Source organism: Clarias gariepinus, chromosome 25, assembly GCF_024256425.1.
Source record: "Clarias gariepinus isolate MV-2021 ecotype Netherlands chromosome 25, CGAR_prim_01v2, whole genome shotgun sequence".
NCBI classification, from domain to species: domain Eukaryota; kingdom Metazoa; phylum Chordata; class Actinopteri; order Siluriformes; family Clariidae; genus Clarias; species Clarias gariepinus.
The window spans coordinates 6,275,668-6,336,615 of NC_071124.1; the positions used below are offsets into that span (position 1 = coordinate 6,275,668).

Sequence of the window (60,948 nt, forward strand, 5' to 3'; positions counted from 1 at the left end):
GTTCCTCATAAACTCCTAGGTGGTCAAATTGACTTTTGGTACCTTCAGTCAGTTTGGTAATAGACAGTTGTGCTGATTTATTCAGCAGAAAACATCATCAGACCAAAAAGAGAAAGAGGAGAAGCTGAAGAGAATTAGCTCGAGTCCTCTCTTGAACCTACATGGCTATAAACCTAGTGTTTACTAACGCTTTCCATCGCTGAAAAGTGCCTCGTCCTCCTCATGAGCTGCATTAAAAATGTTCCAAATATGGATGGTTTGACATCTGTGCATCGTGAGAAGCCCTTTGAAATCACATTCTGCTTTACTCCAGATGTTTAATGCAGCTCCTAATGCCTCTATTGCTATCATTAATATCCAACATATAAAAGGATTAAAATGCTTAAAGCTACCAGATGTTGGATTACAAGATTAAACAGGTAATCAGTTAATAATCAGAAATAATGTGATTGGAAAAAATGTAATGGATGTGATCAGAGATCATTTACTGAAGTTACATTGTATAAAATCAACATTACAAATCACAGCATTGATGAATAGAAAAAATCAAGAGCGTTTTCACACACACAATGTTTCTGTTTATTCATTTATTTATCTTTTATGCCGCTCATCCCATACAGGGTTTGCATGGGGCCTGGAGCCTATCCCAGGAGACTTTGGGTACACCCTGGCCATGGTGCCAGTCTATTGCAGGACACACAAACACATTATGGGCTTTTTGGGAATGCCAATCAGCCTAATGTGCATGTCTTTGGACTGTGAGAGGAAACCATCGTTCCTGGAACAGAAGCTCCACACACGCAGACAGGAATCGAACCCTGGATCCTGGAGGTGCAAGGCCACAGCGGTAACCACTACACCATCATACCACCCAATATTTTTGTGCTGATCGGAACTAAAAGGCATAAAGATCATGCCTCATGTGGTCTGATGAGTCCAGACTGACCCTGTTCCAAAGCGATGGGCGTGTCAGGGTAAGGAGGGAAGCACATTAAGCATAGTGCCCACTATACAAGCCTCTAGGGACAGTGTTAGCAATAAAATAAAGTCAGCTGGTGACCTGAATGTAGTGAATGACCAGGTTATCACATCAATGAGGTTTCTTTCCTAATGGCATGGGTACTGTATATTCCAGGACCTCCAGGATTGTGGAAGTGTTGTTCTGGGAGCATGAGGAATCATTTTCAGGCATGAACTGGGCACCACTTTGTGTGCAGGATATTAGAATGTGTGCGACATACTGTATAGTACGTATTCCTGATGATGTGATTTTTTTAGGATGGAGATGTTTAGGAGTAAGTAGGATCGAGTGTTAATAGTGATAGCAGGAGTTCATTTGTTTCTATGGATGTTCAACATTAAAAGGGGATCAAATGTATGGTGCATTATTTAAAAATGTTACAATGGTATGTATAAGGAATAGAAATCTTTTAATAAGATTATTTTTATTTGGGATTGTAGGAGTAACATTTCCTATAACGGCACATCCTATTGTTATTCATGCCTTACTTAGAAGTCTTATAGGAACGGCCAACCTGACTAGTCCTTGTGTTAAACCAATGTGTTTATCTGATCGGTGACGTCTATAAGCTGTGGTATTATGCAGTTCAATCCAATGAAGAGCAAAATATGGCGTTGTTTATTACAGAATGTCAGTTTGAATCATTAAAATGAGTTATTACTATCTCGCGGTGTGTTGTGCGCACTGTTGGTGACATTAGCTCAGGGATAAAAAGGCAGCGTGTCCTTTCCAGCGTTGCGGTGCCGCGCTAGGCGGGGGGCCTGTAACAGCGGGAGCTCTCCGGACTCGGCTGAATAATTCATGTAGTCGCCTTTTAATGCGTACCGTCATCCTGAGCTTTTTGTGCTTTCATTAAAGAGTAAAGAAGGCACTATCCTGTTCACATAAACCCGCACACACACACACACACACACACACAGATGCACACTGGTCTCTGTTATCCTGTTTACCACAATTAGCCCCGAGTCATTTGTTAACCTGTGGGAGACTAGCAGGGTTGTAAATGCGGGAAATGGAGAAGAGCTGCAGATGAGGCCATGCTTTTAAAACGTGCCTCGTCACTGCAGCCTGTCGGTATGTGTTAGCGCTCTTGGGGTGTGAATTAGCACAATTAGCTTGAAGCACACCTACACACAGCACAGGAAGTGGGGCCATTAGTGTGTTTGTTTTTGTTTGTTTTTTTCAGTATGCATTTTATTTATTTGCTGAAATAAAATAATCAGGGGATAGTTTTGCGGATGCATAATAAAGTCAGACTCCGGGATGTGGAGGGATTTGTGTTTATTTAGCCAACAGGGAATTAATGAGGTCAGGGTGTGGTGTGTGTGTGTGTGTGTATGTAGGACACTTCAACCTTGGCAAAACCATGTGTTCATGGTATCCAAAGACATTTCAGACTATTTTGTTCGGGAGAGACTTTTACTGTTTGTATGGAAGAAGAAGATGACTCCCAAATGACTCCCAAATATCTCAACTATGATACGGCATCCTGGATGGATTAATGTTTTAATAATTGAAGTTTTTGGAGACCTTTAAAGACGGTACACAAAACAAGCATCATCCATTGAAAGTGCTTATTATATAAAGGGGCAAATAACAGACCTACAGTATAAGCTTTTAATGGAAGGACAAGTCTTTTCCATCCATCACTCTAGCTTTTGGGAAAACAGACTTTTTTATAAATAGTGGTGTATAATAAAAACTCCCTTTATTCCTCTGCTACACTAATGCACTTACCCCAGAGTTTCACTCGTGCTTGAATACCATTAAAGTAGAGAGGTTTCTCGGTACACCGGAGCCATGATTGAACTGCCTGCTTCACGTCTGAAACCCTGGCCTCCCAGGAACTCCTCTGATGGCCCATAAAAGTGGAAAAACTTGGAGTGAGGTCAGGAGGAGTTCACAGGAACGACTGCACTCTGGCTGGGTTAGTCATGCACGGATGTACGGGTTTCTTTCAAAATTTTTAAACCATTCAAATGTGCTAATGTGGATAAGAATCTCATCACCGTACTCTGCTTGAAGTCTTTTGTAAATGTTAATCTGTTTTACGTCATTGACTGTTTTACATGATTAACATCATCACAAGTCCAGGTTTGACTTGGACGCCCTTCGTTAAAACTTTATCCCCGTAATGCATCATTTTTTTTACTATCTTTCTCGCCCAGCAGATGAATCATTTTCAGCCTCCTTTAGGAAACCTCCAGGTTCTAATTGACCCCCTGATTGGTCTGGTCGCCGTGGCAACAGTGCTTCCCGTCACGTCGGTGTCCTCTGTGTGATGCTGGAAGACGGAGTGAGGATGAGTCATTAGCCCATGTGACCTGGCTCAGCCAATCAGAGGCTCGGCTCGGCGTCCCCGGGCTCAGAGACCACCGGTGTTAAACCCCTCATAAAGCTGATGGAGAGACTTTACTCTCCTAAGAGCTCCATCCTGCACGAGTGCACACGAACACACACACACTCGACTTGTCTGATGTTGTGTGTGAGGTGAAAAACAGACTAAATGGAGTTCATTTGTCAAGCTGTATATATGTAACAAAAGAAAATTTTAATTTCTAAAGAACTCATGTAAGAGAAATGCTTTAATAGTACATAATTAATATAATTAATATAAAAAAAATAACTATAATCATCCTTATCATCATCAATTGCTATAGAATAATTAATATGAATTATTACAGTATTATTAGTATTATTACTATTTTTACTATAACATTATTATTAATTTAATATATTCGTATATTCATATATTTTTTTATATTATATTATTTAGAAATAAATATGAATAATATACATAAACCTGTAAATCTATTTTTGTTTATGCATTTATATTACTTTATACTGTATATATCCTGATATACATTGGTACATTTGTAAACATCTATATTTATTTTTTTATGTACAATAACTGACTAATGGAAAAAGTTTATATATTAAATTAAATATAAAATATTCCAATCGTGATCTAATTTAAGTAAATAACCTTTAAAAAAAATAAACACAGAATTTGGACTTTTAAAATAAGGAACCAATTTTTATGGAAGGAAGGGAAAAGAAAGAGAGAAGGAATGGAAAGGAAGGGACAAGGAAAGAAAGAAAAAATAATAAAAAGAAAGGAATTAAAGAAAAAAACAAAGGAAGGAAAAAAGGAAAGCGAAGGAACCTGAAGAAAGGAAGGAGATGAGAGTTTCCGAGGAGAGTATATTCAAAAGAAACAGAAACAAGTGATGCTCATTGTTGTTTTATTTCTTTTTGATGATGATAAAATAAAGCAGGAGTTTTACAGTCGTGCATGTAATGTACAGTACAGTTCATCCCTTTGTCCTCAGTTAGAGGGTGGATGGAGGACGTGTGTGTGTGTGTGTGTGTGTGTGTCAGTCATGCTCAATTGCAACCAGATGTGTGCTCTGTCAGGACCTACTTCTGTTCATAATCTCAAACCTTAGTCTCTAAACTGCAGTTTATCGCTTCACGTGCTTCCCTTCTCACGCTGACTCACCTATCGCTCTGGAATAGGCTCAATCTGACTCATCAGACCACATGACCAGTGTTAAGATCTGGGGTGGTTTCAGTTGGTCAGGTCTAGACTCAGCAACGTCATGTGACAATAAAATGAAGTCAGCCGACGACCTGAAAGTACTAAGTGAGCAGGTTATCACTTCTATGGAGTTCTTTTTTTTCACTGATGGCACGGGGCCATACTCCAGGATTATGGAATCGTGGTTCTGGGAGCACGAGGAATAATTTTTAATCATTTACATTTAGGCATTTGGCAGACGCTCTTATCCAGAGGCATCCACAGGCAACTTGGTGGTTGTGGGGTTTGAACCCGGGATCCTCCGAACCGCAGTCCAATGATTGCTTGATTGCCAGATTTGCTTAATTGGCGTTTCCAAATTGCTCTTAGTGTGTGTAACTGTGTGTGCGAAGGATTGGCACCCCATCCAGGGTGTTCCCCCACCTCATACCCTATAATAAGTCTCCTACGATAGGATCCAGGCCCTCCATGACCCTATATACAGGATGTAGACGATGAATGAACAAGTGAGCGAGTTAAGGGGTCAGGCGGTATCTGAAACTCAACTTATTAAAGGTGCCTTTAGCACCTGAGACGTGCTTCCTGTTCCATTTTCACTTCCCCTTTAGCTTGTCCTTAAAAGTGCTATAATGCATTTGGCAGTATGGAGGTGTAATATATACAGTACACTGATGGTCCCCCGAGGCCAAACCACCACTTCTCAGCACTGCAGTTATGATGGCAGAAGATTCCACAAAGTGTGTGTGTGTGAGTGTGAGTGTGGGTGTGGGTGCAGCTTTTAGAGAGCCATACACACCTTTATGAAGTGAGAAGAGACTACAGAGTGACCTCAAAGTAATTGGATGGATTTAACTGGTGCTAAGCTGTTGCTAGGCTGTGTGTGTGTGTGTGTGTGCGTGTGTGTGTGTGCGTGTGTGTGTGTGTGGTGCCTCCCTCCCCCTCTGTCCAGAAAGATGTCAATTCATCCTTCCGGCAGAAAACTGCTGAAGGATCAATAAGGTTTTGTGGAGACTTAGACTTATTTATTTGTGTCTGTTTAGGTTTTTTTTTTATGTTATATTTTAAAACGTCACATCATGTCCTGTAAAGTCATTTTGCATCACGTCATTTATCAAGTCATAATTGATCGCGTCATGTCATGCTGTATTAATTGATATTGTGTTGTATTAAGTCATTGTATTGTGTAATGTAGCATGAGGTCATTTCATATCAAGTCATATTTTTATTCCTTCATGTATCATGTGTGAACAATACAATAAGCCTATGATAATCCATAATATCTGCTGTCTCACACACACCATGCTATAGTGTTAGAGACCTATAGCACCATATCAACATCATGGCTCGTATCGCTTTATCTTGTCTAGATGTTCTGTCCGTCTGTGATAGCGTGATTGTTTTATCCCCGTCACTCCATCAGAGGAACAAGAAATTCTATTTTCCCATCCAGGAAACGGATAACTCGCATTGCTCCTGAGGGAAAACCTCTTCTATTGACTTATCCTCTTCTCCAGCCTGTAAAGTTCATAAAGACACTGATCTGCATTAGACATACCCCCCCCCCCACACCCCAACCCCCACTCGCCCCTCCTGTTAAACCCCCCATGTGAGAGCTTTCAGATAAGTAACTTCATTTGTTTTTCACCACTAGGACCAAGCGCTTGTTTGGACGTTGTCCTTTCGTACTTTAGATCTGACTGTGCCTTTGAACACGCCGGCCTGACGAATCCCATGAGCCATCTTAAGCAAACAAATGAATAGCGTCTTATTTATCAAGTGAGTGAGGGAAATTAACAACAAGCTGAGTTGCACAAAACTGTCATAATAATAATATTAATAATGGAGAGCTTTGCTATTTGCAGCAGTAACATAGCAAATGTCACTCAGCCAGACTAAATTAAAGACTATAAGGTAGAATCCAAACCAAACATGGGACCCTTACTGACTTAGCCCAGGCCACAAATGAAGCGTATACCATACAATCATCTCAGAGCCTATTTTTGATGAGACCAGGCTCAAACCCTGGCGTTAAATATAAAGCTGTGCAACTCAACCATATGTGATGAGAAAAGCATATGAGGCAATATAACAGACCCCGGGGTGGGCTGATATTCCTCTTTCCCCTACTCCTGTCCCAGCTGGTCTCCTCCCTTCCCCCTGCTCAGGATATTGTATTAGAAACCGCGGCGTGAGAAAGCGTGAGGGGGTGACGGCTTGTCCTCAATCCATAATGCTCAGAACTCTAACGGCCCAAACACAGTACTGTATTTTTTTAATGTTATACATATAATACAGAAAATGTTTGTGGCAAAAACGCTAATTTGGAAGTTTATGCAACATGGACGTGACCAATCTTGCTTCCTTAAGAATTTCAAGTTGCTAACTTCAGCTCTTTTAAGGAAAAAATTTACATTTTTTAGCATTATACTGTCTCACTTCAAACGATAATCATTTAAAATACAAATTATTTGTATTTATTTATAAGTATTAATGAAATTGGAGTAAACTTCTAGAAGCATAGTACCTTTAAAATTGTTGTTTTCTTCCCCCAAGTTACTAACAGCTGAGGGTTTGTTTAAATGCTCCAAATAAGACACAGGCCTTAAGTTATGTGGCCACAAAACATAGAAAAGTAAGTTTATTCAGTTAAAATTGCTGTTTGTAATCTGCTCAATGATTATTGTAAACACATATACGGTACCAATACAATTCCAGGGCTACCTCAGAGCTTTGCATAAGAGATGTTTTTTGGTAAGAGCTTAAAAAACAAAAATAAATAAATTTAAAACTCTAATTTAAACGCAAATTTATGTTGCGATATCTTAACAATTTCACATTTTAGAATAATAATTTTTTTAGGTTCATGTATTTTTTGTGTGAAATCTAAATTGGCCAAGTTTCATCTGAATTAAAATCTGTGAAATTTTTTGGAAAAAAAAAGAAAAGAAAGAAAAAGGTTACGGACACTACATAAAAGGGCATGAGAATTATTATTATTTTTTTTAATCTGATCTTTTTCATCTTTTATCAGATCATTTTATCTGATAAAAATATAAATGCGTATGCATATTTATAAAAACAAAAATGAAGCGTAGATCTGGAGAGGTTTTATGAAAAATGTAGTATTATGAAATTGGTGTACTGAAAGTTTTTTTTTCACCCACTGTAGGTGAACTTTTTGCCACCAACAACATGTTTTTGGTGGAATACAGTAAGGTAAATCATGCAGCACTAACAGACACACTGCTTCCCCCAAACACACAATACTGTAAGTGCCAAGTGTTGGATGAGTCGCGTCCCAGATTTGGCTTTAATCCTAAATCTAATTCCTTTTCCTTTCCTCCCACGTGACACAGGATAGCCGGGATGCTGGATGAGTTGGATGTGTATGTGTATGCGGTTTGGGACGGAGCCTGAAATAAGGAAGTCGGGGAGAGAGAGAGAGAGAGAGACAGAGGGCGCGAGAGAGAGCGCGAGAGAGAGAACACGCGCCTGGCTGCGCGCGGCTCCTTTAAGGCGCACGAGGAACAGAGAACAAGAGTAAAGAGCCTCTCTCTCTCTCTCTCTCTCTCTCTCCTTCCCTCCCCACCATCATCATTATCTCAATCCGGTCTGCGCGTCTCCGGACGCTTGGAGCGCGCCATGGAGATCCTGGAGGCTGTTATTTCTCCGCACTCTTAACCTCCTCCTCCTCCTCTTCCTCCTCCTTCTTCTTCTTCTTCCTCTCATGGTCTGATAACGGATACCTAGGTGTGATCATGGTTTATTGAGGCGCTTTGCAGCGGTCATGCACTGACTGAGCCCGGATCCGAGGTGAGGTGAGGTGAGGTGAGGTGAGCGCCAGATCGGCCGGAATCAACGCGATTATTCGATTAATTAGGCTGCGGCTTGGATTTTTACGCACGCGGGTTTTTTTTTTTTTTTTTTTGTCTCTGTATGTTCATTGGATCAGATGTTAGGGCTCAGGTGGTGGGAGCTGCAGAGGTGTCCGTGTGTCTCCCTGCGCTCCGAAACAGTCCCTCCTTTCAATAACGCATTCATGTTAATTGCATAAATTAATTGCGATTATATTTATTTATTTATTTGCGCATGACATAAAATGGGTTAATCTCCAAATGAGGGCTGGATTTGGACGTGTTGGCGCTGTCTACAGGGGCTCTCTGACTAATTCTGTTAAGAAAGAAAGGCGTAGTGGGGTCAGGTGATGTTCTGCACCAGCTGTACACGCCATGCCTTTTACATTTCCAAATATTTCCGATTAATAATCGGAATAATCGCTTCTTAAAGAAATGAGATAATATGAATATATAAGGCTTGGTTTAAAAATACAGTGTTAAATAGAGGTTCAGGAAGAGAGTGTGTGTGTGTGTGTGTGTGTGTGTGTGTGTGTAAGAGAGAGAGAGAGGTTTCATTCACGAACCCAGCAGTGCATAAGTGGAAATGCTGCTCGCTGCGAAAACACAACACTTTTCCTTATTATTTATATAAACAGAGTCTATAATTCAGGTTGTTCTTCATAAACAGGTCTCTCCAGGCACGTCAATAAAGCTGAGGTTATGATCATATCATATCTGTAAAATAAACAGTAAATTAAAGTGCTCAAAATATCCCCTTCCCAAACCATTTTTTAAAAACACTTTAGTAATAGATTAGATCTAAGAAGTCTTTAGAATGTGATTTAAACATTCCCTGATCCAGGGTGGGACGGGATTCCCACAATGTCTTAGTGCTGTCTTTTTTCTTTTTTCTAAATAAATCCAAATAGCAAATCTAGAGATTTTAGTTTATCTGTATCGTTTGCTGTAATATACACAATGTTGTTGTTGTTGTTGTTGTTGTTTTTTCTTTGGGCTGCTCCTGATTCTCTGTTCAAGGATTTTTCTTCTCCACGTATTTGATTTGCCGTTTTGATTTTGCTTTTACTGACCCTCCTGTTTCATCCGGGCTTGGGACTGGTACTGCTGGTGCACTAACACATTAGGGCCCCGGGATCGTTTCCGAGAGCACTTGACCCCAGAGGCTGGTTCATTTAAATCAGTGAAGTCCAATTGGAAAGGGCGGTTTCGAGCACAGTGCGGTGCACTCGAGCATAGATCAAATCGGACTGCTGTTGAACGTGAAGTCATCTGTGCCATCTGTCTTTTCTGTAATTTTAGCGTGGATATTGCAAGCACCAATCACGTTCTCCAAACTACACAGCGATAGCTGGTAAAGTTGGAAGGTACGTGAGAGCGATGCTCTCTAATACCAGTAATATGAGGCATAGCGCAAAGATTCTCTTTTTCTCTTTGTCTCATACTGCCACCTGCTGTATTAGAAAGTGTAAATACATAAGCGTACCCGAGTACGGAGAAAAATAATGACGTGAATGCTGGCTGGAGGGAGAACCCTGTCGCGCGGAGGGGGGAAGAGCGATCACCCCTGGGCACGGTACAAATCAGTCATGCCCAACGTGAAAGTGCCCTAACTTGGGCTGGGAACCCAAACCAGGTCTCCAGCATGGCCACATTCTGATTCCTGAGCTGTAACATAAATAATAAATACCATATAAATTGCATGTGATATTTATGAACTATACCACATCATTGTTGAAGTCTGGAATCTGATTGGTTAAAAGGTTTTGATGAGTTTTTTTTTGAGAAGTTCCAGGATGTAATTCAATTCACAGGTTCCTATCAATGCTCTTGTTCTCATACTGTGAGTTTTTGTTTCTATGGTAAGAGCTCATTCACAGGGACTTGTTCAGTGGATTTTCTGCTTACACTAAGCCTGATGTACAGTATAAAAGCAAACATATTATAGATGTTGTGATTTTTTTGGGGAACAAGATGTTTATTTAGCATTAAAGGAATGAGTCTTCAGTGTCGGAGCTTTGGAAGCCAGTAAGCGTTTAAAATGGTGGGCTATGAGTTGTTTTTTTCGGCCAAAACACGGTATTAGCGCGAAAAAGTGTCTCCCCTAAGTTTTCAGATAGGAGACACCATTTTTCTATAACCCTTAATGCTTCCTATCTCCCGATGCATGTTTTTTGTAAATATGCTACACATTTATATTTTTATCAGATAAAAGAAACATATTTGCTAATTACAGCTTCATGCTCTTTTATGTCTGTAGTCGCTGTAACTATTTTGTATTTAAAGATTTCAATGATATGCAGATAAAGATATAGATTTCATGAATATGAAGAGACATAAACCTAAAATAATGTATTATTCTAAAATGCAAAATTGAACCATGAATTTGACAAGGTTACGGACAAGGAAGGGGAAAATCCCTAATTTTGGACGGAATTATTTAATTTAAAGCACAGCTGCTGTCAAAGGAAACAATCTTAGTATCAATATTCATAAAGAAATGGGAATAATTTGCATTTTAAATTATTAGTATTGTTTGTAGTTTGAAAGTATGATGCTGAAAAATGCAGGCATTTTTGGAGCATGTATAAAATCATCCCTCCAAAACGGCTAAAGTTTAAATATTTTTTTAGGGCAGTAGGATAGGTCACTTTCATGTTGCATAAACTTCAGAAGTAGCTTCTTTGGCACACATATTTTCTATATTATATGTGTAACATAAAAAAAAAAAATTAATAAAATCAGCAGTAATACTATGTTTCGGCCGATTGTAACATGACGAGCTGCATTTCTGTAATTTTTGTTGTTGTTCTTATTATTTTAAAAGTAAAAAACCTTTCATAAAATAGCTGCTATACAGTAAATGATCATAGGGACTAATGTGACTTGTGGAGGTTCCATAGCATTTAATGTGATAGTAAAATGTTGCATGGCTTTGTAATATTCAGAAAATTGCCCTCGTATAAAGCGGATACAACGCCACAAGGTGTGCTGATAACGGAAAAAAAACTACTTTTCCTACAACAAGCTTAATTCCTTCCTTTTTTTTCAGAGGATGTAAAAGCTACGATTAACACACAAACCCTGGTATAAAGAGAAATAATAATATCACAGACGGTTCTTTCACATACAGTATTGCAGCCTTCTGTGATAACAGCTTCCACAACAACAAACAAAAATATTCAGGACTGTAACCCTTATTTTCTCTTGAAAAAAAAAAAGAAAAGAAAAGAAAAGCTGTTACTTTGATGACTCATTTCTCACAGCCTCCACCTCTCCGGAGCGACTGTATTGATCCCGAGATGGACACGGAGGGTGAACAGAGGGAATTCTGATCTGATTTTGGTGTCTCTGGCTTTGTTTTTTGGAGATTTATATGTGTTTGATTTATTTATTTATTCATTTATACATACTGGCTCTCTGATTGGACACGGACGTGCTATTGTCTCTAACAGCACAGAGAGAGAGAGAAAGAAAGGGGGAGAGAAAAGGGAGAGGGTTTGCTTTGTCTGTATGATAAGAATCATGTTCTGAACACGTGTTGAAGATTCAGTTTGGAAGCAGACGTCTGTATTTGTTTGTGTGTGTGTGTGTGTGTGTGTGTGTGTGTGTGTGTGTGTGTGTGTGTGTGTGTGTGTTATGCCATGTGCGTTGCCATAACAGAGCCACATAGCCCGAATGGCCGGAGCTAAACTTAGAAATCACGCTGGGGTTCACATCCCTGGGGTGTTTGCATGCCACTAAGGATCTTCTCTCTTCCGCTTACACACTTCAAGTAGCAGTGTGTGTCCTTAGGATTTCTGTAAGGGGTATGTTTGCATGCTGAAATAGTAATACAGAGCTTGTATGTGTGTGTGTGTTTGTTTTAGTGTTTAAGTATGTCTTCAGTTAAAGAATGCTCAGTATTTACTAATCCATGCACAATAATCAAACGTCCCAAGAACATCTTCGGTTTTGTACCATTATTAAAAAGCACAGTTTTTTTTAGAAATATGCATAAATATTCAATGATAATATTCCACCCATATCGTCTACCCACCAGCTAGTCGAGCGATAGTAAACAAATGTCTGTTTGTTGTAGGTCAAGACATGTGGGATGTTATTTAATTTACAGGTAACATAAGCGAGCTGATGGTGGCATGATGGATTAGGATTTTTAATGAATTAATTGGTAAATTCCTTCGTAAAATAAATATGTGGTCACCTACAAACAAGCAAGATTCCTGCTTCTCACAGACCTGTAGCTTTTCCTTTAAAAGGCTCCTCTGTCCTCCACTCGTTACCTGTATTAACCGACTCTGTTAAAACTCGTTATCAGTATAAAAGACACCTGTCCACAACCTCAAACTGTCACTCTCCAAACTCCACTATGGCCAAGACCAAAGATCTGTCAAAGGACACCAGAAACAAAATTGTAGACCTGCACCAGGCTGAGAAGACTGAATCTGCAATAGGTAAGCAGCTTGGTGTGAAGAAATCAACTGTGGGAGCAATTATTAGAAAATGGAAGACGTACAAGACCACTGATAATCTCCCTCGATCTGGGGCTCCACGCAAGATCTCACCCGTAGGGTCAAAATGATCACAAGAACTGTGAGCAAAAATCCCAGAACCACACGGGGGGACCTAGTGAATGACCTGCAGAGAGCTGGGACCAAAGTAACAAAGGCTACCATCAGTAACACACTGCACCGCTAGGGACTTAAATCCTGCAGTGCCAGACGTGTCCCGCTGCTTAAGCCAGTACATGTCCAGTTCCGTCTAAAGTTTGCTAGAGAGCATTTGGATGATCCAGAAGAGGATTGGTAGAATGTCATATGGTCAGATGAAAACAAAATAGAACTTGTTTGGAGGAGAAAGAATGCTGAGTTGCATCCAAAGAAGACCATACCTACTGTGAAGCATGGGGGTGGAAACATCATGCTCTGGGGCTGTTTTTCTGCAAAGGGACCAGGACGACTGATCCGTGTAAGAGAAAAAAAAGAATGAATGGGGCCATGTATCGTGAGATTTTGAGTAAAAACCTTCCATCAGCGAGGGCATTAAAGATGAAACGTGGCTGGGTCTTTCAGCATGACAATGATCCCAAACACACCGTCCGGGCAACGAAGGAGTGGCTTCGTAAGAAGCATTTCAAGGTCCTGGAGTGGCCTAGCCAGTCTCCAGATCTCAACCCCATAGAAAATCTTTGGAGGGAGTTGAAAGTCCGTGTTGCACAGCGACAGCCCCAAAACACCACTGCTTTAGAGGAGATCTGCATGGAGAAATGGGCCAAAATACCAGCAACAGTGTGTGAAAACCCATCCTCTATTGTCAATTTTGTAGCCATCTTGAGTCTGAAATAAAAATTATATCAGGAAAAATGCATATGGATCCAGACTTTGGGGACACCATATATAAACAGTGTATATGTGAGTCAACAATCTGAAACCATGTTGTTGAGTTCAGAGAAACATAATGATAGATTTACTTGGAATATTAAGGATGTTTATTTATAAAGGGTATTGAACCAGCATCATAGCCAGGACGTCTCCTCTGTGAAACTAACTGCATCATGGGAACTTCTCTCTCTTTCTCTCTCACACACAAAGGACTATCATGCGGCCAAAGATCTTCTCTGCAGCACTCAGGGGTATCGTCTTGCTGAAATGCATTCGGCAGTCACACGGGCCGCTGTACTCCGATTATGGAACTGTTAAGGTGCATTACTATGACCTTTCCAAGGTCAGGTGCTGATCTCAGATTAGCCACCAGGAACACGAGGTCCCGTGATCGTCCTCAGCGCTGTGAGAGGGGACTGATGTGAGGTCAGGGACTGGGCAGTAGCAGAAACGATGAACTCTGGATTCTTCATTAGACACCCCCCAACTGCACTTCCACTCTATAACCCAGATGACCCGGAAGGCTCTGCTTCCACACACACATAAACACACATACACACATAGAAAGATTGTTTTAGCAGCTGGGATTGAGCATAAAAACATGCCTGTCTTTTTCTTCCTGCTCTCTTAGCGATTGTTATAAATCCAGACTGGAATAATAGATTCTCCTGACGTCCCCAAATCACTGCGCTCTACGCTATAAATCACACACACACACACACACACACACACATACATAACTCTTAATGTATACAGCTTCTGTGCTGGTGAATGAAAAAAGCCTTGGGTTCAAATACTAATGGATTAACTGAGAGTTTCTTTTTTATCAGAAAGGGTTGCAGGAGCAATATAGGAAGGGAAAAAACAACCACCTACAAATAACAAATAAACCAGGGCTCAGGAAACTAGCAAACGTTTTTCGAAGACCTATTTTCGTTTGTTGCATGGTACTTAGTCAATCTTTTTGTAATAATTTGTAACAATAATAAAGGACTGAAGAGGGAGCCAGTGAGTCTAGTCAGGTCCTACACCAATCATAAGGCAGGGGAGGAGACTGGACACATAATGCACATGACAGGGTAAAGAACGAAGCATGTGGAGAAAGAAAGCAAACGCAAGTACAGTGTATGCCACTCTAGGGGGCTCTTCAAGGACAGGCTTTATTTGGGAAAGCGAACTTTATTTGGTTTGGACATTTTTACATTTAAAACTGCGTGACACGTCTTTATGCTGTAACTCCATCGCATGCTACTTGCACCCAATCCCACTACCTGCTGCACTACACACATGGGCTTTATTCAATTACAAGAGTACCTTGGCATACAAATTTAATCCCTCCCGGAGGTAAGTACTTATGGCGAAAGTTTGCAAGTATTGCAAGACGCATTTTCTCATAGTAAATAATGTAAATGCAGATAATCCGTTCCAGCCACCCAAAAATTCCAACACTATAATCATATTTTTGTATATAGAACCTTCAAAACATTTAGAAAAGACATGTACATGTAAATGAGGAAAAAGGACAATATAAAATAAATAAGACATTAAACCTCAGTTATTCTTAATTTATGATTCCTCTTGGCATTAGCCACTTTTAAACCTATATTGAAAGTGGCTACCTTTTCTTTCTGCTGTCGTCCTTGCTAACCTTTTTGGGACTCATGGTGCTATGTCTTCACTAAATCAAGCACAAATTGCAAAAAGTCCACAATAAAATGTGTAAACTTGCTTCACTTGGCTTTTCACTAATGTGAACAAGTTTTGAACGGATCTTGAGCATACTTAGTCAGCGTTTGGTTCGGCTTGATTGGTTCATATGCCAGAAATGATTTGCGTGCCGAGGCAAATTTCTTGCAAAAATTCGTATTCCAAGGTACCTCTGTATGTGTATTAATGAGCATTCACAGATGACTGACAGTCTTTTTAGAATCAGGAACATTCACAAAAACACAAATAGACCCTTACTTACTGTAGAATGGGTTAATCACGATGTCCGACAGGTATTTGTACTCGTTCTTCTCTCTGTTCATGCATTTAAATAGCCAACTAGGTTGCAATACTATTTAATTACATTGGTCAGCATTTTATAACAGCTAGTTAGGGAGAAACAGGACTTTGAACTGAGCACCACATCATAGCATTCACTTTTGAATGCAGTAGAACACAAATTCTTTACGGTGCTTTCACACTGAGGATACTTGACCCAGTATATTTGCATAGTGTGAAGACTCTGTGCCTTGCCCAGACAGTTCAGCTCAGTGTATCATGCTTAATAAGACCTTTTCTAGGAGTACGGTGTAGAATGCAACATCATCAGAGCTGCCTGTTTCCTCCCCTGATCCATGGCTAATAAAGTGGGATAAAATAGCAATACTATTTGGCACAGGTGCCAACCAACTACTATTGTACTACTGTACTTGGGTACGGAGCGACATTAATAACATACAGTAAGTAAAAGCTGGCCATGGTGGTGTGTGGGTCGGGTGGTTTGAGTAGAAATCTTACCAAGAAATGCTACAAAGCACCCTTATTAGTGTTTTGGTAGTACAGCTTTTTTCCAAAACACCTCTTACTGCTCATGGATCTAATGTTGTCCAGAAAAATAACTTAGCCAAGTTAAGTTCTTGATATTGGTCCTAATGGTAAAGTTTAAGATTCTTTAAGATTTTGCACCAATTTTATGAAAGCTTTATTATTGCATTATTTTTGGTGTAAATGTTTAAAGATTATATAAGAATAAGAATACAATATATATATATATATATATATATATATATTACATCAGTCACAGATTATTATTAATATTCTTACTGAAAACTTGATTTGTAATAATATATTGATCCCATTTATTCCTTTCTACTTGATCATAAGCTCTAATTATTGGCTGATATGTGATATCAATCCCGTCCTGACATCCTCTCCGTAACCATGCCAACCAAGCTGACCGCAGGTGTAATGCAACATGCATTATGGCAATTTGTGTCCTGCGTTCGCACACATGATCTGCTTCTTGTCAGTTAAAATGGCACTTTCATGGCAAAGAATATACTAGTGGATCAGACTAGACACCAGACCGGCATCGCAGGCCAGAATCTGACCTGATGCTCATACTCTGTATTTTTGTTTTTAATTAGACAGATTTAATATTAGGGGTTTAGCTCAGAACATAATTATACTGTAAAAAACATCATTCACTGATTGCAAATAAAGTATTTCTAGTAAAATCTGTCTACCCTTGGCGAAACGACGAGGCAGTTATTTTCAGTCAAACAAGACCGAGCTCACATCTCTTTAATTGTGAAGATCCATATACCTGAAACAGAATCATAGTCAAACAAAACAAACACATTAGTGTAAACATTATCTGCTTTATGCAAGTTTTTTTTCCCATGAAAGCAAAACATAACTCTCTAGAAATATTTATTTTTTATTATGGGGGGGGGGGGGGGGGGGTGTAGGAGTTACATTATATAGCCACATTAATATATTTAAACAGCTGACCTTCACCCAGAAACTCATTCACAGTAGAGATGTGTAATTAAATGTAATTATTTTTTATAATAATCTATAAATAATATTCTATAAATAATATTTATAATATTATTTTTGAAACAATTTAATGTATCGAATCTACAGATCTTTTCTTAGGGCCGATTCATGTTTTTTACTTTTTAAATTATTAAAATTTTTTAAGCAAACTAATTAATTATGTCCATTAAATGTTCTAAAAAAATGACCACAGCTTTTGTAGAAATTAGAAACTGCTTCCATCTTCTACAAATACTCATGTTTTGCAAGAGTATTGCTTCTTCTTCTTTTAAACTTAATGGGCGATAGGTGCAATGCTGTCACCTACTGGGCTGGAGTGTACAGTGGAACCTCAAGTAACGCGGTTTGTGAGTGTTCCGCAAAACAAGCTAAAATTTTTAATACATTTTGACAAGTCTTGGTTTACGAGTACTGATACGAGTATCACGCATGCGCTTTTTGTTTTGACGCCGAGCGTCACGTGATCACAACTGAACCAATATTTTTTTTCTTGCTCTTGTGCTGCGGAATTGTGGGGAATCGTCTCCCCTGCTGGGTCTTAGTGCGCGTCTCATACTGGTATAATCAACATCCGTGCACGCGTGTACTGTTTACTATAACACTGTGACCGCTGTGACTGTATTTTATTTTGTGTTCGTAAGCGCGTGTGTACAGCGTGCGTGTACTGTTTCTTATAACAAATAGAATTTAATCGAATTCTACAGTAAAATTGTTCTGGTCTTGGTGGAGTCAAGTATGCGGATGTAGAGTTTTAGATAAACACAGACAGTGTCTGACTTTTCTGTCCTATTTCCGTTCCTTTGACACACTCGGTGTGACTTTCTCAGACCCTGATTGATCAACGATGTTGTCACAGCAGTTACGCTGGTTAAGGGTTAAGGTACTGTAATAGCAGCAGCTTCCTGGCAGTGTTGGGATTTACATCTTCAGGTCACAAGCACAGAATAGTCCACGCTGAGCCAAAACCATTACTGAGCCCATTTATGTTTATGTGTAGGATTATATAAATGTAATTGCTGTTATTGAATCCTAGACCACAATTTACACTAAATGTTTGTATGAACTGATCAAAAAAGTGTGTATCTTTATTGATATTGTTGTGTGTGTGAGAAAAGACATTCCTTTAAGATTTATGGAAGGAGTCTCCAGTATCAGTGCTTTATGACAGTCAGGGTTAAAGCCGTATTGTATCCAATACAACAGAGGGTTTTTTTTGCAATAAGAAATTGCTGGTATACAAATTGGAGGATTTCTTACTTGCAACATTTATTACACATGTGCAGTGGTTACTATGAGATGTGTGCGTATGTGTGTGTAATGCATTAGAGGTCCAGCTGTCACCACGCTGATCTTGTTAAGTGCTGACCTCAGAGTAAGGTCTTTTACATCACGACTGTCCTTCAAACCTGTCCTTCAGTTTTCTTTTTTTCAACCTGCTTAGTTGATCAAGCTTTAAATCATTCCTGTATGTGGATCACTTTAACAAACTCCGAGTATGACAAATGCACAGATGAATAACATGTTCAGTGTACGGTATCATCACTGTGTATATGAAGATGGTGTAGAAATGATACATGTGCTCGTACATTTTATGAGGAATGCAAATTTTCTCATTAAATAACTATTATACAGTAGCACAATGGTGTAGTGGTTCGCACTGCGGCCTTGTACCTCCAGGGTCGAGGGTTCAAGTCCCGCCTTTGGTTTTGTGTGGAGTTTGAGCGTTCTTCCAGTTCTAAGTTTCCTCAGTTAGAAGAGTCATTATTTAACAATACCATACAGCTACGTATGTGGTCATTTGATATTAATAGTTATAATTTCATCTCTTCATTCTGACTTAGAGAAAAAGACAGCTTGGAAATATATATGCAGTTTTTAACATATTAGTACATTTACATTTACATTTAGGCATTTAGCAGACGCTCTTATCCAGAGCGACTTACAAAAAGTGCTTTAGTAAGTGTAGAAGAGAAATTAAATGAATTTGTATATAAGAAAAAAAAAAATCACACATAAATAATTAATAAAAGGCATTTAAAAACAAAGCGTCTATCGTGAAATTTAAGCATAAAAACTTAGCAATTAAGCAACTATAAAATTGTCAACAGTTTTTACACTGTAAATGTACTTCTTTAGTTGTATCTATTTAGTTATTAACTTAATTAGCAATGCGAAGCATATCAGTGCCTAAGCATTTATTATGTAAATATTTTATTATGGTATAATGGCAAATTGAAAAAAAGAATTAAAATGACGCGTTAAGAAATTTTCATCATCTCATCTCATCTCATCTCACAAAACAGCAGGAATGATGTGTGACATGTTGTATATCCTACTGTATGTTGCTGTCATTATTTCACATTGGTTTTTTTTTGTCACCATCTATGGAATAATAATTGTTTTGCTTGTAGTGGTTACTTTTAACAAGCAGGCTTTATGATCAGGAAATGCTCTTGAAAAACAAACAGATGAGCCATAATTTTAATATTACTTAGTACTTAAAAAAGAGCCCATTTCTTTTATTATTGCAACTTAAAATGAATATAAAAGTAGCCCAATGGGGGAAAAGTGTCCCATAAGGTGTACTTATAATGTGTGTATCCCAGTTATTTCCTACAGTACTTCATTCAAGTGAATTATGTTATTCAATCTTATATATAAACTGTGTTCCATCTTTAGGTTAAACTACAAGCCGGGTCATTAACAATCCGCAGGTACAGTACTGTAGATCTCATACCAGCCTCATCATTCATAAAGCTTGTAGATCTTAGAGCTCCTCAGGGAAGGCTTATGGTTATTAATGCGAGCTGCTCTGCGGTATAGAGTCTCTCTCTCTCTCTCTCTCTCTCTCTGTCTCTCTCCGTCTTACTTTTATAAATGTTTTGTAATGGCGAAGTATATCCCAGAATTCCCTCTGCTTGGCTGGGGAGATGATGAGTCATGAGTGCTTTTACAACACAGGATCTCTCGCTGCCTTTGTGTCTGTCTGTCTCTCCAACAGACCAGGTTTGAAGGATGTCTGTGCCATTGTTAAAATGTGTAAGCATCGGCGGAACGTTTATTATGCGTTTCTGGAATGATCTGTGACTTCACCATGCCTAAGCAAACCTCATCTTTACATAGATGCTCATCTCCGTCGTATTTTACAACCATATTAAAATACGATTAGGAGTTTCTAATAGACATTTGTGTACAGTTACAGTTAATTCTGAATTGTTGTGTCATAAATGCAGGTAGTTCAAAAATCGTTGCTAGGCTGTCGCAGAAGTCTAAACATGGGCAAATTAAATTCAGGAAATCGTATTCAATACTGGACAGCGAGAGAGAGAGAGAGAAAGAGAGAGAGGTGTGTCAAAACCGGGAAACGCCAGAAGCATCAATACACAAAAGAAAGAAATAATGCATTGAGGAGAAACCAGTTCCAGCTAGGGATAGGAATCACCAGGGATCACCCGATATTATATTATCACAATACCTACTGTAGGTCTGTACAATTTTACAAATATCATGATTTTTAGGAATAGATAAAAAGTATGTATAATATTATCAGTATAACATTAATAATATTGTAATATTATACATTATACATATTATCATACATCTGTATACTGAACATAGTGTGTGTATATACTATATATATATATATATATATATATATATATATATATATATATATATAAAAGAGAAGACAATGTATAGCCTAGATTTTTTCATTTAGTCATGGATTAGTCATGGAAAAAAAAACAATTATCAACATATAATCCAAAGTTTTTTTTCTGCCTTTAAAAGCTCAGCTACAGTGGACATTTAAGTGAGAATTAAGTCTGGATGTTAAGAGTTAAATGCTGAGCAGGACTGAGCTCAGTGTATACACAGTCCCGTTCTCTTACACGCTTGTCGTCTCAGCTTACAGATTCACAGTCTGGACACACTCTATATACACACCTGAGTGTCTGTGTGTCCTTTCCCTCACTTTTAACAGAATCAATGAAGACAATTTGTCTCACTCAGCCCACTTTAGCTCGCTAGTCCCTCTGGGCCCCATTTTTCTCCTTTGTTCTTGTATTTATTCCCTCGAGATTTTCATTATAGCAGCGATGACGCTTGTAAAACCTCAATATGGAGCACGGTTTGTCAGGCCTTTTTATAGGTTAAAACGCAAAACAAAAGCATGCGGTCGGTTCTAACTGAAACAACCAGTGTGCCGATGCTAAGCAGGTAGAATGGTTAAATTATCCATTTGCAGTGATCATTGTTTGTCATTTGTCTGCTACTTGAATTAAACCATTACAAATCTCTAATTTAGATAGTATATTATATGAATAAGTTCCAGGCAAGGAAGTGATGGGCGCTAGAACTGTATAATACAAATGGAGTTTCTTAATGGCTTCTATGTATAGAGATTGAGATTTATTTTTAGCTATTTCCTTCCTAACCTGAAGAGAAGCCTAGCTGAAGTGGTACGCTAACATGGATGGACAAAAATGTCCATATTCCGATTGGCTCAGTTTCTGTTGCCATTTTAAGCATGTCTGGATGAGAACCTGTCTGTAACTACATTTAACATCTCTGTTGCTGCTAATTTTGTACAATAGGCTGAGAGCTACTGCTCCTGAACAGGAAGCAAACAGGAAATTACCGGAAATCCAAACAGGAATTGCGGGATAAGGTAGAAGATGAAAGATTTTCAATGGACGGCTCTTTTAAGGAATCCGCGACAGTTTCCGCAGTGTCATTTGTCTATTTTTACCTAACGTATGTGACTTTTCATCGTTTGTCCAGAAGGTAGTATAGACTATGTCAAGGTGCTTGAAATATTGGAGCACAGAAAACAGGAAGCCTTGTTAATTTTTTACAACTATGAACTGCAAAAAACGAAGAAGTTTGACGTAGAAATTTTCAGGGCACCAACCCTGGACGGGGTGCCAATCCATCACAGGGTGCACACATACACACGTTCACTCACACACTGCGGGTAATCTGGGAACGCAAATTAACCTAATCTGCATGTCTTTGGACTGTGGGATGAAACCCACCAAGCATGGGGAGAAGATGCACACACACAGACCTGAGGTGCAAGGCAACAGTGGTAACCACTAAGCCATATACTGTACAAGTACTAGCTTTAGATTAATAAGCATACTGACATATTTGTTTGCTGACTCTACAAATCTCTGTATAAACTGCTTTGCATGCTGCTAACAAAACCAGAACATGGGATTACCTCCGGTTTCCTGCTTCGTAAGTCGCGCGCTATTGTTCTATTGCTTTGAAATCGGAAATACCGTATTTTTGACTAGCTTCTGATTAGTGCTTAGAACGGAACGCTGAATAATGTTTTAAATAAACATTATTCACGCTATACCATATCATGCCTCAGAGAGGTACTGTCTGTTTTATTTATTTGAAATAAAAGAATTATTAGAGAAAATCTCCCGGCACTACGTTAAACTAGACTGTATTTACTCGGATTATAATGTGCACCAAACCGAATGTCCTGTAACCAGTGGTATGACTTAGAACACGTCTAAATACATACCAAAATTATTAGAACAATAGCAAGCTAATTTACTAAGCAAGTGAAAGCTCCAGTGTTTTGCGAGACATACTTTTGCCTAAGAACCCTGGTGTTCTAATATGTTTATTTTTCCCCAAATCATGTGTGCTAGAAGTAGAGTCATGCGATGGCTTCTTTTCACAAGTCAAAATTCCCATCCACCCACCCACTCTTCTGAAATACACTGTAACTGACCAACCACTTTAAAGGTTAAGTGTTCAGTTCGGACATTTTTATCTGGACAGTGGTTTCTACAAACTGTTCACAGCCTTTTCATGATTTTTTCAAGTGCTTTTCCAACCCTCTGCAGCATTCAGAGGCCAGAACCTATTCAGCAAGCATAAATCAGCTTGTAGACCCAACACATGTACCTAGCTCTTTCTGGCCTAGTATATATTTCCTGTCTTTATGGTTTAATAAATTGTGATGCCTTTCATGTTGTCCTTGAGTACCACAATATAATACTTGAACATTCATAGATTTTGAATATCAGTTATGTCTTATGGCACCTCCAGATTTCAAGCCCCAGCTTCTGTTCAGAAGGTTCATGTTGCTTGTAAGCTCCTTTGAGAAACCCTACTTGGAAATGAGCTGAGCACATTGAGAGCATCTCGCAAACAGACTAAAAATAAAGCAGCATTTGGAACACACACGTGATGACATGATAAATGGGGTCCGGTTTGGCCTTGGCCGCATTCTCCGCAAAAGTGAAGCCCCAAATGAAAGCTGAAAAGCAAAGAATAATGGGAGAGGGTGGGAAAATATAGGGGGGAGGGGGCTCAAATGGTATAATTTGCATAGTAGAGTTCTTTCAATAGAGCAAAGAGGGGAAAAAAAGAAGGCAAAAGATGGAGGGAGATGACAGAGAAAAGCTTGATGCTGGCTGGCGATAATAGAATGTGTTGGGTTTTCTCGACACCACAAAGCCACAAAGAGGGCTTATCTGTGATACAATGAGCTTGGCAGCAGAGCTTGGCTAGGCCTGTGGGAGATGGAGAGACAAAAAGAAAAAGAGAGAGAGTGTGAGAGAGAAGACTCAATGAGTCTCAGTCTCAGTGGGGTGGAAAGTAGCTGCTTGTCAGCTTCATTTAGTAAAGAAAGCGCTGGCATATTCACACCTCCGCTCCGCAACACATTTTTCACTCTCACTCACATTGGGAAATAAAAAATTAGACCAGGGGATTATTTCAGCATCACTCGTCATTGCTCATGTATATTAGAAGACAGAATTGGTTCGAAATTTAGGATCAGATGTATGCAATATTTTGTTGTGTTCTTTTAAGGGTTTTTTTTTCTGTCTTGCTTATCTCTCCATCACATCAAACCTGTTCCATCTCTCCCCCTGGTACAGTACTTATACACAATTTTTCTTACTTATACTTGCACTCCCCATCCTCCAGTGTCTTTCTCCACTCAGTTCCAGGCACCCATTTTCACTAGCAGCACACTGTAGCAGTCTTTCTTTCACACAATCCCTTTTTCTTTCTCTTTTGTATACTGTTAAATATGCACAGTGATGGCTAACCAATAGTCAGCCTCGTCCTTTCCAAGACCAACCCCTGTTCAAATTCCTCTTCATTTTCTTCCTTTACTTTCCTTGTCTTCATCATCTACGGTAGGATGTCTGACCCGTTCTTCCTCTTTCTCTCCCGCAGTGCACTGCCAGGGCGTTGGCATGGCCCAGGGATGAATGGCGAAGGGACGCCCGGCAGCCCGGAGCTCTCTTCGTGCCCGCTGCCTGACTGGAAGGAGTTCTGCGAGTTGCATGCACGTGCCTCTGCTGCTGACTTCGCCCACAAGTTCCGTCAATTTGTCACAGAGAACCCATGCTACGACGCACCGGGAGCTGACGCCAGCTTCTCACGTCACTTTGCGCGACACTTCCTGGACTGCTTCACTGCTGCCCTAAATCAGGCACATCAAACCGGCTCACCTGGCGCTTCCTTAGCATCCAAGTACGCAATTGCACCCTTTGCAGGGATTCAGGGTTGCCCGCTTCCATCCTATAACCACGAGCTTTGTCAGCGCCGGAAAGACACAGGTGCCTCCAGCGAATCACTAGACAGCATGGACAGCGGCGGGGGCGGAGCCTCTGCAAGCTCCACCCTTCATGGACACAGGGTGACGGCGCTGGGCCAGTCCCGAAGCTCAGAGGATGTTTCCATGGGTCACTCTAAGGCCCGTTTCAAAAAGGGCTTTTCGTTAAGGAACATGAGCTTATGTGTTGTAGACGGTGTCAGAGAGATATGGCAACGGCGGGCACCTCCAGAGCTAGACACAGTGAGCACTGGAGTCAGGAAGTCAAATGGAGCTGAGGCTGGTGGACACGAGCATTGGAGCCAGAAGCTGCGGTTGGCGCGGGGTTTACAGGGTAACCGTGCCGAGCTACTGGAGATCCAGAGGGAGGGTACTCTGCGTTACATGGTGGCAGATGATACCAACTGTATGGGCACTGCACAGTGGCAGAAGTGCAGGTTGCTGCTCAGGAAAACGAAAACCAGCTTGGAAGGTGGCGAGAAGTTCCTGCTTGAGTTTTTCGTACCACCAAAGGTAGGAGCATAGCTGCAAGATATTCAAAGCCAACCAATAGGAAATGAGCTGTTAGAAACCTGTTAGGCCCAGAGTGTACTACATCAATAATATTTTGGGTGGCTTGGACAGTTTATGGATTGTAAACACTTATGGTATGGCTTATGCATGTAACATTCCATAAAACACCCAAATTGCATATTTAATAGTTTGAAGGTTAGAAAAGTATCAGGTTTAGTCTGATAGTCCCTCTATTTATCGCAGAAATACAATAAACCACCTAAACAAATTCAACGAAAATGAAAATATATGTGAAGTTGACGCTTACCTACATTCGTCTAATGTTTGCTATAACTAGCTGGCTAGTTACCTGCTAGCAAACTAGCTTGGATTTATACATGAGAATCCCAATGTTACTGTATCTCTTCATATTTTCTGAAAAGTATATAACTGTGACTAACCTCTGTCAAAAACTAGCCTAATGACCGTAGTCTGTTTCTTGGTAAAATTAGCTAGATTAGCAGGTTATTTAGCGTAGCAGGTTCACATAGTAGATTCTATTGCTAACTGTCCCAGTTATTTCCAAGATTGTCTATTTAGTTTTTAAAAAAATTGTCCAGTGGAAATATATCACATTTTCCATGATAAGTAATGTTCTTTTATTTATAAAACTATATTTTATACCTGTATGTACAGTACTGTGCAAAAGTATTAGCCACCATATTATCTGTAGTACAAATATTATGTATGTTTAATCATGTTCACATTATTATGTACAAAAGCATTCACTATAATAATTAATTACTATATTATAATTAATTAATAGAAAATATGGTGTCTAGGACTTTTGCACAGTACTGTATATTACATAACTATCACATGCTACTCAGAACTGTTTTCCAGTGACATTAAACTCCACACTGTTTTGCTGTAATGTTATAGCACTGTGGTGCACAGTAACATGGTAGGCCTATTTGCTGATATAGCACATGGTGCACACTATGGTACTTGGTTCCACCATTGTAGATAAAACTGTACATGTACTAGTAGTATGTACTAGTAGTAGTAGGGTACATGATTCTACCATGTACTCTAGTATGGTACTATGGAACACGTACCAGGCTATAAATGTATTAAACAGATTTATGCACCATAACGGTAATTTTTATGATAATAAAATTCAATTATTTGTCACATTTATCTTACAGAACAGTAAAATATTTTTTTTTTCTCGCATATCCCAGTTAAGGAGCTGGAGTCAGCCAGGTTATAGCATCCCAGGAGCAGATAGGGTTAAGGGCCTTGTTTAAGGGCTCAACAGTGGCACCTTGTGCTGGGGCTTGAACCCCCGACCTTCAAAACACTTGAATATAATGTTACTTATTGTGTGAAACAGTAGCTAAAAAGTATATATATATCTTATTATTTATATCTTGAGTACTATCTTATATGGTACAGTATGCACAGACATACAGTACCATACATGATGAACTTTGATATCCACTGTGGTACACAATACGTGCCATGATATTCACTAAAGTATTTTGGTACACACTGTAGTTCCTCCTGAGGTGCCATAGTACAGTATCTACTCTGGTACTCTATAAAGTCCTATGGTGGATACCATGGTAATGTCTAAAGTACCTTGGCAATACTACGGTATATTATTGTATGTACTATACTGTAGTTTACCATAGTAAAAAAGACTTGCAGAAGTAATGAGAAAATATCAGCTTTAAATTTAATGTGAGCCCTCATTACAGCCTAAATATCAGAACCCATAATGTGTTCAAATGTAATGTAAATACATTATGGTATACCATATGTACTATTGGCCCTGCATTGATGAATTACACACACACACACACACACACACACACCAAAACCTAATCTCAGTACACAAACTGCAGTAATGCGAGGATAACTCTGCTGAGTGTGTGTAAATTTGCCAGCTGGTGTAGGATCTAGTTCTGAGCCAAGACCTGGCTTTGTTTCAGCTGGCGCTAGCATGCCACTGCACTGCCTCCGGATCTGGGTGTGTGCCTCCCAATTCCTCTGGGTAAAGAAGGCTCGGTAAAGGGCAACATAAATCCATTGGTGTCCATGCCGCCTTAAATTACGCTTCCTCTGATTATTTTTTATTTACATCTGTCTTGTCCAAGCTATTTTGTGGGAAGCATGTTGTTCTGTGCTAATGTCAGCAAGCAACATGATCCGTGCTGTGCCAGCTATTGCTAAACTGCACCTTGGTGCAAAAAGTTTGCGTGATCATCTGGCCACACAAAGAAGACAAGTGCACCAGATGTCCCAAAGTAACAAAGGTTTTCTAGTAAGAATGAATCAGACATATGCAGTAAAAAGCCTGGTGGGACACCCAACTCGTCGCATGAAAAATGGTTGTTAAACTGGAAGTGAAAGAATCTTTTGTGAAAAAGAAAATACACACTTCTTGAATTCTTAGATTTTTTTTTTTAATCTAGCCCCAAATAACAAATTCTGTACTGCTCACCAACTTCTATGAAAAAAATAATGATGTGACAATAAAAACATAAACACACAACAGGTATTTTGTAATTTCATTCCCCTAAAAGTAATCCAAAAATCAGAAAATAGGTTAAAAAAAAACAACATAACGACACCTATTCTACTGCAGGTTTATAATTAAGAGCCATGCGTTATGAACACTATTAAATGCACAAGAGGAGTTCATCATCAAGCCATGTGTTTATTTTTTTCTCACATGGTTTCTGAACTTTGGTTTACCTTTTGGAAAAAAAAAAAAAAAAAGCATTTTGAAATCTGTTGTTTTTTTGGTTGTTGGTTTTGGGTATTTGTTCATAGGAAGAGATAAAGAAAAAAATTCTAATTGAAGGAGGGTGTCCTTTCTTTTTCCCATGACTGTACTGGACATGTAATTTACCGTAGTATATAGTAGATCTATATTTATCCTTATCTGTTATGTCGAATCTGGCATTAGATAAATCGGATCTCAGACGGCCACTTCCTGGTGGCCATTTTTAAGGACTTCTTGCTAATGACTTCCTCTTTGTGGCCAAAATGACTTCCAGACGGTTTGCGGATGCAGCGAAAACTGAAGCGTTTTCACTCTTGCTGCAGTTAACGTTACAAACATGCTGATAAGGAACGCTGATATGACAGAACATTGTACAGAAAGGATTGTATGGTCATTATGTCGGTGCAAAATCTGTTGTCAGCTTCAAAGAATCGTGATATGAACATAGTAATATTTATATAGTATGGCATCAGTTTATTTTCCGAAAGTTATTAAACCATCCTTTGGTTAATACCATGGGTACCACAGTGGCCACTAAGGTTTAGTAAGTATCTAATATAGTACAGTATGTCAAACAAATTCATGTTGCATTAACATAATGACCATACAATCCCTTGTGTATATTGTTCCCTCATGTACAGCTCAGCTTTTCTTATCGGCATTTTCATAACGTAAACTGTAATACTGCAGTAGTGAAAATGCTTCAGTTTCTTCTGCATTCGCAAAACATCTGGAAGTACTAGACAGTACCCATATTAGAAACCTGCTGAACTTTGGTTGCCATTATGGTAAGCAATAAGTATAATGGTATTTAGTACTATCTTTTAATTTCACCTTCTGCATCTGAGACATTTCTATGCCTTTTACATTAGGATATATAGTTATAAACTTTGCCGTTATTACATGCTCGTTAGGGTTGGACAGTAGGTATATAGTAGTTTTTCATATATCTCTTCTCAAATGTTTAGTATGAGTAATAAATTGTGTATGTCAATGAATCCTGTCATGTATATGTAAAATTTAAACACATACAGCTGTAGTTAGTTGTGTTTCTGCTGTAGTGATTTCTTTTTTGAAATCTTTTCACTTCCAGTCGTCCAAGCCGAAAGTGAGCGTGCCTTTATCCGCCATCGTGGAGGTGAGGACCACGATGCCCCTGGAGATGCCTGACAAAGACAACACATTTGTGCTAAAGGTAACATTCCTCTTCTCTTCTGCATGGACACACTTTCATTAGTGTCTGCTGTTATCTTGCTTCTTCTAATGTTTGATAAAGCTGCATAATAATATTTTAACTTTGACCAGAAATTTTGTTTTTGCTAATTAATTATTGACTAATCGACTCTGATATTGATGACTTTTGTTAGATTTTTTTTGTATTTACTGTAAATGTGACCTTAATTGCTATAATAGTCAGTTCATGCGATTAAGCAGCATAAACATTTTTCCATTTCTGTTATTGCCACAAAGTCGATTATTTTACTTTAATGGGCAGTAGGGCTGCTCGATAATGTCAAAACACATAATCTTAGTTATTTTGTATAATATTGAGATCAAGATTAGTTAACATTAATACTCATTGACTTTGGAAACTTACAGTATGTATACACATAAATTCCACAACCTGGCTCAGAAGTGTCCGATCATGGCTCTGGCGTACTGAAAAAACTTTCTACATTGATGGTATCCAAGCATTAATGAATGCTCTCATAACTGTGGTCTGTTGAAAAAGTCTCTGTTTGACTTGAACACCCCTCATACTGTATTTTCAGAGCAACTTATGACTGCAAATGAACATAAAGGGGTATAAACTTGTGATTTGCTGTGCAGTTGGCTCTACTTTTAGCAGTGCTATTATAGAAAATTAATCAACCGATCAATTCGAGAGCACTATGTTTAATATTAAGGGAAAATTAAAAACTTTCCACTCACAATAGTAAGCACACTGTTTTATATTTGTATGAAGTTCCATCATAAACCTTGTCCATATTTTTGCTTGTGCATACAGTAAATCTGATGTATAATACTTGTTATTAATAACACAAAAAAAGCATAAAAATATTGACTGTAGAGCTTTTCTTTATCGTTCTTATGTGGAAACTATTAATCTGTGTGGTTTCACTGGTGGTAAATAGTGCTGGGAAATCAGCCAGTTCTAAAAACACCATGCCTTTGTGCTCTGCCACAGGTGGAAAATGGCGGCGAGTATATCTTGGAGACCATCGACTCTCTTCAGAAGAACTCCTGGGTTGCTGACATCCAGGACTGCATAGATCCTGGGTAAACAGCAGGGATAAATATTTGCCTTTAGAAGGAAGGAAGGAAGGAAGGAGAAAAAGAACGGATGTAGTGGGCACGGTACACATTGATCATAGCTGTAGAAGGAATTGCTTTCGGCAGCTCTTGGTACAGGATTGAACACCCGAAACCAATTTTTAAGCCTAAATAAATAGCTTCCAATCAATCAAGTGACTAATAGGAGATGTCCTTAGACATGAGTCTAAGTCACTCAGCCAGTCTGGTCTAACTTAAATCTGCCAAGTATTGGTTTATTTTTGGTATGGTATGGCTTGACGGCTTAAATATAACTTCAGTAGCTATCTTTCTTTAAGACCTTTGGGAAGTTGTATTTAAAATATTCACTGTTGGTGAAATCTACAGGGGGTGTTCAAGTCAAATTGGGACTTGTGATAAAATTTCTCGTAAATGAAGGCGTAAAAACTGATTAACATATACAGAAGCATAGTGTGGTGATGAGTCTCTTAGGGTTTTAAAGAACGGCGGCTTGGAGCTTACTCCATAAACAATCACCTACTCTATATATTAATATATATTTATTCATTTTCCATTGCATTAATAAAGCACACAACTAGAAAATGTGCGTTATGTATTTCAGGGACAGCGGTGATGACATCGAGCTCGCGTCATGTCCACACAGCCAACAGTCCAAAGAATTCTCCATGGTGGCCTCCTGCAGCTGTGAGCTCCTCTCTGAAGGTGAATTATCTCACTTATTGACACGCTTCAGAAATTTATTGAAAAGCATAATGATTCAAACACTATTCATATTAACAGGTGATATTACAGACTATTTAACATCACTTGTGTTAAGAATCACATTGCAGATGGTGAATGTCTGCTTCATAGGCACTCCGTATCAAGTTGCACAGAAGGTCACCTGAGTTCAGAGAACAGCTCATTAAGAACCATCAGACTGAACATAGAGCTAAAATCAATAATCGTCTTTCTGGTGCTTGTCAAAAGACAGTCAATGGAAGCATAAAAATAAATTCTAGGCCAACTCTGATTCACAGTCATCAGCGGCGTGACTGTTTCTTGTTCCTCTCAGGTGTACACCGGGGCCCTGAGAGGTCATGTGCCGCAGCTTTAGACCATTACAGCACCCCTAGTGTCCGCTGCAGAGAACTGCCGTTCACACAGCACCCCTCTCATGTGCCCTTAGAGCGCTTTCTGCAGCTGCCAGATGCTCAAAGTACAAGCTCATCATCAGGTACACGCAAACCTTTCTCTTTATAGTATGCATTTTCCTATGTTCCATTTAAACATGGTAATGTTCCATTTTCTTAAAACTTAGACATCATCCTACTGTGCTTCACATCTGTAAATGACTTGAACACCTTTTACAATTTGACTTCCGTGGTCCTGGTGGATGATCCCTCAACCCTAATAAGACCATTTAAGAAACCTTACTAATGCCAAGTAGTATTTTATTAAGAATATCAATAAAGAAAGGTAAATATTTCATTACACTCTTTCTTTATGTATTTAGGTCCCTGCGAACCTTCCGCAGAGACAGAGGTGGCTGCCACTCTGATTGGTTACCCATGGTTCCATGGGACTCTATCACGCGTGCGAGCGGCTCAGCTGGTACTGGCGGGTGGAGCTCGAAGCCATGGCCTGTTTGTGATTCGTCAGAGCGAGACACGACCGGGAGAATATGTACTCACTTTTAACTTTCAAGGAAAAGCCAAGGTAAGCCTAAATCACACTGAACAGCACTTATAGCAGGGTGACAACAAAAGTGTAATAATTATGAATCATGTGATCAATCAGATTCAAGAATTTGACAGCACTTTTACATTATGTAACCTAAACATCTGCTCACATTCTCCAAAAAGTTCCCCATATTGTCCTGATTTTGTTTAATGCGTTTGGTCGGACATGTAAAGAGTCGTCCTACTGTATGGCACAAATTTAAAGTAAGATTCTTGTCGTTATTAAAATCTTTATACCTACTCCATATAGCGACATACTGCGCTCGCACGGAACACCTCGTGTCCATCCAAAATGAACACGCTCGGTCACATGGGTTGCTTGTAAGATAAATAAGCAGTGGGGGTATCGAGTTCTTTGCGAATATACAGTTGCTTTCTGTGTGAGCATTTATCCATAGTGGTGGCACACGGCCACCGCGATCCGGACGAAATACGATCTTTTTACATCCTGCCGTCCAAGATTCCATCTTACTCCGGTGTCGCTGTTGGCAACTCGAAGCCTTTTTTCATAGTGCTGCCCTTTCACTACATCTGAGAGGTCTTCTCTTTTACTTTCCCTCTCGCTGGTTCTGTATGTTAACTGATCTGTCTGCATATGGGGGTGGAATTTTCCCACTCCACTCCTATGACCAGAAGTTACACACCGCACTATGAGACTTAAATAGCAAAGGTGCGTGTGCGTGCTTGGGTGTAGAGAGGATACCTGCTCAGTAAATACGTCCCATAGCCTGCATCTGTGCTGTTTCACCAAAATGTAAAAGATAAAAATCACTTGTACAGTACTTAGAAATTGTGAGCTATATGATATGATATGATATAATTTTACATTGCTAATAACATGCACAATGCACACTTTGCCTACATGTTTTTAGTGATATTTGCACTGTGCTGCAGTTTATTATGAGGATTGATTGCACTAATCTAAGATTGAAACAAATAAAAAAAATAAATTTCTGACCTTGGTAAACACATAACATATACTTCCTTAAAGATGTATAGTGTTTGTGTTTATAAGGTTCTTTCAGGCAATACACATTACTTAAAATCAATTTCTAAATAATTGATAAGCTCTGAGTGGAGTCTACAGTGAGTGGGGACGAAAAAAGACACAACAGGCCAAATGATGATTAAAAACTCAGCATTAAGTGTTTTATTCTTATACTACAGCAGTTTGCATTTTTTTAAGTGTGTTAATATAATTTTGTAATTTGCACTGCAGCTAGTACTGCCATGACCAATTAGAATCAAGAATTTAAAAGCACTATGGTGTAATATTATATTATAATAATAATATTATGTTCATAATAATAATAATGTCTTTTTAATTTAGCAGTTTCTCTGATTTAATAACTTTATTGTCACTCTGGTGTTGTATATACAGTGAAACCTTGGATTCCGAGCATAATTTGTTCCGGAAGCGGGCTCTTATTTCAAAGCACTCGTAAACCAAATTACATTTTCCCATAAGAAATAATAGAAACTCAAATTATTTGTTCCACGCCCCCCCCTCCCCAGAAAATACATAAAAATAATTAACACAAAATATAAAGTAAAAAAAAATATATTTTGCACTTTACCTTAAAAAAACAGTAAAAATAAATCCCGACAGATAAGTGTTTCCGTTTGTCCGCACAGGTACGCGTGCGTGTGTGTGTGTGAATCTAATGTAAGCTTCCCACTCCCCCTTGTCCTCTTACACAGTTATTCTTCCACTATTTTTACACAATTTTATCCGAAAAATAAAGAAGAAATCTCTCTAATGACATTCGATTGAGCGACACACTAACGGAATCACTGCTGTAAAGTAAAAATAAAACAAATTAACCTGCACTTTACTTTTAAAAACAATCACGATAGAGCAGTGTTTTTGTGGAGTAGAGAGAAAGAGTCTGTCTGTCTGTGAAGGCAAAAGTAGGAGGGGTCTGTGAGTGTGTGTGTGTGTTGTTACTACCTCTACCTAGGGGTGTAATGGGCATAATATAATAAGGCCTCTCACCACCTTCCCACTCCCAAGTAAAGGTAGCCACCAGGTTTAACAAAGTAAATATAGCCTTTATTTAGACTCAGAGTTGAGTAATGCCCAAAACAACAAACAAAATACTCTACCGCGCCCTAGGCTTGCCTAGTCAAAATCAAATACAAAATCAAATACAAACTTGTCTAACCTAACTTCCTAGACGAGAAACAGGAGGAAAATACAAACGTAAAAATAAAAGGGGCTTCTCACTCGTACAGAGGCTACAAAATGCTCGAGATGATTGATTGATTAATTTTTCACTAGTTAACAACACACCTAAAGTTTCCAAAATTGTTACTTAATTCTGGTCACAGCTCAGACTGCACTTTTTAACTTCACATCACACTAATCAAAGTTCACACGCAAACGGTTTAGTTGGGAGTGGCAGGGTAGAGAGAGAGCTGTCAAGTGGTGGGTTTTTAACATGGGCATCCCAGCTTGTCCAATCAGCTTTAATCTATTTGAATGGGCCAGTCACAGGAGGTCTCCTATAACTCCACCCACACACACACACATACATTTACACAACCTTCTCAAAACGTACAACAAATCCAAAGTAGGAAAAAAAAAAAAGTTATTATGCAATACATTCATTTTTATACCTATATGACTCTGGGTCATAACAGTGTGTGTGTGGCATGGTGTCCAATGATCACGTGCACACAGACACAGAGAGCAGGAGAGAGAGAGATACAGAGAGAGAAAATGGATCTTTAACCTCTCTAATAAGACATGCCTTTGATTTACACATGCGCTGTACACACATGCATACAGACTTAAAATAAAATATGTTTTACGCACACACGTGGTCACAGTGTTATAGTAAACAGTACACCTGTGCACGGATGTTCGTTATACCAGGACGAGACGATTACCCACAATTCCGCAGCGTAAGAGTGAGAAAAAACATTGGTTCATGACACTCGGCATCAAAACAAGAAGCGCATGCGTGATACATGTTACTCGGTACTCGTAAACCAAGACCTGTTCGTTTTTCAAGTCAAAATTTATTAAAAATCTTTTTAAACTCGCAAACCGCGTTACTCACAATCCGAGGTTTTACTGCGTTCCAAATTATTATGCAAATTGGATGTAAGTGTCATAAACATTAAATATTTAGTTTTTAAATTAAACTCATGGATGGTGTTGTGTCTCAGGGCTCTTAGTATCACTGAAATGAATCTCAGACACGTGTGATAATTAGTTTGCCAGATGAGTCCAATTAAAGGGAAAGTACTGAAGAAGGTTGTTCCACATTATTAGGCAGGCCACAGGTTTCACGTAATATGGGAAAGAAAAAGGATCTCTCTGCTGCAGAAAAGTGTCAAATAGCGCAATGCCTTGGACAAGGTATGAAAACATTAGATATTTCACGAAAACTTAAGCGTGATCATCGTACTGTGAAGACATTTGTGGCTAATTCAGAGCACAGACGGGTTCGTGCAGATAAAGACAGAACAAGGAAGGATTCTGCTAGACAAATTCATTGAAATAAATGTTATCATTAGGAGGTTTGTTCAGTAAAATTCGAATTATACCCTAATGGTTGATGACTTGAAAATTTTACTGACTGTCATTTGCATTGACTAATTATAAAAATCAGAGAAAGATATCATTTGCGTAATAATTTGGAAGTGGTGGAAGTGTGTAGGCAGTGTTTCAATATTGTGAAATGTACCCGTCCCATGACTGAAAGCAGTAAACAAAATCACATTCTTGTGTGTGACTGTCACGTTCAGCAGCAAGCTCCTCATAAGTTCCTCCTAAGTTCAAAGAAAACAATAGGACTTCCTGTTATTGACCCAATGATATAAAATATTTTTAGTACAGTCTTAACCCAGTGAGTCTTTCTACAGTGTAATTATATGCATGTTGTGTTTCATGCAGCATCTGCGGTTGTCGTTGAATGAAAACGGCCAGTGCCACGTGCATCATCTCTGGTTCCAGACGGTGTGTGACATGCTGAGGCACTTCCACACTCACCCCATCCCGCTGGAGTCCGGCGGGTCCGCTGACATCACACTGCGTTCGTATGTGCAGGTGCAGCGCAATCCCTCGGGTAATATGCACATGCACACGCGCATACACACACACACACACAAACACGCATTCATGCATGTAAATTACAGTCTCTTATAAGTCGGTTAGTAATTTTTTATTTAACCTAGAACTAAAAGTGACTTAACTGAAAAATAATGTCGACATTGATTGCAAATTGACAAAAAAATTAACAATATATTATTACATTATAACATTATATTAATATAAAAAAACTTTGACAGGGACCTCTTTGACTCCTTTTTGGTTTTGCTAACTCTAGGTAATATAAGCGAACGTGACATAATTCAGACAAATTTTTTGTCTCACACACATAATTTGAACTCCTTGATAGCAAATGTTTCTTGGTTACCGGTTCAATTTCAGTGCTATTACTACCATGCTAACTATCCTGACATCGCTAAGCATTTTAAGTCTTAGTAACATGATTAGTCTGTGCTAACTTTATCTAGTAAATATGAAGTAACCTAACAGTTGTTTTGGTTTGTTTTTTTAAGAAGTATGTAATTGACAAAATTGCTGAGGCACCAACAAAATCGTTGGTGCCTCAGCATATGAACACCTGCTTTACAATTTTTTGTCTTAAAAACTGAATTTTGCAAGAAATTTGCCTTGGCATATGAAGCATTTCTGGCATCCTAGGGACCAAACCGAGCCAAACTAAATGCAGGCTAAGTTGTGCATACATCTGGGAGCCGTTCAAAACTTGTTTATGTCATTGGAAAGCCAAGCAAAGCAATTTTTTTGGTTGTTTTTTTGCATTTTATGCAAGATTTAGTGACGATAAATTGCACCATGGTTCCCAAGAATGTTAGCAAGGACAGCAGCAAGCAGCTTTCGTTTTAAAAGCAGGAATCATAAATTAAGATTAAGTGAGGTTTATTGTCTATTTATTTCAGATTTTCTTTCATTTACACATTTTCCTAAATGTTTTGATAGTTTTCCTATGCAAAAATATGATTATAGTGCTGGAAATTGGTAATATACAGTAGGCAATATTTTTGTGTGGCTGGAACGGATTATCTGCATTTACATTATTTCCAATGGAAAAAAATGTGTTTTGCAATACAAAATGTTGTCTTAAGAACTCTCCTCTGGAACGGATAAAATTCGTATGCCGAGCTACCACTGTACTGTATTTATAGTTTCACTGATCATGCTAGCTTGTTAGCAAACCTAAGCTAACCTGGCAAGATTTTTAAGTCAAAATCACCAACACACACTGCTAACTTTAAAGAGCTAATAAATGTGAGGTAACCTGACAGGATTTTTTTTTTTTTTTTTTAAACATTCCTGTTCATATTTCTGTTGCTAATGCTAGATAACTAGCCAACCTCAACTAGTTTTACTTGAATTTTATGGGTATTTTATAGTGATAATGACAAATGAATAAGATATTTGCTGCTAAGTCTAGATAGCTAGCAAATTATTAGTAAATTCTAAATATTAAATATTAGTAAATTCAGAACCTTTACTGTTTACACTAGCTAGCTAACCTAAGCTAACTTGACAGGAGTTCTGTTGTGGTAGCTACAGTAGCTATTATTCAGAAATCTACAGGATATCAGAGTCTGTGTCATTCAGTGTAATTATAAAAAAAGAGCATGGTGCTATTTATTAATTTTTCATTTTAATTTATAGGCTAAAAGCAACAGTATATACAAGCGCGCACACACATATACAGTACACACTTAATTTGATTTTACATTCAGATTTAAATATGATGCTAAAAATGGTGCGTTTTATTTTACATTTTCTTGTTCACTATACAAAGTCTTCGTCATTCTTGCCTTGGCATTTCATGCCATCCTTGATCTCCAATAAATGAAAAGAGGTATTGCAAACAAAGAAATTCAAGCTGAGAATGGAGAAAAGTGCTTCCTGATGGGGGATAAGCCGGGCTCAATAGCAAGCCAATGAATGTGGTGCCATGATGGATGGGTGGCCTTGTCATTGGACTGAGGGAGCAGAGCACAAACTCACTGAACCTGTAAAAAGAGCCCCCTTCTCTCCCTCATGCAGTCCACTTGCTGTTGCTCTTTCCATTCTCAGTGCCAGTCTGGTCACAGCAGATGAATGCCCTCCATTGGGCTCTGAAGAGGCACAGAGCTCCTCTGTTCTGCTTCGGGTCTTAACATACTCCGTCACACGTACAAACAAACATGAGACGTGTGTGCTCCTGCTGTTTGCAAAACCGCCATTAATATGCTGGTCTGATTAAAAGGAGTGTGTTTGTGTGGACTCATTTACAGACACACACCACACATACGCACACACACACTGTTTACGGGCATTGGTAATGCATAATGCATGAGGGCATTTGTGGTTTAACATTTGGCTTTTTTTCATGGTGAACTCTTTGTAGAACTTTTCATGAACATTCTTGGACTTTTTATTAGGTGTTAAAATGTCTAACACACTGTACTTTTTAATCTTTAAACATGACATTCTTAAGGTAGGGTAAATAAATAGGTTCTTGGATCGAAGACACAAGAAAAGTGTTTACAGGAATAGGTACAGCTGTAATATCTAGATACCCCATGACCTATCACAGGCATGGAACAACTGAGGCCAGAGGTAGCTCAGTGGTTAAGGCATTGGACTACGGTTCGGAAGATCCCAGGTTCAAACCCCACAACCACCAAGGTGTCAGTGTTAGGCCCTTGAGCAGGAGACCTAGTGTGGTCTGCTTGGGATGCCTGTGGTAACTGGAAACGGTCCCACTTTATCTTGAAGATGGTCCTGGACTCGGCTGATGTCGACGGCTGTTCTCTGAGGACTTATGAATGCAGTCGCTTATTGGTTTAGGACTGGAATTTTCTTACAGTTTTGTACCTGAGCCTCCAATAACAAAACTGGACTCTATATTAACTTAAAAAACATATCCAGTTATATTGAACTTCCAGCCACATAACACACAATATGACTGCAAAACAATTCCTGTTATCACCCAAATGAGGATGGGTTCCCTGTTAAGTCTGGATTCTCTCAAGGTGTCTTTCTATTGCCATCTCAGGAATTTTTTCCTTGCCACTATCGCCCTTGACTTGACAAATATTATACTAATTTCCTTAATTTACTTTTGATTTGCGACAATAAGCATTGTTAAAAGTGCTATATAAAATTGATTGAATTGAACAAGCTACTGAGCTACAAGCTCCTATAATCATGTTTTTCGTTGCAGATGTTCCCAGCGTCGCAACGCCATCACGGGAACCCAGCTGCCGGAGCGAGGCTGCTCAGCCCAGTCTTCATTTTCCTGGAGCCTCGCAGCCTCCGGCAACTCCGGTGCATGATGCTCCCCTCTCCTCCAGCTCCTCTTCGTCACCCACGGCCCATGGAGGTCTCCGGAGCCGGAGCAACAGCTCTGAAAGACTGCTAGAACTCAGTGCTGGCACCACAGAGGAGTATAGTGATAATGATGGCACTCGGAGGACCAGAGCTGTAGAGAATCAGTACTCATTTTATTGAAATTCAGCAAGAGCTGCTCTTAAGATACAACTTGTAAGGTTTGCTATTCGTTACCAGCCTTGTATTAAATACAATATTTCCTAAGTAAGGGATATTCAAACATATCTAAAACTGAAAAAAGTGGAGTTGGTTGGAGTTTCAGCGACACACTCTTTAAGGATACACTGCATTTTCTACAACTTCTGGTTTCTTTCAGGTGACAAGGCTGTTCACCTAGAAAAGAAGTAAGATATATTTCTTCTTAATGAACAGAAATATTGTACATTTAATTGTGCTTTGCAGCCTAATACTCCAAGCAAAGCAGGTTTGTCGGTTACTGAATAGTGCTTTAGAACAGGTCCTAAAAGCACCTTTTAAAGACTTTCTACATCAGTTTACAACACAGCCTTCAAATTCGAGATGGGAAGTTTTTAAATCTCAGAAATATATATAGATAAATACGTCTTAAGACATAAATCACACAATAGATTCTGTGTTGTCTCCTTTTTCACTTTTACAACAAGAAAAGCCATATCTGAATGCGGAAGGAAGTTGTTTAGAATCCCTGTGAGGACTCGCTGCATGCCATGGCTGTAGCCTTAGAGAGAGAGGAAGCGTTTAAATTGTTTAGGACAAAATGGAGACAAAGATATGAGAATATCATAAATCCATTTGTTTTGAAATATGTGTTAGGGTCGTTCAAGACAAACCAGGACTTTTCATGGTGCAGAACATCAGTTATGAGAGTAAAAACTACCTTTATTTCTATATTATATACTATACTGTATAATCCCCTGCTACACTTAATGCTTATTGAAAATAACTCCAGTGGGCTCTGAGCCGACCCTAGCCAGGATCGCCATTGGCATTCTTCAAAACGTTTGCACAGTTTAAATGTTTAACTGTGGTTAAGAGTCTCATCACCGTGCTTGTGCGTGAAGTCTTCCAGAAATGTCAATCGATTTCATGCCTTCGTTCATGAAAAAGTCCTGGTTTGACTTGAACAACCCCTGATAGAAAAACGTAAGAAATCCAAAACAATGAACCATTCTCAAAAGCAAAAGTAAAATGCTGTTTTGTCACATGTGTAGTACCCTTTAAAGCCTTAAGCTTGTTAAGGAATAAATCGTAAGTATGGTATTTTTTTTTTGTCTTTTAGGGGAAATTTTTGATCAACACCCATCCATTAAAGCAGAAATGTGTTCTTTGTTGGATTTTTCGAGTCCTAATCTCTGAACACAGATTCCAAATATATTCCTTTTATTTTCTGAACTTGAGGTACTCTTCCTCTATGCAAAGGTATTACTCAATATAGTCTCTATTAAAGCAATGCATTTGCTCCAACTCTCAAATCCTCTTTGAAAATCCCCTTTGTCGCAGTCGATGGTCTCCCACTGCGCTACAGAGCATATACAGTGATGACACCATTGACACAAGCAACGTGCACAGATGAAAGAAGATGGGGAAACCAAGATTGAAGACAAACCACGCAGTGGGAGACCATCAACTGCGACAAAGGGGATTTTCAAAGAGGATTCGAGAGATGGGTTTAACGGCGGTGCAAATGCATGGCTCGTGATGAAGACTATATCGAGTATTTCTCAAGTACAGAGTAATAGTAACTTTACCACCTTCCTATGTCATCAGTTAATAAAGAAGTTGTGCCCACTTTTGCAATACTTTCAGTAGAGCCGTCGTCATAGCCCATAATATTGCAATGAGGAAAAGTCAATATTTTAAAAAATCTAAATATTGTGTATAATCATGACTTGTGTCCATTTTAGTTACAGCTTTCGAAAAAAAATGTGGAAAAGATTGAACGGGTGTCAATACTTATGCATGGCATGATATATTTTAATGGTCCCAAAAAAAAACAACAATTGGGAAAACATTGAAATATCAAATAAACGTACAGTATAAGAAAAATAAATGACAAATGATAGATTTCCAAACATGGATCCCATAAAAAAAGAAACTGTGCTATAAGTTGGAGTCTCTTTTCCACCAAGAGCTCTGAAACACCAAGGACTTACAGGATCTTTACTTTTCTTCTCCATGATGATTATAGGTTTACAGTACAATACACTGTTGTCTATCTCATCCCCAAAAGTGAAAGTGATAACTTGGCTGCTGTTCAACTACCCAGACGCTCCCTTCCTTAATGTTTTACATCCTTTCTTTCCATTCCCTCTTTTTGTTTTTGTTTTTTGACATGGCATGTGTGTCGCTCCTTCCCTGCGGACTTTGATATCATACGTTCCTTAGAGGAAGCTGTCTTGTTGATACATCTGCCAGCGGTTAGCCTCCCCCAAGCCGTTTCCTGCAGATGCCTCTTGCTCCCACCTTTTTTTTCTTTCTTTTTTCGAAAAAGGGCTTTTAAGAAGTTAAAAGCTGCTTAGTGAAATCAATTTCCCAAGAGCACTCCACTTCTGTTTGTGAAGCTGTTGATAGGACGTTCCGGACATCCTGTCTTTTGGGTTTTATGGAGATAGCTTCCCACAACTTCGACGTGGGGTGAAGGTCGGTCTCCAGAATTAAATAGTTGGAAATTAACCCGGGAAAAAAAAACGTAAAAAAAAAAAAAAAAACACGCTGCTTTCTGGTTTGTAAAATGGCATAGCATTGATATATAAATAGCTAATACAAACACTAACAGATTTCTTAGTGAGCTGATGCAAATGCTGGCACGTTTTTGCCTGCGAGTGTAATAGTTCTCCGTTAAAGCCTCATGTCACGTTGTACATAATGGTAAAAGGCTAGAGTAATTTCCTACTAATATACAGTTCTCTGTACGCAAAGGGATTGTAATTCTGTAAAGACACTATATCAGCGCTAGAAGAATAACAGAAGTAATTAGCTAATTAATAAGTTCTAGGGTTTTTTTTTTGGAGCATTGATTTTTTTATGGATATTCGTATCATCATTGCTTAATCGATATTTTGCTTAAATAATGTAAAGAATAACCCTTTTTTCCTTACAACTGGAGTATTTATTTCCTAATTAAACTCATTTATTCATTAAGAAATCAAATAACAATTCGTCTTTAAAATAGTAATACGAGCGGTGTTCAAGTCAAACAGGGCCTATTGAATTTTTTTGAAAAAGAGCCACAATTAGATTAGCGGTTCGAATCATGTCTGAAACGCTGGCCTCTCAGGAACTCCCTTAATGGCCCAAATATGTGGAAATAGCTTGGAGCAAGGTCAGAACTCGCAGTCGAGTTTCTGTAACGTGGAATGGTTGTGTGTACAGTGTGACACAGACAGATACTTCTCTTTGGCAAGCTGGAATTTCTCTTGCTGAATGACCGCAATGGGCTCCGAGCCACCTTGCCCGGGATGTTCAGCCTTCTTTAGAACATTCACACCTTTTAAATGTTTTACCGTGGCTAGGAACGTGTTCCTGAAGTCTTCTGTAAATGTCAATCGGTTTTACGCCTTCAATCTTCCATCTGCTCATGAGATGGCAAGTCCTGTTTTGACTTGAACGCACCTTGTAAAATCCGGTAGCCAAATACACACATAAATCATCTTCATTTAGTACACTTCTACTAATGTTTTAAAAAAAATAAAAAGACCATAATGTTTAAACAACATTGTGCGCCTTGAATTTTGAGTTCCTCTTACCACCCCAAATGCCCCACTCACCCCACTCACCCCACACCCCCGAAATAGAAGCACCTGAAAGCTTACAGGTTTACCTCAGACTGTTATAAATCCCTGACAAGGGAGACTCCTAAATTGTCTTCTGTGATTCTCCTCACAAAAGCATTGACCATATCAACACGTTTAATCCATGTATACGGACTGTCTTCCATACAAGTCCTTGCGTACACTCTTACTACCGAACAACGTATTAGAAAAAGAGCTTTAATATACTGTAATCCGTGCAGCTGAACCTTTTCTCAACAATGCTGTTTAACTGAATTCATCAACACTCCTTCTGACCAATCAGAAACGAGGATTCTTACAGTGCTGTGCGTACGTTTATTCAGGAATTCGACACTTGCACACACTTTTGTTTAAAAGTAGGCAGACAGGGAGAAAAATTCACAGAGCCACGTGTGCCAATCTGAATAGTATTTTTTTGAAACCTATTTATTTCTCAGCCGCTGTACATATAATTTTCATAGAGAGATTTTTAGTTGTGTATTTTCACATGTTTTTTTTTATGTATCCAAATAAATTCATGTGTAATTTCAGTTTGCTCGTGCTAATTACTGGTTTTCTGTTTATTCCTTTTCTTTTGTTTTTGGCTGAGTTTTTAGTGCAATTTTGTACAAAGTGATGTACTTGACATACTACTTTATATTTCTGTGAATAAAAACGGAGTGAGCAATCTGTTAACAAAAAACCGTGGCATCTTTTTTATATATTTTGTATATTTTATATACTGTATATATATATATATATATATGATAAAGGCAGAGTGAAAGTGTAAAGGGTTGTATGAGACCATATTGCAATCACAAATTTGCTTATCTTATAAACATAATAAGATGTGAAGCCTTGCACCTTCAGGGTCCAGGTTCGGTTTCCTGCCTCGGGTCTGTGTGCATGGAGTTTGCATGTTCTCCCTGAGCTTGGTGGGTTTCCTTTCTCAGTCAAAAGACATGTGTGTCAGGCTAACTGGCATTCCCAAACTGCCCCGTAGTGTGTGAGTGATTGTGCGTATGTGAGTGCCCTGCAAAAGAATTGGCACCCCATCCAGGGTGTACCCTCAAGGTGTCTCCTGGGATAGGCTCCAGGATTGTAGGATAAAGCGTTACTGTGAAAAAAGTACATTCCTGCGATCACTTATGCTACAGCAGCTATAAATAGTTATTCTAGCAGCTGCTTTTTTTTTCTGTCTGAAGATCGATGAAACAGAAAATGCAGCTTTTTGTGTTGCAAAGAAATGTGGGTGTGTGTGTGTGTGGGATTTTTTTTACAGCTTTAACCAGGGTCCAGTTACACAGTGACTTTCGGGGTGCCCTATTTTCTGGACGTGTACAATGTCTTCACAAGTCACATGCACATGCATGGTTGGTCAATAATTGAGTTTCTCATATAGAAACACTAATAACAAGATAAAAGTCATGCAAGTGTAATAGTCTAACCAGAGTAAACAAAGAAAAGAGAATCACAAAGCAGGGGGACATCAGTAACATTGTTCTGCTTCTCATACACACCGGTTCATCACTCATCACTTTTCGTGCTTCGTGAATCCTACTTGTCCAGACAGGGAGGATTGTTTTTGTTTCGACATCCTGACTTTCAATAAACCTCCCCGAAAATACCATGCTCACTCCCCGATAAGGAGTGCAGGTGGCTATGTGAATCTAATCTCGAGTGCAGCACTCCTGCGCACGGATGGACGACATATATGGGTTTATAACGTCAAATGTTTTCAGTAATCATTAATTAAGGTACTAATGCCTAATCATCATTTTAGAAGACTTATGTTGTATCTTTACCGGCAGATGCTGTGAAGACACTGGTTTAGTCCCCAATTCTCTTTATGTGCCAGCATGACGCCATCTAGTGAGCATTTATTTAATTACAAAAGCCTAAAGTGAAAGCAATCAGGCAACTGTTTTGAGAACTTCTATGAGAAACCACATATATTTAATTATCTCACTTCTGTTGACGTAATTGAGAAGCCGCTAAAGTCCCAAAAGGTGCATTTTTTAAAAATCGTGTGCACACAAGGTATTATCTCATCCAAACAGTGGTGGGCAAAGTATACAAATTCTGTATTGAGTAAAAGTTCATTTTACATTCATACATCAACATACTTACCTATAGATTTAATCAAAGATCAAAAATACTTTTTTCTATTAACTTTCTCTCTCTCTCTCTCTCTCTCTCTCTCTCCGCTTTCTGCCTGGGACGGTAGCTTGCTTTTTTTTCTTTACAGAGGGAAGGAATATCACAGAATTACACATGATTGGTGGCGATATTCCCAATTCAGTTTCTGAACACCACTGTGGTTATGTTACGCAACTCTACGCAGAAATGTAGTGAAGTAAAAAGTACGGATATTTTGTAAAGGATGTATTGCAGTTAAAGTAAAAAGTATTCACTAATAAAACTATTCAGGAAAATATACAGATATGTGAAGTATGTAAATAAGTAGAGTAACAAAATAAATTTACTTACTAGTACAGGTTATTTATTTGTATATCTATTAAATATATATTAAATCTTTATTTATACGGTTTACCACACCATGTTGTTGATTATTTTTCCTATAAAGGTATGTTCAATTATATTTTATTCCAGAAAACAAACCTGTGCTGTTAGACTTACAAAACAGATATGTTAAGCCGACTTTATGTCTTTATTAGTCTATGATATAGTCAAGCTACTTGATTTGATCCCACAGACCAGGAGTAAGCCTTCTGCAGTACCACTGCTTTAATTTAGACGTTTATCTTACATGATGTAACGTGTTGGTGATTCATCAAATGTTAGGTTAGACAACGAATAAATGAGCACTTACACATCAGCACCGAACACAGAACCACCTCTGTAATTACAGTGATTACAGTTTAGGATATGTAATTAAGCTCAACAGACACACAGTTCACAAATTTACTCCACCGTAGCTTTTATTCATAACCTTGAGGTATTCTTCTTGTTAATGTCATGAGGTTACAGGCTGTGGATTGTAAAATAATATTTACTCTATAACTGTGCAAATGATGCAGATGTGAACAGGATATTCAAATCAGATTACAGTCAGAAACAGTAGCGGAGATTAAATAAATATGATGCACGCTATAGCAGACGCTCTGCTTTATCCAGCTGCAGAGCTTAAACAGAATAAATAACACTTTTGTTAGGAGCAAAAAAGTACAATCAGATGCTGAAGTTTCATTATCAGATAAATCAACTGAAATTGAAAGACCTCTGGAAAACCAGTACCTTAGTAATCATTTATAATTTCCTAAATTTAAGGGAAAAAAAGGTGTATTTAAAAATAGTGGCACGTTCAAGTCAAGCCGAGACTTTTGATTGGGGAGAATAACAGAACACAAGTCTACCAATATACTTTTATTTCTCTATATAATCATCACCGTTCTGTGCTTGAAGACTTCTGTAAATGTTTTTTGCATTTATTCGTGAGAAACGTCATCACAAGTTACAGGTTTGACTCAAACGTCCATAGCACATGATTTAAAGGCAAAAACAAATTCTGTGAGATGTTCTTGGTTTTAGATAGATAGATAGATAGATAGATAGATAGATAGATAGATACTTTATTGATCGGGAAAGAATTTCCAGATTAGTTCCCATCTTTGTGCAACATGACAGAACTGAGCTGTTGTTTATTATTTTTAAATTATGAATTCTACTTCTAAGCTTAATTAAAGTTCACTTTTCAGTGTGCATCATTTTCTGGAAAGGAACATGTAGTGTAAGGCACAGTTTTGCATCTTAATTTTTTTCCATTCCTGTCACACAGGATGCAGCTACTCAGCTGATGTTTAGCCAAAATTTCTTATTAAAAAGCAGGGAAAAGTTACATGTGCAGAATAAGGAGGGGTAACTCCAGGACCAAATTTGATTTCCAGTGCCTCCAAACTCTAAAATCTAATCTAGATAAGTCCTTAAAAGTGCATTTTTTTCTCTCCTTGAGTGCAATGCGTCTATGAGTTGCTTGTATACATAAGCTGAAAGATATCTAGAGCATGATTTTTTTTAAATATACATAAATCACAAAGATATGGACTTATCTAAGGTCACTGAGAAAACCTGTTTAAAATCCTTAATACCAGTTCAGAAGGCTGGTTTATGTTTAAATGCATCTCCTCTGTTAACCATTGTATAGACACTAATAGAACCTGGGGCAGAGCTTTGTGAACAGGGGCGGGTCAATCATTGATTTTCCATACAGTTTTTTCTATTTAGGGTAATGCGGGGTGGCAGATGGAGCCGGATCTCAAGGAACTTAAGAGACAAGGCAGGGGACACCCTGGATGGGGTGCTACATTACTGCAGGGCACTGAAGCAGACACACAGACACACAAACAACACTCTACAGCATCTACAGCACCTTCAAAGTATAATTACATAACTTGACAGTGATGCTTAATTTTTGAGAGATTGATTTTGAGGAATGATTTATGTATAAAGGCAACATGGTGGCTTAATGGTTAGCACAGTCGCCGTGCAGCTCCAGGGTTGAGGATTCGATTCTTGCCTCGGGGTCTGTGTTTGTGCATAGAGTTTGCATGTTCTCCCAGTGTTTGGCGGGTTTCCTCTGGGTACTCTGGTTTCCTCCCACAGTCCAAAGACATGCAGATTAGGCTTAAACGCCATTCCGAAAATGCCCGTAGTGTGTGAATGTGTGTATATATGTGTGTATGGACTGGCATGCCCTAAGTCTCCTGGGATAGGCTCCAGGCCCCCCGCGACCCTGTGTACAGGATAAAGCGATGTGGACGATGAGTGAGTTAAGTTGAGTTCATTGAGTAATGTTATGATTTCAGACTGAACAGAAGGACAACTCCTAAACCTATCAGAGCACCGATGGCCATCTCAGTCCCTTTCTCCAGTCTCCATTTCTGGGACTCCTTTCCTCTCGCCCTGTCTCTCTGCTCTCTCCAGCGGCGAAGGCTCTGCTCTCTCTCCAGCTGCTCGCCGTAATGCGCTCGATAAAAAGCGTCAAAGTCAAACATGGGCTTCTTCCATCCTCCTGGCCCCTGGGCAGACCTCGAGCGCTGATGATGATGATGATGTTCCTGTCCCGTGTCCTTCTGAGACGGTCTCCCGGCGCTCTGGAGGTCCGCTGAGCTCAGCACACCGCGGTCGTACTTCCTCCTGAGGCTGACGCTCCCCAGCACTGTGTACGCCTCGCTGATCTCCGAGAAGCGGCGCGCGGCCTCGGCGCTACCCGCGTTCCTGTCCGGGTGATACCGGAAGCTCTGGCGGTAGTACGCGGTCTTGATCTGCGCCTGCGTGGCGTTTGGAGAAACCCGCAGGATGTCGTAGTACACCGTGTTACGGCTGCGGAGGGAAGCGGAGGTGCTGTAGCTCCGAGCAACAAGAGTGCACGCGCAGGTTCTGCGAGTCTGATTTCCGTTGCGATGAACTTCCTCCCTATTTTTCTCGAATGTTCTTAGGTTCAGGTAAGCGCCGAAAACGTCACGAGAGCGAGTGGTTACTGAGAATGTAGGATTTGTTTTAAAAGGACAAAGTTTATACACTCCGGCTCCCACTTTGCCACTGACCTCCGCCATGACGGAGCGTCAACTTCCTGTCGGGAGAGAGAGTTAGCCAATCAGAGCGAGGCCAGAGCGGAAGTAGTTCTGATTACGACTTTTTTTAGTTCATCTTTTAAATATTTTTTGTTTTTAATTTTTAATGGAATTGCGTCAACATTAAGGCATTATCATACAAGCTTTAAAATGTATAAAATAAGATTTTATTGTTCTTTAAGCCTGTGTTACTATTTCTCAAAGACACAATATAATGTCCTATGTTAATGTATTAGTTTTCATTTCTCATTTCGTTTATAACATAAATTAATATGTAAAAAAAAAAAAAAAAAAAGAAAAACTTTTTTGCCACTCCAGTTAAGGTATTATTATTATTGTTGTTGTTGTTATGCTGAAAAGAATAACACACAATTCAAACAACAAGACTGTCTAAAACTTTTGGTAAACCTATCTGACTTCCACAAACAGCTTTTACTCTTCAGCAAAATGTTATTCACTGATAATTTTTCTTCTGCACATTCTGTTATTGTGGAATAACAGGACTATAAACAGGAAGTCTCTCTATAAAGCTGACTAGTAATAAAAGTGGTGTTTAAAGTTCATGATTTGTTAAGTTCAAATGGCCAAATACTATGTACTATCTTACAAAGTTTCTATCAGAAAATACATTTACAGTTCACATTCACAACCTTTTGGCAGACGCCCTTATCCAGAGTGACTTTTTTTTATTTTATTTTTTATCTCATTATGCATCTGAGTTGTTGAGGGTTAAGGGTCTTGCTCAAGGGCCCAACATAAAAAAGAATATGAAAAAGTTTGCAAAGCAGTTCCTATTCCTTTTCTTAGAATGTTGCAAATTTGTATGAATTTTTCTTTTCTTAAACTTGGTGATGTTAATTTATTATATAAAGACTGCAATAACAGACTAATTAGTCTGTTTTTTTAAACACACTTTACAATACTATTGGCTCTGGGTGCTTTTTGATGTATGTTTTTGACACTGGGCTCTACAGTGTGACCCAAAATCCTTTGGTAATCCTTACATTTCGCCTTGCACATATTCAAGGCACCCAGTGCCAGAGGCAGCAAAACAACCCCAAAACATCTTTGAACCGCATATTTGGCTGTAGGTACTGTGTTCTTTTCTTTGTAGGCCTCATTCCTTTTTCGGTAAACAGTAGAATTATGTGCTTTACCAAAAAGATCTATCTTGGTCTCATCTGTCCACAAGACATTTTCCCAGAAGGATTTTGGCTTATTCAAGTACATTTTGGCAAACTGTAATCTGTTTTATGTCTCTGTTTCAGGGGTGCCAACAATTTTGGCCATGTTACAAATAAATTGATTATATTGATATTATATATTTTATGGATACTCTTGATTCTAGTGTATTAGACTCTGTTAATGTTGTATACATTTTGGGTAAACACCTAGCTGTAAGTGGCAAGGCAAAAGTCCCTCCTTTACCTTGTTTATATGTAACCTTGTGTAACTTTGTGTAACAAATGTATAGTTAGATGAATATAATGTCTAAAAAAATAAAAATAAAAAAAACTACACACATTTCCACATCCCTGCTTTTTTAATGTATCCTTTTATATTTCTCACGCGCTCTGAGTGTTATTCCTGATCTATATTTAATTTAGTATTATTAGTTCTTGTTGTGTTTGTTTGTGTGTGTGTGTTTGAATTCCCTATCTTGTCTCTTAAATTCTTGTACAAAAAGAAAAAATCTAAACAACGAACACCCTAAAATAAAAAAATAAAAAACAGAAGTAGAAAGTTTTTTTTTTTTAATCCCCATCACTGACATTGGTGTAAAATTTTAAAAGAACCCCTGTGTCTTTAAGAACTTCTGCATTCGTCGCCTAAAAGTGACGTCATATTAAATGGCCATGTAGATACATGTGTGTGAAGTGATCCTGCATGTTTTTTGTTGTTGTTTTTTTCGATAGCAATAACACCAGCGCTGGTTTATACATATATAGTTTTAGTATTTTACCGGATTTTATAATTCCCAGACACAACAATCATGGCTGCAAGTTGTCGCAGACCCGAGCACATGGCCCCTCCGGAGGTGGTAAGTAGTCAAGAGTGTAACACAAACAGCTCCATGTCGGACATCCTGCACCATGTACTGTCTAGATTTGAGTTTAGATGTATAATGTATAAAATATGATATTAGAATTGGTCAGATCCCCATAAGAGCAGATCAGACAGTAGTTTTGGCTGCAAGTCAAATCAAGTGTTTTATATTAATAATGACATAATTCCCCATAATAAACTAAAATAATAAGTGGTATTATTTAACAAATAAAAGTATAATAATAATTAGGAATGGGACTCACTAGGGATCTCCCGAAACAATGTTATCGTAATATCTGGGTGCTGATTTGATTTGTACTGCGAGTCTCTAAACACCAGATTAGCTCTGTTAAAAGCTCAGTTTATTTCCACCATACTGAACATCCTCTCTTGGCCCCTTGGGAACAAATGATCAATTCACAATGCTGCAAATGCCAAAAAAATGACAAGCTCTGGACATGCCCCGCCTTTTTCGGTCGTGGAGATGATGGGCTTTTTGTGCGTCTCAGGGTCGTACCCTTACACTCAAGTTTCTTCATCGGTAATGTCCCTTGACCTGAAGGTCAGGTCATCCACGGCACGCTGACAGAGTTCTTGGCAGACTTTGACGTGAAGTTTCTTCTGCTCCTGGGTCAGCGGCCTGGGGACGAACTTGTCAGCAACACGGCTTGTTCAAATCACACGTGAGGATCACATGAACTGTTCCATATGACATATCAACAACGGCAGCAATGTTGTGCATTTTTCTACGACCATCATCACACACAAGTTGCGGAATGGTTTTGACATTTTCGGGGTTTGAGCTTGTTTGAAGGTCTTTCTGATCTTTCGTCAACTTTGAGTGAGATTCTTCCACTTTGTGAACACTTCAAAACACCTCAAATGACTCCTTGCAGCATCGCCATAACCTTGCAGAATCATGTCAAACGTCTCTGTGACAGATTTGCCCAGTTTCATGCAGAATTTCACATTTGCTCGTTGTTCAAACTTGCTGTCCATGATGAAATAGCAGTGGTCAAAGCAGCACCAGTTGCACAGCTCCTGATGTCTTTTGGCACACTGACTTATGAAGGTCGAAGTCCCGTGACTGTGTGTGCACTGTTGTGCTGCCACCTGTTGGTGTGTTACAAAACTAGTCTTAAACCTTTTTGATACTACCTCATACTAAACAAACTTAGCCATTCTAAACTTAATTTTTTTTCTCCTTTCACATAGGATACTGTGTAAACAGTTTAGAGCGCACCACGTGAATATATATGAACTGTATACTTTTCTGTATTTTACTACCCATCTTGAGACATCTGGAGATTGTGCCAGCTTCAGTAGACAAAGGCCAACCCTGCGAGGTTTCTAAGGCATCTTGAGAAGGACCTGCTCCAGCTAGATTCTGCTTTATGATGGCTGGAGCTACACATCCTGCTCCTGTGCTTCCAGTGATCTGACCCCATCTGCCCTCTGCACCTACTGCTGAACTGAATCTACACAAATTCTGATATATTGAACTTTCACCTGCACAACACACTTGATGTTATTTCTATCTGGTATCACCCAGATGAGGATGGGTTCCCTGTTGAGTCTGGTTCCTCTCAAGGTTTCTTCCTATTGCCATCTCAGGGAGTTTTTCCTTGCCACTGTCGCCGTCACCCTTGGCTTGCTCATCAGAGACATTTCATTCATCATTCATTCATTTCATTATTATCTAGACACATTTTTCTCACACATACACACTTCCAAATATTTTCGTTTCTTTTCTTTTCTAAAAAAAAAAAAAAAAAAAAAAAAATCTTTAATTTTTTTTTGTGAAGCTGCTTTGGGACAATGACCATTGTTAAAAGCGCTATATAAATAAAATTGAATTGAATTGAAAAATGAACTGCAACATTTGACCACTTCAAATATTATACCTATATATAGAGGGACCCAAAAAAATTTATACACACTTCAACTTAAAAATATATACCTCTCTTCTGAGGGTCACATGATCAGCGTCACGGATGGTGCGACTACTGGCATCTTTAGATAAAACATATACCTACACATTGCTGCTGTAATTCAATTTAAAGGGTGTAAAAAAAATCCCCATTACATGAATTGAAAACACAAAAGTATCATATGTAACTGAATAGATTTTTCACTATCTGTAGTAATAATGTAGATTATGGTGAAGTTGTTCATAACAAGACAGGTCAGTACGTTTTCTAACAATTTAATGTATTGTCTTCTGATTTCCTTATAACATAACAGGCTACAATTTATGGTGCCTAATTTAAATTTAAGTTTTAAGGAAAAGAAAAGAAAAAGTAAAAATAAAACAAATTCACCTGCACTTTACCTTTAAAAAAATGGTAAAATAATTCCAGATGGATAAGTTTTTGTTTATGCGTGCAGGGTGCGTGTGTGTGTGTGTGTGTGTGTGTGTGTGTGTGTGTGTGTGTGTGTGTGTGTGTGTGTGTGTGAAGTTAAAGTAAGAGGAGAGTAGGAATTAGACCCCCTTTCCCTCTTCTCGTCTTAAACAGTAACCCTTCTTCCTCTCTTATTTGGGTTTCTCACTCACTCACACACACACACACACACACACTAACGGAAAGTCTGAAAAATGAACAAGGAACATCGCTAATTACACGCTTAACGGAATCACTACCATAAACTAAAAATAAAAAACAAATTAACCTGCACTTTACCTTGTAAAAGAATTGCGACAGAGCAGTGTATGTACTGTATGTGTGTGTGTGTGAAGGCAAGAGGAGGATGGTGTGTATGTTTGTGTGTGTGTGTGTGTGTTTGTATGTGTGAAGGGGCAAGTTGTCCATTGACGCTGACACACACACATATAACAGCTCGTAAACCAAGACTAGTTCGTTTTCCAAGTCAAAATTTATTTAAAAAAAAATTCTTTGCCCGTCTTGCGGGACACATTGAACCGCGTTACTCGCAATCCGAGATTTTACTGTATACAGTACCTATAAACTAATTTTAAAATACTATGATCTCATTAATAATTACACATTTTATGTAAAAAAAAAAAAAAAAAGCAAATTTTTGGCAAAGTGCTGTGGTATAAGCTGATTAAAACACTTATGAAAGTTAATATCAGGGAGATAGCACTTTATTAACTCAAACCTTGCTTCAGTCGCAAAGTGCTGAAGTAATCGTATCTTTAATCTCTTGAATGTTGCCCCGGCTAAAATTTAATATTGTATTCACAGTTCTACAATGAGGAAGAGGCAAAGAAGTACTCTCAAAAGTAAGTGTTTATCTCTGTGCAAGGCAAGCGGCTGACGCGCTAAAATTCTGATCAGCAGCTTTACGTTTCTGTTAAATCACCAGTGATGAAATCCTTATCCTAACTGTCGGCTGATGTGTTCTGTAAAGCTCTCGGATGATCGAGATCCAGACTCAGATGTCGGAGAGAGCGGTGGAGCTGCTGAACTTGCCAGACGATCAGCCTTGCTATTTACTTGATGTAGGGTATGTGGAATTCATATCCATCACACATTGTTATGATTAAGGTACAGGGCCTAAAACTAATAACCTAGGTTATATATTTATTTTTATGAAGTAAAATACTTGTATTTGATCGTCTGGTGCAGAAAAAAATACAAGTATGAGGGGTTGTAGAAGATGCAGTGATTGTGGTCTATGTTCATCTGTTTGCGTGTTCTTGTGTCTTCAGCTGTGGCTCTGGACTCAGTGGAGATTATTTATCAGAAGAAGGTCATTACTGGGTTGGTGTGGACATCAGCACGGCCATGTTGAGTGAGTGTTTACAGTTTCACATCCACATTTTCACTAGAATGATATTACACACTAGAGATGGGGATTCAGTTATTAACTGTGATTCTTTTTTTTCTTTTTTTTATGTATCGCCACATTGACTCCAAAATAGTTTTTAAAATGATTCATTACATTTAAAAAAAAAAGAGATGCACTTTTTCCCATCTTCAAAACCCGAGCGCTAATTAGTCTCCAAACACGTGCGTTAGAAGCTGTGCGTGGCTAAGTGACCACAACTTTGGAAACGTTTTAAGGGGGTAAAACATCAGCGTTTCTTTACAATCCTACAGGTGGTACACTGTGAACTATTCCCACATTGGCATCCTATGTGGTAGGAGTGAATTATTTGGCTAATATATATATATATATATTTTTAAGAAATAATAATCAGGGCGGATGGCAGAGATTCGTCCTGCTCTGTAAACGTTGTGCTTTTTTTTTGTTTTTTTAAGTTAAATGTTTTTCTATTTAAAGTTAGTTTGTATAAATGATGTTTAAATGAAGGAGGACGGGTTACCCTAAATTATATAATGTTTAGTTCAGTTCCGAAGCTGTTGAATTAAGCTAAGGTATAAAATGTCCAAGTCTGACTCAATTTTTTTATTTTCTTTTAAGATTGAAGGTCTTAAAATCGTAATGAAATTATAAAAATGTTGTCTGGATATTTATAAAATCACAATATTAATCGGATTGGCGTCTTAAATAAGTCTCGTGATAATATCGTATCAAGTGGAGATTGGTGATTCCCGACTCTATAACATACAGGTAGTTATAATTGTAGTATTAATAGTTAATTACGTGAACATGTGTAAAATTGTTTGCTCTTTTCCATGGTTAGATGTTGCCTTGGACAGGGAGGTGGACGGAGATCTCGTAGTAGGAGACATGGGACAAGGAATACCTTTCAGACCAGGGACTTTCGACGGCTGTATCAGGTAAAGGGGGAAAAAAACAGAAAACAGAAAAATGCTTAAGCTGATCAAAAAGAGTTTGTGATGTGAGAGAGAGAGAGAGAGAGAGAGAGGTTTTTACTATAAATGGCTTCTGTGAGCTAATACAAGGCCTGTACTTTTGATAGAAGGTGGTATCAAAAAGTATTGAGATTTGTGCACCACAGAATAGGGCGCTTCCACCATACACCTTAAAACCTTTTTTCAAAAAACTATTGATGGTCTGGCCACCGGGAGACGAATTCTCGATGAGACCTGCCTCGGCTTTTTCCGTCGTGGAAATGATGATGGGCTCTTTCACTGTGAAGTGATGAAGTGGCAGATTCCATGATGAAATAGCAGATTTAGTAACGCACATGGTCAGAATAGCACCAGTTGCACAGGTCTCAATGTACACAGAATGATGTCTTTTGGCACACTGACTTATGAAGGTCGGAGCTCCCTGTGACTTTGTGTGTAGACTTGTGCTGTCATGTGTTGTATAATATTTAAAAACAATATTGATTCGCTAAGAACAAAAGTGGGAGGGTTTGGGGCGCACAGTGCTCCGCCCTAAGGATGATTCGAAAAAATCTAATTAGAGCTCAGCCTCAAGTCACATGCTTTTTAAAAATGTACGTGCCTACATAGACACTTGATTGTCCGGCCCCCGCGTACACAAACACAAATGAACGTAATACAGTTTAGATTTTTTTTTTATTGTTAATAAATTACATTAAGAAATATAGCGAAATATTGTGACTAAATGACTTTATTACATTATTAAAGTAAACAATTATTATGTTAAATAATTACATGTTAAAGTAGCACCCCTTATTGACCCCTTATTGACCCCTTATTGACCCCTTATTGTCTCATCACTGTATTGTGCCTGAAGTCTTCTGTAAATTCACTCAGTTTTATGCCTTCATTTATAAGATTTTAAGATTCCCATTCTTTAAAATGTAAGCAATTTTTTCCCCTAAACATAAAAGGTGTTTAAAAACCGTTCTAAGTAAAATAACTTTTTTTTATATATAACTTAACATTTTGCCCAACATTGTGCTCCTCAGTATCTCCGCTCTGCAGTGGCTGTGTAACGCGGATAAGAAGACACACAGTCCTCCTAAGAGACTCCACACCTTCTTCAGCACACTCTACTCCTCTCTGGTAGGAACATCACATCACAGATAACACATTATAGGGATTCATTATTGATTTGGAATCAATTTTTTATTTATTTATTCATTTCTAGACGAGAGGTGCCCGTGCCGTTTTCCAGATTTATCCGGAAAATTCCGAACAGGTGAGCCACCCTGACCTCTACAATAAATCGAACCTGTTTGACTTTTTCATTAGAGGAAACTAACCAGCTGTGTTAATGTTTATAATAAAAAAGATGATTTTTAATACTTTTTTAACCTGTGGGAACGAGGACATGTTATTAGCACGGGGTTAACCGTACAATCTGGTTCCAGCTGGAGTTGATCACAGCCCAGGCCATGAGGGCAGGCTTCACCGGAGGCATCGTGGTCGACTACCCCAACAGCAGCAAAGCCAAAAAGTATGCGCGCCCTATATTAAAAATTCACTTTGTTTTGTCATGTCTGCGCATATTTTGTAATAAACTGATGATCTCCTGCTCACTTCTGGAAGGTTCTTCCTTTGCCTGTTCGCTGGCGTGTCTGGTGTCTTGCCCAAGGTAGTGTTTACGGTGACATAATTCACAAAAGACTGAGTCAAAAGTTTTGATTACAATATTAAGACGCAGTTGTTTTGTTGTCTTAAAGGGCTTAGGGACGGAGACCGTTGAGAGAAATGTTTCAAATCAGGCGCAGTTCACAGGACAGAGGTAAGAAGGTCGTATTTCATCCTATAGAGTCTGTAGAAGTGAAATTCACTCAGTTTAATTCTTGGATAGAAACACATTTGCCTTAAAAATGTAACTAAAAAATATATTAACTGATAAAATTAGTTTTGCATCATATTTCTCTGTAGCACATGCTTATTAATTAACTTCTTAACCACAAGAGGGTGCACTTGCAGTTCAGGTGATGCCCTCTATTAGACATTCTATTTTTAATCTAGCGGTATTTTCACCGGCCTTATTTTCTTTTCTTCTGTTTGTGTAAACTATTTTTGCTTAATTGGTTTGTCTTGCATAACGAATTTGTTGGAATTATGCTGCTAGACCTGTTTAAGTAAAATGTAAAATTAGGAAAAACATCAAGTTTTGTCATTAATTGTTAATAATTAATCATTTATTAATTTGCAACCCTAATTATGATTCAGATTAGCAAAGCTATTCATGCTATAACTCTGTTAAAATCACACAGCATAAATAATTGATATTAAATTAATTATTTGCATTACATAATGTGGGGTTTAAGCTTCAGCACTAAAGGGTTCCCATTGTCAGGTCCTGGGGCAGAATCATTAACCCTTTACCCCATACAACCCAGCTACTGGATGCAGTGCCGGTCCCAAGTGCAGTTGGAAAATGTGAGGGTTGTGACAGGACACATTATTTCAAATGTTTATAAATTTTTCTAAATTGGTTAGTTTTCCATTTTGAATGAAATCATACTGTACATTTGATGCACATTTATGTAGACAAGTGGAGTGCCAATACTATATTCACTTAACAGAGGTCTTGTCCATGGCTCAGTGCAGGCTTCAGTTCTCTCCTGTCCTGAATGGACGTGGACCAACAGAGACAGAGGGCAGTAGTTCTGTCTGACTCGAGCCTCGTCATGACAGTTTTTCCTCCCTCTGACACGAATGCAAATATTGTTTCCAAGACTGTTATTGTGCCAACCGGTCAGTTAAATAACTCCTTGTTTGTGTTGTTTTGTCAAACCAAAGATCTCGCTTCAAAAACTTGAAAGGCAAGTCCCTGAAAAAGAGCAAGGACTGGGTCAAGGAGAAGAAGGAGAGGAGGCGAAGGCAGGGCAAGTACGTATCTCTGGTTTCTTCCACGCATTTTACTGCGAAGGAGACAATATCTGGGGAAAATCTGTAGACAGTCGACAATGAAAAATAGTGTCTTTGTTGTGCATGTGTTTTAGATCCGCTGAGAGTCGAGCTGCAATTTCTTTTCCTTTATTAGTCTACTCGTCTGTCATTGTCTGTTTGCCTGTCTATATAATTATCGATCTACGTATATTGTAAAGCAGTTTAGAGCTGTGGCTTGACCCTTCACCTTATGATGCCTAAGGTCATATTTTTCTCCCCTTTAAATTGTCACCACTGTCTTAATTACGCTTAATTATTCTAGTCCTACTACAAACTGAAATAGCTCAGATGTGCTCCTCTTTATATTTATTGATAGTACTGATGTTGTTTCAGGGAGGTGAGAGCAGATACGAAATACACAGGCCGCAACAGGAGACCTCGCTTCTGAAGGCTGTCGTGGCCGATGGTTTCCATCAGGCTTTGTCTTTGCCTGCTCAGATGGACATTACAAACTAAACAAGATGCCCGACGATGTGGACTTGAGCAGGGTGGATTATTCTCTTTTCTGAACAGGCGAAACGGATGGGAGACATGACTGCCGTGGGAATATGACATGGTTATACAGAGCAAAATATTACTTACTCACTGTGCTTAAACAAAACTCTGTTATTAAATAAAATTGCCTTCAGTATTTATATTGGAATACTATTAAAAGGATAATGCAAGGCAAAATGCTTAATGGATGCTAATTATCAATGATTACTGATCAGAGTTTGTGTAGCGTTTTTGAGTGAATGTGATTAAATTGCATTTTTTTTTTTTTCAGATTTATTGCAAGTCTATTCATGTATCAAAAAACCAAAATAACATTTGTGTGATGATAAAATCACAATTTTTATCTAGGAATCCTTTTCCAGGGTCCGTGGTTTGATCCTGAGCCTGGGGATCTGTTACACCACACGTCAATGTGGGTTTCCTACTTGCTAAGTGGATTGGTGGCGCTAAATTGACCCCTGGAGTTAAAGTGAGTGTGTGGGGTATCCGTTTATGGACTGATGTCCTGTTTAACAGGGTATTTCCAGGCTGGGATTTCTGGGATGGACTCTAATTTAAGGACAAAGCGGTTAAGTAAGCGGTGTTTACATGTTTCCTCCGGTATCCTCCAACTGTCCAAAGACATGCAGATTAGGCTCATTGTCATTCCCAAATTGCCCCATACTGCGTTAATGAGTGTTTGGAAAGTGTGTGCCCTGCGATTGATTGGCGGTGTCCAAGGTATACCTCGCCTTGTGCCCTAAGTCTCCTGGGATAGGCTCCAGGCCCCCTATACAGGATAATGCAGTATAGATAAGAAGGATGGTGATGAATGAATAAATGAATGAACGAAAGAATAAATGAATGAAACGTCTTAAAGATCATTAATATAGCCTCCAGCAGAGGGCGCTCTATATACTACAGTACATACTCGTATACAATGGTCTGTACCGAAATAGTGGAACATTAGATCACTTGTAATAGTGATAATCAGGCTGAGAATTGATTATCATGATTATTGTTATTACTGATGTAAAAATAGATGGATGGGTTGGGATAGAGATAGTTAGATAGATGGATCAACATTTTTAGAGAGTTATACAAGAGATATTTTAATTATACATGATGCAGGTGCATTAATCAATTTTTATGAAAAAAAATAATAGTGGAAATAAATATTAAATAATTTTTGTAATAAGTCCATAAATTTTTAATGTAAACCAACTATTTTCCTTAAAGACATTTTTGACATTTCTAATAAAATCACTTACCCACTCATTGTCTGTACCATGCTTTCCTGACCTATCCATTCAGGCTGGGTACACCCTAGACAGGGTACAATCCAATCCATTGCAGGGCAAAGACATGCACTTTTGGATTGTGGGAGAAAACCGGAGTACCTGGAGGAAACCCACCAAGCATGACATGCAAACTCCATGCACACAAAACCTGAGGGGGAAATTGAACCCGGACTTTGGGGGTTCATGGCAACAGTGCTAACCACTAAGCCACCATGACTTCCTAATAAAATCACTCACTCATTTTCTATTACGCTTTATCCTGTATACAGGGTCACAGGGGGCCTGAAGCTTACCCCATTAGACTTAGGACACGAGTTGGGGTACATCCTGGACAGGGTGCCAATCCATCGCTTAGCCTAATTTGCATGTCTTCGGACTCTGGGAGGAAACCGGGGTAC

General features: G+C 38.7%; 3 protein-coding genes across 7 annotated transcripts; 2 read left to right on the forward strand and 1 right to left on the reverse strand.

The window, feature by feature from the left end:
• Positions 1–8,047: 8,047 nt before the first annotated feature.
• LOC128513275 (SH2B adapter protein 2) lies at positions 8,048–44,097 on the forward strand. Of its 5 annotated transcripts, none has more exons than XM_053486998.1 (9): positions 8,048–8,102; positions 24,559–25,453; positions 29,320–29,421; positions 30,415–30,506; positions 31,123–31,223; positions 31,576–31,737; positions 32,017–32,219; positions 36,147–36,318; positions 39,502–44,097. In XM_053486998.1, the coding sequence occupies exons 2-9, from the start codon at positions 24,590–24,592 to the stop codon at positions 39,786–39,788; spliced, it is 1,983 nt and encodes a 660-aa protein (XP_053342973.1). In that variant the 5' UTR covers positions 8,048–8,102; positions 24,559–24,589; the 3' UTR covers positions 39,789–44,097. The 5 variants fall into 5 exon arrangements, with proteins under 5 accessions (XP_053342973.1, XP_053342972.1, XP_053342970.1 ...); XM_053486997.1 differs by lacking the exon at positions 8,048–8,102 and adding an exon at positions 8,184–8,395; XM_053486995.1 differs by lacking the exon at positions 8,048–8,102 and adding an exon at positions 8,184–8,390.
• Positions 44,098–46,366: 2,269 nt separating this feature from the next.
• Positions 46,367–49,044, reverse strand: dnajc30b (DnaJ (Hsp40) homolog, subfamily C, member 30b). Its single transcript, XM_053486247.1, has one exon. The coding sequence runs from the start codon at positions 48,991–48,993 to the stop codon at positions 48,232–48,234; it is 762 nt and encodes a 253-aa protein (XP_053342222.1). The 5' UTR covers positions 48,994–49,044; the 3' UTR covers positions 46,367–48,231.
• A 1,822-nt stretch (positions 49,045–50,866) lies between these two features.
• Positions 50,867–59,544, forward strand: bud23 (BUD23 rRNA methyltransferase and ribosome maturation factor). The gene is made up of 12 exons (XM_053486758.1): positions 50,867–51,052; positions 54,264–54,301; positions 54,430–54,525; positions 54,731–54,813; positions 55,670–55,766; positions 56,834–56,930; positions 57,016–57,066; positions 57,239–57,324; positions 57,417–57,462; positions 57,551–57,612; positions 58,626–58,715; positions 59,109–59,544. The coding sequence occupies exons 1-12, from the start codon at positions 51,005–51,007 to the stop codon at positions 59,161–59,163; spliced, it is 849 nt and encodes a 282-aa protein (XP_053342733.1). The 5' UTR covers positions 50,867–51,004; the 3' UTR covers positions 59,164–59,544.
• Positions 59,545–60,948: the final 1,404 nt, after the last annotated feature.

What these genes read in the sequence shown, in the direction of transcription:
- bud23 (XM_053486758.1), top strand. Translation starts at nt 51,005, where the DNA reads ATGGCTGCAAGTTGTCGCAGACCCGAGCACATGGCCCCTCCGGAGGTG. An exon ending in GCAAAGAAGTACTCTCAAAA is followed by an intron (nt 54,302 to 54,429) that starts GTAAGTGTTTAT and finishes TGTTCTGTAAAG; the next exon opens with CTCTCGGATGATCGAGATCC. An exon ending in TGCTATTTACTTGATGTAGG is followed by an intron (nt 54,526 to 54,730) that starts GTATGTGGAATT and finishes TTGTGTCTTCAG; the next exon opens with CTGTGGCTCTGGACTCAGTG.
- LOC128513275 (XM_053486998.1), top strand. Translation starts at nt 24,590, where the DNA reads ATGAATGGCGAAGGGACGCCCGGCAGCCCGGAGCTCTCTTCGTGCCCG. An exon ending in CAGGACTGCATAGATCCTGG is followed by an intron (nt 30,507 to 31,122) that starts GTAAACAGCAGG and finishes TATGTATTTCAG; the next exon opens with GGACAGCGGTGATGACATCG. An exon ending in ACTTTCAAGGAAAAGCCAAG is followed by an intron (nt 32,220 to 36,146) that starts GTAAGCCTAAAT and finishes TGTTTCATGCAG; the next exon opens with CATCTGCGGTTGTCGTTGAA.
- dnajc30b (XM_053486247.1), bottom strand. Translation starts at nt 48,993, where the DNA reads ATGGCGGAGGTCAGTGGCAAAGTGGGAGCCGGAGTGTATAAACTTTGT.